Source organism: Nicotiana tomentosiformis, chromosome 1, assembly GCF_000390325.3.
Source record: "Nicotiana tomentosiformis chromosome 1, ASM39032v3, whole genome shotgun sequence".
Classification (NCBI taxonomy): domain Eukaryota; kingdom Viridiplantae; phylum Streptophyta; class Magnoliopsida; order Solanales; family Solanaceae; genus Nicotiana; species Nicotiana tomentosiformis.
The window spans coordinates 54,862,493-54,923,440 of NC_090812.1; the positions used below are offsets into that span (position 1 = coordinate 54,862,493).

At 35.5% G+C, this 60,948-nt stretch overlaps 5 protein-coding genes across 6 annotated transcripts; 2 read left to right on the plus strand and 3 right to left on the minus strand.

The window, feature by feature from the left end:
• Positions 1-25,681: 25,681 nt before the first annotated feature.
• Positions 25,682-30,099, plus strand: LOC104099583 (AT-hook motif nuclear-localized protein 1-like). The gene is made up of 6 exons (XM_009606628.4): positions 25,682-26,037; positions 26,621-26,998; positions 27,742-27,809; positions 28,400-28,531; positions 29,330-29,494; positions 29,582-30,099. Exons 2-6 carry the CDS (start codon positions 26,653-26,655, stop codon positions 29,867-29,869), a joined length of 999 nt encoding a protein of 332 aa, XP_009604923.1. The 5' UTR covers positions 25,682-26,037; positions 26,621-26,652; the 3' UTR covers positions 29,870-30,099.
• Positions 30,100-30,504: 405 nt separating this feature from the next.
• On the minus strand, positions 30,505-33,975 carry LOC104099585 (protein cornichon homolog 4-like). 2 transcript variants are annotated; one of them, XR_011410721.1, is made up of 5 exons: positions 33,818-33,975; positions 33,185-33,366; positions 32,957-33,079; positions 32,775-32,853; positions 30,505-30,938 (listed from the first exon to the last, which is right to left on the minus strand). XR_011410721.1 is itself a non-coding variant. In XM_070183104.1 (4 exons), exons 1-4 carry the CDS (start codon positions 33,890-33,892, stop codon positions 32,826-32,828), a joined length of 408 nt encoding a protein of 135 aa, XP_070039205.1. In that variant the 5' UTR covers positions 33,893-33,975; the 3' UTR covers positions 32,751-32,825. The 2 variants fall into 2 exon arrangements, 1 of the variants encoding a protein (XP_070039205.1); XM_070183104.1 differs by lacking the exon at positions 30,505-30,938 and having other exon boundaries at positions 32,751-32,853.
• Positions 33,976-35,820: 1,845 nt separating this feature from the next.
• LOC104099586 (uncharacterized) lies at positions 35,821-40,405 on the minus strand. Its single transcript, XM_009606630.4, has 7 exons — positions 40,115-40,405; positions 39,890-39,946; positions 38,649-38,774; positions 36,878-36,947; positions 36,487-36,579; positions 36,293-36,406; positions 35,821-36,190 (listed from the first exon to the last, which is right to left on the minus strand). The coding sequence occupies exons 1-7, from the start codon at positions 40,276-40,278 to the stop codon at positions 36,137-36,139; spliced, it is 678 nt and encodes a 225-aa protein (XP_009604925.1). The 5' UTR covers positions 40,279-40,405; the 3' UTR covers positions 35,821-36,136.
• A 1,441-nt stretch (positions 40,406-41,846) lies between these two features.
• LOC104099587 (ATP-dependent DNA helicase 2 subunit KU80) lies at positions 41,847-47,865 on the plus strand. Its single transcript, XM_009606631.4, has 12 exons — positions 41,847-42,067; positions 42,241-42,333; positions 42,441-42,492; positions 43,068-43,199; positions 43,694-44,097; positions 44,953-45,239; positions 45,361-45,556; positions 45,657-45,863; positions 46,484-46,651; positions 46,756-47,085; positions 47,186-47,316; positions 47,407-47,865. Exons 1-12 carry the CDS (start codon positions 42,053-42,055, stop codon positions 47,483-47,485), a joined length of 2,094 nt encoding a protein of 697 aa, XP_009604926.1. The 5' UTR covers positions 41,847-42,052; the 3' UTR covers positions 47,486-47,865.
• A 992-nt stretch (positions 47,866-48,857) lies between these two features.
• Positions 48,858-53,898, minus strand: LOC104099588 (peptidyl-prolyl cis-trans isomerase FKBP43). The gene is made up of 11 exons (XM_009606633.4): positions 53,732-53,898; positions 53,521-53,594; positions 52,567-52,939; positions 51,802-52,072; positions 51,039-51,170; positions 50,649-50,885; positions 50,045-50,324; positions 49,857-49,944; positions 49,734-49,775; positions 49,586-49,634; positions 48,858-49,405 (listed from the first exon to the last, which is right to left on the minus strand). Exons 1-11 carry the CDS (start codon positions 53,742-53,744, stop codon positions 49,321-49,323), a joined length of 1,644 nt encoding a protein of 547 aa, XP_009604928.1. The 5' UTR covers positions 53,745-53,898; the 3' UTR covers positions 48,858-49,320.
• Between the last annotated feature and the right edge of the window lie 7,050 nt (positions 53,899-60,948).

The window sequence follows — 60,948 nt, forward strand, 5'->3', positions numbered from 1 at the left end:
AGGGCAACAGATTTATTAGAAAGGATTCGTTATAAGAAAATTTTGAGACTACGAGTCGTAATGAACAAGTTTTACAGGTACCTGTCACGACCCAAAACCTAACCCGTTGTGATGGTGCCTATCGTGGTACTAGGCAAGTCGACCTTTCCAAAACACTTTCAAAAATTTAACAGAAATGAATTAAAACATTAAAAATAACTAGAGTTTTTCATAAAACGGGGGTAAACCCCAATTAAAACATATGTGCGAAAAAGAAAATATCCCGACATCGGGATGTCACTAAGTCACGAGCATCTAACAACCAATCTAGAAATAGAGTCTACTACAGTCTGTGCCAAATGCCAATACAAGAGAGAAAAGATAATAAGAAAAGAGAAACAAGGACTGCGAATGCCAGCAGCTACCTCGTAAGTCTCCGATAATCAGCCCGCGCACGAACTCAGCGACCGTCAGAACCGTACACACCTGGATCCGCATATGAAGTGCAGGGTATAGTATGAGTACAACCAACTCAGTAAGTAATAGAACTAAATAATGAACTAAGAAGCAGTGACGAGCTATAAAAAAAATACAGTTCATTTCAAAAGTTTTCAGTAAAGAGTGAACATACTTTCAATTCCGATGGTGTAAGTCAAATCAGTTCGAGCTCAAGTAAAACAAATATGAATCTTCCAGAAATTTTACCATAACAACATATAACAACTAAGTGCAATAATAAATAAAAAAACAAGTACAGACTCTCATGGCAGCAACCACTCAACTCATCACAACAACTCATACTCTCGGCTCTCAGCCCTCAATACACACTCTCAATAGGTACATGCGCTCATTGGGGGTGTGCAGACTCTGGAGGGGCTCCTTTCAGCCCAAGCGCTATATCTCTGCGGCGTGCAACCCGACCCAATCATATAAGTAGCCATAAGGCTCGTTGAGGCGTGCAACCCGATCCACAGTCCATAAATAGCCATATGGATCGTTGTGGCGTGCAACCCGATCCATATAACCTCACATAGCTCACAGCTCGGAACTCAGGCCCTATATCAGTCACTAACCTCTCCTGCCCCTCGGGCTCACAGAATACCATAATAATCATGCCAAACAGAGAATACAACAAGTATCAACAAGAACTGAGAGGGAACAGAGATGTAACACACAAGTAAGACCGTGAGTGAGTACAAGACAACAATTAGCAGTCAATTCAACAAGTATACGATGACTGCGGGTCCCAATAGTGATATCATATGGCCTAAGCATGGTTTCTAATATGAAAGGTAGTCAATTGCTCAAAGACGAGGAAAAACAAGTAATAACAATGGCTATTCGACTTTACAGCCTCACGGGATGGACCAAGTCACAATCCCTCGCGGTGCACGCTCAGACGCCCATCACCTAACATGTGTGTCAACTCCAAATACTCACATCATACCAATTTTCGAGGTTTATACCCTCAAAACCACCTTTAACACTGTTACTTACCTCGAACCGAGCAAATCTCTACTCTGAAATGCCTTTGCCTATCAAATCGGTCTCCAAACATCCTGAATCTAGCCATAAGTAGAACAATACAATCAATATAGGCTAAAGGGATCAATTCCACAAGAAAAGTACTAAATTATAGCCAAAAATCCAAAATTGGCCCGAACCCGGCTCCCGGGTCCACGTCTCGAAATACGACAAAAGTCACAAAATCCGAAAGCCCATTCACTCACGAGTCTAACCATACCAAATTTATTCAAATCCGATAACAAAATCCCATTCAAAACCTCAAAATCCCAACTCAAGAGTTCTTCCTCTTTTTCCCCAATTTCGCACCCCAAATCACAAATTAGATGATAAAATTAAAGTTGAAATCATGGGATTTAACCCAAACCAAGTAATAATCAATTACCCCAATCAACTCCACGAAAATCCTTTCAAGAATCGCCCAATTCCCTGTTTTCTAGCTCAAAATATTTAAAATGTGTTAAAACCCTCGTTTTTTAAATTAATACTGCTTGCCCAGATATCCTTCCTCACGATTATGGAACATTCCTCGTGATTGCGAAACACAACTATGCTGCCCCACATTTTTACCCTACGCGATCACGGAATTACCCACGCGATTGCGGATCACTGCCTCTCATACCTACGCGATCACATCCTGTTTCACGCGATCGCGTAGAGCATTGGCCACACCTCCCCTCCTGCTCAAATCCTTCTACGCGAACGCGACCTTAGTTACACGTTCGCAAAGCACAACTTCGCACACATACGCGGTCGTGTTCCTAACTCTACGATCGCATATAACAAACTCACATCTGCCCCGAATAAGCTTACGCGATCGCGAATGAATCCCTGTGATCGCGTACAAGGAAACCAGAACCTGCTGCAACCAGACTTCAGCTATCAAGCCAAGTCCAAAAATAATCCGTTAACCACCCAAAACTCACCCAAGGCCCCTAGGACCTCAACCAAACATACCAACACATCCCAAAACATCATACGTACTTATTCGACCCTTCGAATCACTCAAAACAACATCAAAACACCAATTACACCCGGATTCAAGCCTAAAGAACTTGTAAAGTTTCAAATTTCACAAACGATGCCGAAACCTACTAAATCATGTTCGATTGATCTCAAATTTTGCACACAAGTCATATTCAACATTACGGACCTATTCCAACTTTCAGAATCAGAATCCGATATCAAAAAGTCATCCCCCCAGTCAAACTTTTCAAAATTCGACTTTCGCCATTTCAAACCTAAATTAGCTACAGACCTCGAATTCACAGTCCGGATACGCTCCTAAGTCCAAAATCATCCAACGGAGCTAACGGAACTTCATTCCGGAGTCGTCTTCACAAACTTCTGAGTACGGTCAAACTCCAGAGACTTAAACCTCCATTTAGGGACTAAGTGTCCCAAAACACTCAAAAAAATAAAAACGAAACATCCCGGCAAGTCACATAAGTAGAAACAGATACAGGAAAAATAATAAATAGGGGATCGGGGCTTATACACTCAAAACGACCGGCCGGATCATTATAGTACCAAATGGGAAATATAATTTTTCTCTCACCAAGCATGAGCCATAGCTTCAAGGAAGCTGAGAATTTAGGCAGCATGTATATGTGCCATTTTACAATATGAAATTTGTAAAAGTTCCAATCATAGAGAAATTTTAGTTTACTTGAAGATACTTTTCAGGTACAACTTCACGTACGCATGACAAAAGAAAATGTAGGCATATATAATAGTGATATGGGAGCTATGTATAGTAGCAATTATTGATATTAAATGGTATTCATATATGTTACAAGTTAAAAGTTTTAAAGATATACATTTGATGCACTTATGGTATATTTACGGACGAGTGAGGTCAAGATGGTACATTATATTGTGTATTGTTAGTTATTGAGCGATATTGTTATTGGTGCCCGTGTGGGGGATTGTTCTGGACATGTTAAAGTTTTTGGATATTCCTAGTTAGAGAGTAAGCTCTGCCGAAATTTTTAAGAATTTGTAAAGATAGCCAAATTTTGAGGGCCATAAGTAAGTTAAGATTTTGGAAAGGAAATATAAGACCCATGTAGTCATAAGTGCCTATGCATAATGGTTAAAGGTAAAAGGATGGTAACTCTATTCTTAGAAGTGACTTATAAAACATTCGAGGACGAATGTCCTTAAGTGGGGGAGAATGGAGCACCCCAGAAAATTTCATAAGTACTTAAGCGCTATTAAGAAAGTTGATGTGCGCTAATTATATTATTTTGTGTGCAGACGAGGACTATTGATATGATGGATATCAATTGTATATGATAATAATTGTACTAGGTATATTATAAGTTATTTGGGGTATAAGGAGAGCCCTAAGTCTAAGTCAAGTTGGAAATTACATGATAGACTAAAGTTCCAAATGAGTACGCATAAGACTAAATTTTGGATGAGTATATCTACATATATAAAAATGGTTTTGTGATGTAAAACCTATCAAATGAAAGATCTTCAAGTCTAGTTTCTAACTCTTCAAACTGTTTGTCATTTGGACATTCCTATAAGAAGTTATGACTAAATTACCAAAGGCTGGCGGAGGAGCCTACGGATGCGAAGCATCCGAGGCCGCGTCCGAAAGAGAGGCTGGCAGTGAAGTGCTGCCATGGCATCCAGGTCCGCATCCGAGCTTCAAAGAGGAGTGAAGTGGGGATGCAAAGCATCCAAGTCCGTATCCGAAACCCAGAAATTTGGGCCTATAAATACAAGGTCGAGGGAGGGGAGTATTTTGTGTATTTGGGGGTTAGGGTTCTTGAAGTGTAGGGGCGATTTTGAGCTCAAATCAAGTCCAATCAACCAAGGTAGGTTGTTAATGATGTTTCAGATTGATTATTACTCAATATACATGAGTTCTAACATCATTCTTACATCCAAATACTAGATTTCTTCATCAAATCCTCAAGAACACAAAAATCACCAAAGTTGTAATTTTTCAAGATTGATCTACTAGATGTAATTCTAATGCTTCAAACTCGTTTATTATGAGTAAAGAAGTATTTGAAGCATTTGTTACTAGTTTTAATGATTGAAAGATTGGATTATAAAACTCTAGTTCATGGCATGAACAGTACTTTTGAGAAAATAAGGGAGAAGATGAAAGGTAATCTTGACGATGAAATTTACGAATACAATGAACCTATGGAATTATTTGTTAGCAAAAGATGGAAGTGATCAACTAAGTAATCACCCAGATTGTATATTTTGCAAGTGTTGATTATGGAAGATGATGAATAGAAACTTGGTGGCAATGGACAATTGATATAGTGTCATTAATGACTCCTAACGGGTATTAAAACATAAGAATGAAGTTGAATGGTCTAGCATGTAAAACTATTTGGCGATTTGAGTTGTTGGAGGCTTGTAGCCAACTTGTTAGCCATATATGGATGTTAATCAATATCTTAGGTTATATTATGATGTAATTAGGATATCTAATTGTAGATATCGACTTGTTGGTGATGTTGAGCATTTTAGTCAACATTGGAATAATGGAGGAGGATTGAAAGTGTCACGACCCAAACCGATGGGCCACGACGGGCACCCGGTACCTTACTCAACCGAGTACCAATGTAACGTATCTTTCGTATCATACTATCATAGGTAATTGAGCCGGAGAGGCTGTCGTGAGATAAGTAGAATAAAACATGAGGAAATACTCAATATTGGATGAACCAACTTGATATACCGACTTATACAAATGACGTACTGGCCTATAAGGCCATACCAGTATCCGTATATATGACATATGTCTACAAGCCTCTAAGAGTACATAAATATCATAAAGTTCGGGACAGAGCCCCGCCATACCAAACAATACATATTCAAATCATACTGACCAAATAGGCAACTACGGAGCAAGTGGAGTGCACAAACACCTTCTGCTGAGTTGATAGCCTATTAGGAGAACTCTCAACCTGTCTATCGAGACCTTCGGGCATGAAAAGCAGCGTCCCCAGGCAAAAGGGACGTCAGTACAAATAAAGTACCGAGTATATAAGGCATGATAGTAGTATATAAAAGACATAAAAGAAACATGGAGTAAAGAAGTCAACCTGTAATTCTGAATAGCTCTGTGAATCATGAAAATTTATAATGTCATGCATGTGTGTATAAATTCCATACCATGCATAGGCATATGCGTACATAACATCATCAAGCCTCTGAGGGCTTCCCATCATATCATCTCAACCACTGTGGGCAAAATTATCAACGTATACCAGTTGATCAGGTGGTGGTGCGTATATAACGCCGTAATATTTTCCCATATCCCATATACATATAATATACGTGTATATAACGCCTTCTGATCATTGGTCAATGTACATGTATAAATGCATGAAATGCATAAGAAATACGTTAATAAGATTTCTCGAATATCATAAAATCAATATGCCTTTCGGACAAACTTTATCAAATACGTATTTTTCTGAGACCCATGAATAGAGGATATAATAATAATTTACATGGGGAATCAAGAATATAGACACCCCTAGTATTTCTATGAATAGAGTCATTTATGAAAGTTGCGTATTTTGCTCGTTTCGTTTGTATCATTTGGATCATGCCAAAAAGAAAGAAGGGATAGCCTTAACATACCTTAAATCCATTGAGTCCTTAAAACCTTCCAAGCAATTATTCAAACAACTCAACTCAATCTACCATAGCATAAGGAGATTTAAAATCAGTGTTGAGTAAAGGCTAAGTACGCAACTTAAACTAGTAGCCCATTTACGTAAATTTGGGCAGCATCTCCCCTGTTACTAGGCCCTCCTCCAATACCATATACCAACAACAACAAGAGCACAACAATAACAACATGTAATCATCATTTTACAACCTTATATCCATCACAATATACCACAAAACAGCCCACACCCCCTAATCACTTCATACATAAAACGACAACCAAAGTAGTGTCAAACAACTTTAAAAATGTAACGACGAATGACCAGCCCACCATTCCTTCATTATGTGGTTTTTATCTACACCATTTGTCCTCCAAAATTCCATTAAACAGTAGAAAACTATACAATCCAAAGGCAACACGAAACAGCCCACAAAACAGTCCACTACAAGTCAAATAATTCGAACTCACGGCTTCTGATCACCGTCCCGTGAGTTCTAACTATTAGGAAACGAATTTATCAACATTCCTTGATATTTAAAAATTTAAATACATAAATTAGGAATTTTATTAACTATTAAATACATTCTAAAACTCAAACTATAAGGAAAAAGAGAGGCGACATAGCGATACTTACGTCGTAGGGATCGTTTTAATGTTATCGCTTCTTGATTTCGTGCCCGGGATGATAGTCTTGTTTGAAGCTCTTGTAGAGAGCTTAAGGGTAAGGTTAGGGGTGTTATTTGGGCGAGATATCTGGAAATATGGATAAAGATACGAGATGGGATGTAAAAATTCCATTTATTTAAAAGTTAAAAAGGTGCTACTTGGCACCCTATGATTCGCCCTTCTTCCAACGCTTATAGCTTTTTACCCGGGTATCGTATGAATGAACGATTAAGAACGTTGGAAACTAAATTCCAAGACCTTCAATTTGGTATATAATATATCCCAAAAATACCTCATATATCACACGAAATGTATTTCTCAAAAAGCTCTGTTACAAGGCAAATCCTTAGTCGGTTTTTCCGCAACTTTAATCTGATTTTTTCCAAACTTCATATTTTCTATCCAAATATCATATATAGCCATATTATAACTTTAAAATCATTTAAATCATGATTAACAAGTCTCATATTTATTACGTCACCTTGAGACGTACATGGTGTAACAATCTTCCCCCTTAGAAACATTCGTCCTCGAATGTTAAACTCCCAGAAATCTATAGAAATTTTGCTAGAGTCTCCTATGTAACGGTACTACTACCAACGTTTCACACAGTAAACCCAACAATACAAAGCCATGCAGGGCCACAATCATCAATAACACCAATGGCCTCACATGACCAATAACAATAACTAACATAAGAATCAAGTACCATATACGTACCTTAAGGTTGTGATGTCTTAGTCTGATCCTCCTCCGGAAGTGGAAACAAGTGAGGATACCTAGTCTTTATTTCTTCTTCAGCTTCCCAAGTTATCTCATCCACATTATTATTAATCCAAAGTACTTTAACCGAAGCTACATCCTTAGTTCTTAATCTCTGAATTTGTCTATCTAGTATAGCAATGGGAGCTTCCTCATATGATAGCTGCTTTGTAACTTGAACATCGTCAACTGGAATGCCTTTATAGGGATATCCAATACACCTACGGAGCATAGACACATGAAATACTGGATGTACAGACTCCAATTTGGAAGGCAAGTCTAACTCATATGCTACTTGGCCTTCTTTGCGTATAATCTTATAAGGTCCAATATACCGAGGGCTAAGCTTTCCTTTCTTACCTAATCTCATAACGCCTTTCATCAATGATACCTTTAGGAATACCCAGTCATCTACCTAAAACTCCAAGTCTCATCATCGATTATCTGCATAGGACTTCTAACGAATCTGAGCTGCTAATAGCCTTTCCCGTATAAGCTTAATCTTCTCAACTGCATATTGTACCAACTCTGGTTCTACTAACTTAGTTTCCCCAACCTCGAACCATCCGATAAGTGACCTACACTTCCGTCCGAAAAGAGCTTCGTATAGAGTCATCTGAATGATGGAATGATAACTATTATTATATGCGAACTCAATAAGTGAAAGATGATCATCCCAGCTACCCCTGAAGTCCATCACACAAGCCTGTAGCATATCCTCCAGTGTATGAATAGTACGCTCAGCCTGACCGTTTGTCTGGGGATGAAATGTTGTACTAAGACTTACCCGAGTCCCCAATACTTTTGTAAGGATTAGCTGTAAACTGAGCACCTCTATATGAGATAATAGATATAGGAACACCATGAAGTCGTACTATCTCCCTAATGTAAAGCCTTGAATAATCCTCTGCTGAATAAGTAGTCATGACATGCAGAAAATGGGCTGATTTTGTAAGTCTATCGACAATAACCCATATAGAATTGAACTTACGTTGGGTACAAGGTAAGCCTATGATAAAATCCATATTAATCACTTCCTATTTCAAAGTCGGAATCTCTATAGCCTGTAATAATCCACCGGGTTTCTGATGCTCAATCTTAACCTGCTGACAATTAGGGCATTGAGTAACAAACTATGCTATATCCTTCTTCATTCTGTCCCACCAGTATATTCACCTGATATCATGATACATCTTCGTCGCTCCTGCATGAATAGAATAATGAGAATAGTGAGCTTCTCCCATAACCTGCTAACGCAACCCTACCACATTAGAACACAAAATCGACCTCGATATCTGAGGACTCCATCTCCTGAAATCTCAAATGGTGTATTATTCTTTTGAGGGGATGTATCTTTGTAATGAGCTAGCACATGATCCTCATACTGGCGTTCCTTCACTTCAGTTACTAAAGCGGATGTTGCCATGTCCTGAATAGTAACTCCGGTATCACCTGAGTCCAGTAATCGAACTCCAAGACTAGCTAGCTGATGAATCTCATGGGCTATCCCACACTTCTCTGGCTGTAAATATGACATGTTACCCATAGATCTACGGCTGAGGGCATCGACTACTACATTCGCCTTCCCCGGATGGTATAAAATATCAACGTCGTAGTCTTTCAGTAGCTCCAACCATCTCCTTTGGCGTAAATTCAATTCTTTTTTATTGAAGATATATTGAAGTCTCTTATGATCCGTATATATATATATCAACATAAATGCCATACAAATAATGTCTCTATATCTTTAGTGCATGAATCACCGCAGCTAACTCTAAATTGCGGGTCAGATAATTCTTCTTATGCTTTCTTAGTTGTCTTTAAACATAAGCAATTACTTTTCATGGTCGTTCTGCCACTTGTTGCATGAATACATGGGGTATCTCATTGCCCACAAATACTGGAATTTCCTATAACTCATATGATCTCAAATGTCATCTTTTAATTTTTGTTTTTTCCCGTTCATTAGCCACGATAGGTGCCACTTTCTTATGGAGTGCATACAGTGTTGTTGTGAGACTGTTGTTACAAGACCATTTCTTCTTTATGTCACTATGCTTAAGTTGAAGACTTCTTCCTTATTCCTCCAGCTAGTTTTTCTTTTGTAGTACTTAAGAGAGACCCTTTGACTCATGTAAAGTTACGAGCTTGTTATATTGTATACCCGAAGAAATTTTCGATGTTCTTACTCGCCTACAAATATCCTTAGTTATATACCTTTGTGCCCTTGTGCTCGTAGGGTTACTTCTGAACTCAAATTTTGATTGTCTCCTTAATGGCATTCTTCTTATTTCCGTAACACTTTTACGGTACCTTTAATTACTCAAAATCCTATCTGAATATTTCTCAAGGATTACGATGTCATCATATTTGCGAAACTGAATTCCCTATGTTGGGTTTCACTATTTTTATCTTGCACAACCTGCCGATTTGTCTATATCCTCTTGTTTAGCCATGGCTAGGCTCTTCCTGAATCAACTACTAACTACACGCTAGTCCATTATCATATCTATATTCTGCGTAATCTCTCTTGGGTTATATCCTTTGTCTTAACTTATCCTGCACACTGGCTCCTTATGTATCCATTGTTCATTTGCACTTATTTATTAAAAACATCTAGTGATGGAACCCTTACTGCCTCTTCCCATCGTCATGCTTACATAATGTTTTGGAATCGTATCATATCCGTAGGATCTGAATAAATACAATCTCATTCTTTTCGCCTTTCTACCACATTCTTTCCTTTATTATTCCATAGTTACCTTAACCACATAACTCCGACTTAATAAAATATCACACCATTTTCCCCCCTTTAGGGAGTACTAACATTTATTGCTATGAAGATTTACCTATAAATGTTTCACCTCTTCAAATTTGGCGTCTTTTCACATCTTCACTGACTCTTACTTGCCTTGCGGTAACCCTTCTGTACCAGAGATAATTTAATTTCTTACACACAAAGGTGACACCTAGTATAACTAGCACACTTAGTCTCTTAAGCTTAACTCTGCTCACATCGCTTGTTTTAGGGAAACGTCTTCCTAAATTACCTTTAAAAGTTATTCTTCTGTTGTCCATTCAATTATCGCCCAGAACGCGATCTCTGAAATTCTCATGATGTCAACTATTATCAAATCCTTCGGTCTCGAATTCATGTTCAGTTTATCTTATTCACTAGCCCATACTAATTTCTATTACTCCGGGGGTCTAACTTTTCCTTCTGGTAATCACGTATGAGTCACCAACTCATTTCGCGAAATGGGGACATGACCTTATGGCTTGTACTCTTTTATTGTCTCAAGGCATGTAACTTCTTGTCTTTTCCTTCACTTGACTATAGAATCTGTAGTCCTGTCATATTTTGATTTACCGTTATCATCAATTTATCACATCTTACTCATAATGCTTCATTTACTTTCTTCTTATTCTCCTGTAATATTTATGTCTATCACCTTATTATGAAAGCTTCTTCAAAACATTCTTTCACTTTTAGCCCCCCTTGATTCAACTCACTAGCTCTTTGGGTCGCCCAACACTCTCTCTTTACTAGGGACGAGAGCCATACAAAGGTAAATATTTATCCCTTCTAAGATTCCAATGCCAATCTTCTGAAATTTTTGAACATTCTAGTATTCATATTTGATTGTACTATTCTAGAGTGCACCATCTAGGTGTCTCACAAGGAGAACCATTACCACTCTTGCAATATCCCTCAGAAATGTGAGCTAATGATAACAATCCATCCACAATTTTGGGTTACTCTAACCCCAGCTAGATGTTGATATCAATTCCTTCTCTTAAATTATATCTGTTAGCTCCCACATGGCATAACTGAAATGGGTGTTGTCAAGTGAATATATCTTTGTTATTGTTGAAAGTAACTCAGAATGCTCATATTTCTCTGCCTGAATTGTAAATATAGATAATATTCACTATTTGTGTACCTCGTACCCTTCTTCACCTAGCTTCTTTTACTTGTTGAAACTTGTATCTACCTTCTGATTCTCTCATTGCTTTTTTTTTTACCATAGGGGTAGATAGATATTCATGCCTTAGGGCTCCTTATATTAAGAGGCTCACACGTCGTAGTACACACATATCTACCGAAGGCCTTACATTTACTCATCATAAGCATGACGCAAAATCGAGTTCCTCTGACTCAACTCTTCCACAGCCACATTCAATCTCTTACCAACTGTCTTTCTAGATGTAGATGTCGTTGTATAACGAATAAAATAGAATTTAGGAATTTGAATTTCTTATAACTGAGCTCTACCACACTATTTAGAGTAAGAAGAAAGAGTGACAATCCTAAATGCCATGTAGCCTCCTGCTTATAAGTGTGGTGCACAAAAAACCCATAAATAAGACTATACTAGACACGACTTATAGACTCCCTAGGATAGAACTGCTCTGATACCACTTTTATCACGACCCAAACTGATGGGCCACGACGGGCACCCGGTACCTTACTCAACCGAGTACCAACGTAACGTATCTTTCGTATCATACTATCATAGGTAATTGAGCCGAAGAGGCTATCGTGAGATAAGTAGAATAAAACATGAGGAAATACTCAATATAGGATGACCCAACTTGATATACCGACTTATACAAATGACATACTGGCCTATAAGGCCATACCACTATCCGTATACATGACATCTCTCTACAAGCCTCTAAGAGTACATAAATATCATAAAGGTCGGGACAGAGCCCCGCCATACCAAACAATACATATTCAAATCATACTGACCAAATAGGCAACTCCGGAGCAAGTAGAGTGCACGAACACCTTCTGCTGAGTTGATAGTCTACTAGGAGAACTCTCAACCTATCTATCGGGACCTTTGGGCATGAAACACAGCGTCCCCAGGCAAAAGGGACGTCAGTACAAATAAAGTACCAAGTATGTAAGGCATGAGAGTAATATATAAAAGACACGAAAGAAACATGGAGTAAAGAAGTCAACCTGAGATTCTGAATAGCTCTGTGAATCATGAAAATTTATAATGTCATGCATGTGCGTATAAATGCCATACCATGCATAGGTATATGCGTACATAACATCATCAAGCCTCTGAGGGCATCCCGTCATATCATCTCAGCCACTGTGGGCAAAATCATCAACGTATACCAGTTGATCAGGTGGTGGTGCGTATATAACGCCGTAATATTTTCCCATATCCCATATACATATAATATACGTGTATATAACGTCTTCTGGTCATGGGTCAATGTACATGATAAATGCATGAAATGCATAAGAAATACGTTAATAAGATTTATCGAATATCATAAAATCAATATGCCTTTCGGACAAACTTTATCAAATACGTATTTTTCTGAGCCCTATGAATAGAGGATATAATAATAATTTACAAGGAGAATCAAGAATATAGACACCCCTAGTATTTCTATGAATAGATTTATTTATGAAAGTTGCGTATTTTGCTCGTTTCGTTTGTATCATTTGGATCATGCCAAAAAGAAAGAAGGGATAGCCTTAACATACCTTAACTCCATTGAGTACTTAATACCTTCCAAGCAATTCTTCAAATAACTCAACTCAATCTACCATAGCATAAGGAGATTTAAAATCAGTATTGAGTAAAGGCTAAGTCCGCAACTTAAACTAGTAGCTCGTTTACGTAAATTTGGGCAGCATCTCCCCTGTAACTAGGCCCTCCTCCAATACCATATACCAACAACAACAAGATCAAAACAATAACAACATGTAAGCATCATTTTTCAACCTTATCTCCATTACAAAATAGCACAAAACAGCCCACACACCCTAATCACTTCATACATAAAACGACAACCAAAGTAGTGTCAAACAATTTAAACAATGTAACGATGAATGACCAGCCCACCATTCCTTCATTATGTGGTGTTTATCCATACCATTTGTCCTCCAAAACGCCATTAAATATTAGAAAAATATAAAGCCCAAAAGCAACACGAAACAACCCACTATAAGTCAAATAACTCGAACTCACGACTTCCGATCACCGTCTCGTGAGTTCTAACTATTAGGAAATGAATTTATCAACATTTCTTGATATTTAAAAACTTAAATACAGAAATTAGGAATTTTATTAACTATTAAATACATTCCAAAACTCAAACTACAAGGAAAAAGAGAGGCGACATAGCGATACTTACGTCGTAGGGATCGTTTTAATGTTATCACTTCTTGATTTCGTGCCCGGGATGATAGTCTTGTTTGAAGCTCTTGTAGAGAGCTTAAGAAGTGTAAGGTTAGGGGTGTTATTTGGGCGAGATCTCTGGAAATATGGAGAATATACGAGATGGGATGTAAAAATTCAATTTATTTAAAAGTTAAAAAAGTGCTACTTGGCACCCTATGATTGGCCCTGCTTCCAACGCTTATAGCTTTTTATCCGGATGTCGTATGAATAAACGTCTAAGAGAGTTAGAAACTAAATTCCAAGACCTTCAATTTGGTATATAATATGTACCAAAAATACCTCATAGATCACACGAAATATATTTCTCAAAAAGCTCTGTTACAAGGCAAATCCTTAGTCGGTTTTTCCGCAACTTTAATCCGATTTTCCCAAACTTCATATTTTCTATCCAAACATCATATATAGCCATATTATAAATTTAAAATCATTTAAATCATGATTAACAAGTCTCATATTCATTACATTACCTTGAGACGCACATGGTGTAACAAAAAGCTTGTGAATGTTAATAAAGCGAAAGCGAGGTAAGTTGATTAAAACTTACTCTTCTTGAGGGACTTTCTCTAAAAGCATGTTTCGAGTTAATACTTAAGTTGTTTGCAAATGTTCTTTCATGCTTATGGGGACAAACAAGTACGGATGTCTCCATGTACTAGAATATTATGTTGCATATAGTGTCATGCCGTTTTATAAAATTTTATTTTAAATCTTGTTGGCAAAGTGGCACTTAAGGTAAATGTTATAAGTTTTTATCAAAACTTACGTATTGAAAAGAGTATACATATTTGAATGCTAAAGATAAGTTTTCATGAAAAGTATTCTTTTGGAAATTGACAAACGGAATAGCACTTGTGGTATCTTTTAAAGATTGATGTTAAATTTCTAAAGGCTTTACCATATAAAATGTTATTTATTTAAATTTTATTCAAAGGATTTAGATTTTCTATAAATGTTATGATTTGATAGAAATAGATCATTTGAGGCTACTATTGTCACGACCCAAAATCCGTTAAAGGTCGTGATGGCGACGAACACCACTGTAACGCAAGCCAACACTAAATATTCAATTAAATTATCATTTTTTAATATTTTTGAAATCGTAAATTTATTTCAATTTAACTAGTAAAAGATGAATTTACAGAATAGATAACAATATTTTCCAATTTCAATACTGAACATCCCATAATCATCTTATAACCCGGTGTCACAAGTGCATGAGCATTTTCTAGGAATTTAAAATAAAATACAATAACTGTCTGGAATATAAATTTGGACAGGAAAGAAAATACAATACTCTGAAGGAAACTCTGCTGGTTGCGGATCGTACATAAGATGCAGCTCACCTAAGTCCCCGTGTCAACCACGCTGCTGCGTCCACAAGGCCACTAAATGCATATATGCATGTACAACAAAATGTACATCAAGTGTAGTATGAGTACGAATATAACGCGTACCCAGTAAGTATCTCGCTTAACCCCGAAAAAGTAGTGACGAGGGGTTGACTCGGACACTTACTATGGGCTACAAATAAAATACCAATGGTATGATTAAGTATGGATTTTGTAGAACGGTTGTAAGCTCATTATTTTGAAGTAAGTAAGCAATTCTTTTATAATTAAGGAATCTCCAAATTTATTTTCATCTTTTAACAATTTATATCTCTGGCCAGTGAGGCCATATCAATTGTCATAAATTTCAGGGCAAGCAATACAAGCATGCGCAAATCATGTCGAGGTCGTACGGCCCGATCCAACATAATATTTAAACTGTGCACTGCCAGAGGGTCGAATAGCGCAAACCATAGATGCATCTAGTTAATCTACCGAGGTGTTTGGCCGTTCCACAAAAGATAACACATTCAAACAATCAATCAAGAATTCACCAAGGAGCAATTATCCAAGGAAAAAGGCAATTTCTCTTTTAAAAGTCAAGAAAACGATGTCTAGCCTTTTAGAAATTTATTTACAAGGTTCGATATGATTTAAGCATTTTAAATTGACAACAAGATTGTAAATATTACAAGTAAAGCATGCTTTTGGGTCCTAGGCTACCCGAACATAAGCATAATAGTAGCTACGCACGGACTCTCGTCGCCTCGTGCGTACGTAGCCCCCACAAATAGGAGCACACATTGATTTATTTTACCTATGGGGTAAATTCCTTCTTACAAGGTTAGAAAGGAGACTTACCTCACTCTGAAATTCCATAACCGCCTCCAAAGCCTCCCTAGCACCTCAAACTGATGCCCGTCGCTCCAAAACTAGTCAAATAAGTTGCAACCCAATCAAAATATACTCTAATACTCATACTTAATCAATTTATTATAATTTCCAACTCCGCTTGAAAAATCGATAAAATCACCCCCACGGGCCCACGTGCTCGGATTCAGAAAATTTTCGAAGATAAACTTTTTCCATGACACCACAAACTCAAATATATAATTCATTTCCAATTATATGCCCAAATGCGTGATCAAAATCCACAAATACCAAATTCTGGGTTTTCCTCTTAAATTCCCAAATTTCTACAAATTTGCATGTCTAAATCCATACAAAATCCAAGTATTTAACTTGCAATGGGTGGGAATCACTTACCTTGATATAGATGACAAAAATCTCCTCTTGAAGCCTCTCCAAAATCGCCCAAACCAAGAGAGAAATGAGTGAAATGGGCAAAATTCCTGAATTAAAACAATCTGTCCAGGCCCCGTTCTTCATCGCGTTAGCGACCTATGCCTCACGTTCGCGAAGGCCAAATGTTCCTGCCCAAACATTTACTCTTCGCGTTCGCGACCTCCTCGTCGCGTTCGCGATGACCAACTGACCTGCTCCTTCGCGTTCGCGTTCGTGAAGGCCAAGCGACCTCAGGCCCAACTCCTCCATTTCCTTCTACATGTCTGCGACTGGCCCCTCGCGTTCGTGTAGGCTCCTCGGGCACCTCTCTACGTTCGTGAGTCCTCCTTCGCGTTCGCGAAGGCCAAATCCAGCATCCCCAAAATTTCTTCTTCGCGTTCGCGAAGAAGGAAACCAGACACATCAGTTCCAAACATCTCCAATTTGGTCCGTAACCACCCCGAAACACAACCGAGGCCCCCGGGACCCTGTCCAAATCATATAAACCAATCTCATAACATAACACAGACCTGCTCGAGGCCTCAAATCACATCAAACAACATCGAAATCAGGAATCGCACCCCAATTCAAGCTTAATGAATTTTGAAACTTCAAACTTCTACATTCGATGCCGGAACCTATCAAATCACGACCGATTGACCTCAAATTTTGCACACAAGTCATAATTGATATTACAGTCCAACTTTCAAAATCGGAAACAGAATCCGACCCCGATATCAAAAAGTCCACTTCCGGTCAAGCTTCTCAAAACCCTTCAAATTTCTAACTTTCGCCAAATGACTCCAAAATGACCTACAGACCTCCAAATCCACTTCCAGATGCACTCTCAATATCTGGATCACCATACGGAGCTATTCTCATACTCGGAATTCCAAACGGACATCGATAACATTTAAATGCACTTCAACCCAAATTTATGAAATTTTTCCAAAATGCCAACTTCCACAATATGCACCGAAACGCTCCCGGGTCATCCAAAACCCGATCCGGACAAACGCCCAAGTCCGAAATCATCATACGAACCTGTTGGGACCTTCAAACCCTGATTCCGAGATTGTTAACTCAAAAATCCAACCTTAGTCGATTCTTCCAACTTAAAGCTTCTGAAATGAGAATTTTCTTTCCAAATCAACTGTGAACTCCCTGAATCTCAATTATGACTACGCGTACAAGTCATAATACCTGAAGTGAAGTTGGTCATGGCCTCAAACTACTGAACGATGCGCTAGATCTCAAAACGACCGATCGGGTCGTTACATTCTCTCCCACTTAAACATACGTTCGTCCTCGAACGTGCTAAGAACTGCGCCAGAGTTGTCCGAAATCATTGTTTAACACCTCGTGCACCTACCCGTGCTACCACAACTCAGTTGAGCACATTAGCTCGATCAAATCTGAAGATATTCTCTTTTATTTAGGCAAATAAGCCTTAGAGCCCAGTTCCAACATCCGAAATTCTCTGCCAGGCCTGCTTCTAACATACAAACACCTATCAATCACCACACGATGTACCAAAACACAACTGCATACCTTTGTCGAATTCATACCATGCATCGCAACATTCACATGACCATAATAACATTCTATAATCATAATAGTCGACATCCCCCGAATAATGATGCTCACCATGCACCTCATGACATATATAAGTCTGGTTCCAACTCTTGCAATACCTTAACGACATAATAGACGTGTAGAAATTCATAACCGACTGCCGAGTCAACAAATCATTGAGTCTCTCCTCCTGACTAGAATCATCAGCCCATTATAACCAAATAATGGTATTTTCTTTTTGCTATACTTCATATAATCCGATCGCACTGATCCCGGATCTAATAATCTCGTCTCACCCCAGTACAAGATGCTCAGAAAATAAGCCACCTCAGACACGATCAAAAGTCTCATGTGATGCCACAATGTGCCAACAAGCTACCAACTCGAACATGATACATAAGGAAAATGAACTCTGGAAGGGACTACTCAACCCACGTAACTTAATTAGACAACCGAAAAGGTGTCATGAACCTTCCTCGGAAAATGGGACACAAAACACGCAAAATAGAATTTAAGGGGTTGTACTCAACATCACACTGTTACAGCGTGCAACCCGATCCAAATAACATACTTGTGGAGGTGTGCCACCCGATCCGCACAAAAAGAATCTATAAGGAAACACTTACCGAGCTAAAATGCTCATTATTATAAAATATCTGAATATCGGACACAAGCACGCTAAGTGCATAATACCATCCCTGGGAGTACCGACAGTGCGATACGCTACAAAACCCAAGCACAATTAAGGTGTGATATATGATCTGAATCTCGAGAGCCATCCTTCTCACATAACACCATCGCTATGCGGAACCTCAACACACATGAAATTAACAAGCCGTTTCACAACTCACACGACACAATATAGTATTACCTGAAATAGCTGTCGACAAAATGACGTCCAACGTCCGAATACTCCTCCATAAGGAGCGCTATGCTGAAATGAACCCATCCGGCCTGATATAGAGCCCATATTCATATTTAAATCTATCCACATACCTCAAGACAATTCTGATCGCACCGTACTAGGCTAATAACCTTTCAAGGATCCATAATAACCCTTTTTCCCATAACATACAAGAACATCCATCATAACCGGAACAAACTTCCACAATCCACAACCAAATGAACCGAGCGCCCTCCATGCATAAATTCTTGAATAAGCGATATCACCACAATCTTCATACTTGGTTTTAATATTCACTCAATCAAGTGACTACACGTCATACTTATACCATCTTCCCGTGGGATATGCTCCCACGACCTTCTGCACCAGGTAACAAGTCTGCACATCCATACCACCGACCACACTAAAGTTGTAAAGCAAATCAAGAATCCACAAATCAATACACAAAGTCCCTTACACATGACATCGACCTTAGGTGACGCCGGAAATAATACCATCTTACTTTAAACATCTAAATACTTTTTCCTGCTCATCCGAGCTCATGACATCCTTGTCAACACCGAACTGCAATCTCGAATCCTCAACTTTCGAATTCCATGCTACTTGATGCGCTTAATCACACCAATGCGCAAGAGTACAAGAATTTTATTATAACTTCTGAACCACTAATAGGGTAAACACTTCATCATATAGAAACCTTATACTTAACTCATTTCAATAGAACCATTACAACACGTGACTGAATTCTGATATCCGCAAAAAATACCAACCTCAAGTAGTGGTCTAAACCACCATAACTCTTCCGGGATCCATCTACAAATAACATGCCATAATACTTGAATTCCTCCAAATAAAATCAATTACGGCGGTCGTCAAGCCTCGCACGTTCCGCCACAAATCATATGCATAACTTAATACGCTAAAGGAATTGATCATTTTGATAATACGCTGAAGGAACTGATCATAACTTAATACGCTGAAGGAAAAACAAATCTCATTTTGAAAGCTTTAAGTTGGAAGAATTGACTAAGATTGGATTAAGTGAGCTTAGAAAATAGAAAGTAGAGGAGGAAGAGTTTGAAGTCCACCATGACCTACATGATAGAACAAGAGTCCTTGATGAGTAAAGTCAATTCTTGAAGCTCAAATGACACATTAGAGCTATATGTGCATGAATATTTGACTTGTCACCCTGTTGATAATGCATGAGTAGTGTGGGTAATTGTTGGTCCCAATTGATACGTGAATGGCTCATCTTTGACTCGCTGAAATGACCCTTAACTCTAAGGTGAGAACTAATTTATTTGCTTGATGACAAGTAAAGACTTAAGTTTGGGGGAGTTGATAAGTGGAGATTTTGACTACTTATTAGCATATTTTTACTTTTGTTTTAGTTCGAAAGTATTGATTTATGTTCCCGAAACTAATGAAAGTGTACAAATTTCAGGAATGTTGTAAGTTTGGCCTACAATGATAAAATCCAACGCAAAAAGGAGTATTCTGAATCACAAGGCAAGAAGGGGCGCATAACTTAAGAAGTGCGGTCCACATAAGGATTTCTGCTGCCGCAGAAGAAAGTGCGGACCGCAGAATTCCATATGCGGCCGCAGAACAAGTGAAAGAGCCCAACAGAATTATGGCCAATGTGCGAACCACAAATGAATTGTGCGGCCGTAAAATAAGGTTTGCACTGACAAATGATTCAAAGTTCAGAGAGTGTGCAAAAGATCAAGACCTGAAGCCTTGTTGAAGTGAGGATCGCACAAGAATTGTGCGGCCGCAGAAGATGCTTTGCAGCCACAATCCAAAATTGTACGGCGGCAGAATTCAAGATCCGCTAGCTGAAGAAATCTGCAGCCTGCACATAGAATTGTGCGGCCGCAGAACCTCCCGAATGACATTTTTATCAGCGAATTTTGGGCCACTATAAATAGACAAGTTTCACTTTTTAGGTCAAGTTTCGAAGTTTGAGCTGTTGTAACCGTTATATTTTGCCATTTTAGAAATTGTGACTGTTTTAGGTCTTAAAATCATATTTTACTATTATAATCTTAGATTATGAGTTTAATTAGCATTTCTTCTTTATTTTCTTCAATTCTCACTATGAGTAGCTAGATTCTTACTAGGGTTATGACCCAACGCTAGTGTATAAATCTTATGGGTATTTAATTTAATACTTGTTTATGATTGTGTGTTAATTATTTAGCTTAGTTTATGCTTCAATTTTAGAATTAATGGTTGCAAACATATACTCATGCCATTTCAACTTGGTCTCTACTTGAGAAAGATGGACCTAATCTAGGATAACTTGGCTAACAAGGAATTGGGCTAATTGAGGGTTTGATTAGCTTAATTAAAGGGTTCAAATTAGAGATAGTGAGAACCCGACTTGAGCTCATATCAACTATTTTGTTTGATACCCATTTGGACTTGAGAAAGTCAAATTGGGCAAAATCACTCTTTTACCGAGAGGTATTGAGTGAATAACGTAGAGTTGAGAGCTATAATACACCACAATCAATAAAATAAGTATTAACGTATTTAACCCATTAGGAGAACACCTAGGTTATAGTCACATCCCTAGGCTTTTTAATTTATTTGGAAAAATATTAAAAAAACACTCATTCGCTTCTAGTTTCTTTTCTTAGCTTATAATTGCTAGGGTAATCGTAGAACTAGAAATCAAAACTTGTTGTTTGGAAGCATAATTTAGTTATTCCATTCACTTTCGTCAAGTGTATACTCCTAACACCCATTGTAACTCCATGTAGAAATAGACCCCGACTCTTGTTGGGTACTATTCTTTCAACGACCGTTTTCACTCACTATTGAGTGCGGATTGGACGTGGATCAACGGGCTATAATTTTCACTAAGGGGCGTCCTAATATAAAAAACTAAACAACTGCAAAGCCAAAGAAATTCAACGTATAATAAATATAAATTAAAAAAAAATTACCTAGCAATACAATGCAATTTTCCGGTGTAGGGGTGTCAATTGAATGAGTATTGATTGTTAATATCCTTTATTTAATTTTCACTATATAATTTTTAGTACAACGTAAATAATTATGTCATTTGATTTACGTGTTTTACAAGTTTATCCTAGACATAAGACACTAGCTTTATACTCAGAATTGTATTGAATTATTAACAACTTCAACGGCAACAAAATAGCAATAATGTCATGTTTTCATTCAATTTAGTTATTTTTCACTTTGTTATGTATATATTAGTATAAGTAGCCGTGCGATGCGCGTACATAAATCATGTCAAATTATAATTTGGGTTATTTGGATTATGTGTAGATAACCTCAAAATTAAACCTTCTATATAGAAAATGTAAATAATTATTAGAGATTAATTAAAAAGCAGGACATAAAATTATTTTTGAAATCTCATAGTGGATAACCTATTTTCTTTTTCTATACCGTAATAACTCATCCCCTTGATTTTGGCACTTGTATTTGTTTTACGTCAATATTAAAGAACACTAAACAAATAACGTTGTGATTTGACTTGTTTGAGCACATTACATCATATTATTTTAGCAAAATTCTTATTACCACTTTATTTTTCTTCTCAAATTCAAATAAGTCTTATCCTTCAACATTTTTAGATATAATTTTTTTCTCTCTTGTTCTTTGCTTATAGTTATTGCATTATTTATAACTTAATATTGTTATACTGTCATGCGATCTTTTATTAGCTTATAAATTCACTTAATGTCTTGCTTATTACCTTATTAATAATCATCAATAAATGTAAAAAAATTTATTCTTAAACTTTAGTGTATTTTTACACTATTATCCTCTTACTCGGAACTCTTCCATCATTTAAATCTATCAATACATTTTTTAGTATTCTTTAATAAATTTTTTTTTAAATAATGTAAAATATAAGTATCATCGCACTATCTCTATTTTCCTCTCTATATATTCTCTTTCCTATTAAAAAATATTAATTAGTTTTTTCACAAATATTTTGACTTATACTCAAAATAACATCATGTTTTATTTTAAAATATAACTTTGAATTAGTCTAAAAATTAGTACATAAGTTATTTTATAATGGTTTAAATCTATTGAATTTTTTTATAATTATTTTTTGTATTGCATGCAATTAATTGTTTTTAGTTTCAAAATACAAAATTTAGCTTTTAATTTTCATTAGTAAAATTACCTACATGAGATTATTATTTAGTATATTTAAATTTTTAATTTGGTATCAAGTTGTTATTTTTCTTTATCTAGCAAGACTTTAATTTTGTGGTCATATTCATATTTTGAGCATTCTCATCATAATTTTAAAAAAATTCTAATATCAAATTCAAATAGTCTTTTATGTTATTTTTAATATAGATTTTGTTTTGAATTTTAATTGTTTTTCTTACTTTTCATATAAAATTATCTAACATGTAATATTATCACATTTTCATGTGATTTTTTAATTAACTTTACACTTTATTAATTATTCTTATTCACTACTACTTTTTAATATAATATAGATAGATATGTATTTTTATAATAAATTAAATATATATTTTATTTTTAAACTATGCTTGAAAATTTTAAATTGTTTAAATTTTTCAATAATATTTTTAAGTATTGTATACTTACTTTACTTTATTTTCTAAGGTAATTCTTAGTATAAATATCCTCACATGACTTCTAATTTATTTTTATTATTCAATATTTTTAATTTTTTTATTTATGTATTAGATTTTAGTTATGTGGCCTTATCCACATGCATGCCATTTCTTACCCTGCTTATGCAAAACTTTCTCATCTCAAATTTAAATAAGTTTTATCCTTTTTCTTTTGCATGATGAAATTTTTAATTTTTTTCTCTATTTGTTTCTTAGTTTTACTATTATATTATTCAATACTTAAAATTATTATAGTGTCATGTGATTTTCATTAGCTTGTCTAAATTTAATATACATTTTTACCATACTCATTCTAATACAGTAGAAATAAATATAAGAATTATTTCAATAGTAACTTTGACTATTGCTCATATTACAAAGTGTGATTTTTTTATCATATTTTTTTATAAAAAAAAAATCTTATCTCAAATTTTTACAACAATGGTTCCATTATATTTTTTTTCTACATAATATTTCAAAAACAAACACATGAAATAGAAGAAAAGGGATCATGTGGTTAGTAAATAATTAGATTGTGATATATTTAGATTATGCATAAGATCTATTTCATTCAACTACTTCCATTAATTAGTTTTCATTTATAATTTTTAATTATTAATGTTGTCCTAACATTGCCAAGTGACTTCATTTTAGCTTGACACTTGTCTTTAACCACAATACATACTAGCCTCCTTTTAATATAAAGATATATATATATATATATATATATATATATATATATAAATAGAGAGAGAGAGAGAGAGAGAGAGAGAGAGAGAGAGAGAGAGATTTGTTTGAATACATTATATCTAATTGTTGTAATAATATTCTCACTATCATTTTATTTCCCTATGTAACATTTTAAAAAATATAAATATTATTAAATGGAAGAAAAATGATCATGTAATTAGTGAATAACTACTAAAATAGGAATTCTTATTTTTGGATAGCTTTTAGAATATATTTACTTTAAAAATTATAAGTCAATCTTAGTTGATTTTTACCATAAATTTAATTTAATCAAATTTAATTTGCCTTAATCATTATTAGATTTATCCAAATTTATTTAAATTATGCCTTAAAAGTGTCAAGTGATATTTTTTCAATATACTATTTGGTTTAATCTCATGCTTCACTATCCTCCTTTTAATATAACAAGATATACATAAATATTAGGTTAGAGATGTAGGAAAGCTAAAGAGATAAGTAATATTCTTTGCAGAAAAAGATTTTGAAGATCTTTCTGAAGTCCAAGAAAAACTACTTGCAATCCAGACAGTAGATTGTTTGAATTACCATATTTAAGAGGATCATTTGATAGATTCGGTTGCATGTCTCCCACGTGTGAGAAATTCAGTTCCGCAAGATTAATGAAAAGAACAAAAATGTAAATTAATTATTATTATTATTATTATTATTCGGGCCAAGTTGCATAGTATTTTCAAGAAAATATTTTCATAAAAAATTATTTTTTGATGTTTGATTATTGGAATTTCTTGCAAAAGAAACCATTTTCCACTAAAGATTTTTTTTTTTTGAAAAATAAATCACATTAGACAAGTCCAATACGAAGAACCCCGAAAACTATCAATTTATTTTTCTTACAAAATCATAATAATTAATTTCATATTACTTGATCGGACTAATCGTTGTACCTTATAATAAGTCTTGTTGTTTGGTCGAAATGTTACCTTATAATCCATCGTTATCTCTCAAAAATATTATCAAAACAATCTTCATTTTGTTTTATTATTTTTAATTTTTAATATTCTCCACCCAACAAACAAAAATATTTTCTAGACGATTACCAAATTGGAGATAACCAGATAATATCAGTGGCATGGATTAGTAATTAAACGAAGACTTCAGGGGCATAAGTTTTAACCTCTCACATATACACTTCGTTGGAAAAAAGGACAAAAGGTAGGTCAGCGGCAAGAAAAAGGTTGACCGCTCTGACAACCTTTTGGTCCCCTACTTCACTTTTTCAGCTTTAATTTGTACAAAATTTAATCCAATTTTCAAAAAGAAACTTTATCTTTTTCCCCATATAACCTATATAGATCACTTAATTTACGAACATACCCTTCTCAATAATTATATGTGGAAGTTTTTAACTTCTTTACTCGGACTTGAAATTCATCTTAATCATATTTCATTTTTTGGTTTTGGTGCAATTAATAGTTTATCACTAAAAAGGAAAAAAAGAACTTGTCTTGTTTTTTTCTAGTGAACTTGCATTGCATTCAGAAATTTGCTTTCCACTTTTTTATTATGGTCTAAAGAAACTGATTTTGCCCCACCTGAAAACTGGTTTTCTTGCCGGGAAACAGCCATTGTTAATTGTTTTCCTCCTAAAAACCACTAAAAGATTAAAAAAATTAGTTTTATTTCTTTTGGTTTTAACCATTTCTTCCTTTTTTTTTCTCTTTTACATCTTCATAAAATTTTGATCTGTGAAGGTAGTTTTAAGGAGCTTTAGATATATTACATCAGTGTAAGTCAAACTTCACTCTCATTCCTAATTTTTTTTCTCTTAAATCTGTCTTCTGAGACCAGTTTCTTTAAAATTTTCTTGGTAGTATTTTTGCAAGTTCAAGCTTTGATTTAAAAAATCTTTTGGATTTTTGTTTAAACATTTGGTTTACTTTTTCTGATCTTTAGACTTTAAAACAGCAAGAACATTCTTTCTGGTCTGTACTTTGGTTATTTCTGGTTCAAGTCTTAATTTTTGTCAATAGAAAATTAAAGGGTCAGAAAATGTTGTTTCTTTTTTTCTCTCTGTACATTCCTTTTCTTTTCTGGTTTTTCAACATAGTGAAGTAAAAATGTTGAATTGCCATCTTGTGTTTGTCTGCGAAGAATTTTAAAGAAACAAAAAGTTTCTCTCTTTTTTTCTTTAGTTAGTTCTTTGAGGGTCTTTTTTATCTGTTTATTAAAATGTGCAATAATGTTGGTTGAGTAGTACAAAAAAATGTAATCTTGTGCTGATTATTAAATGTACTTGTTCTGATTCTAAACTGAGTTTCTACAGAAGTAAATATAAGAAAGATCACTTCTTTTACTGTGTTTTCTTACAGTTGCAAAGCATTAATAATATCTGCTAAAGAAAATGGAGTCAAGAGAAGCCATGAATTCAGGAGTTACAGTGATAGCTCCAGAAGCTCCATCAAACTATCAAATGGCACCAAGAACGGAAAATGCTCTGGTGCCGGCGGGAACATCGCCGGCTGTGACACCTCCGGTAGCTACTGGCATTCCACTTAGCTCAGAGAAGAAGAAGAGGGGCCGTCCTAGGAAGTATGGGCCAGATGGGGCAGTCACTCGGACACTTTCACCTATGCCCATTTCGGCGTCGGCCCCACCAACCTCCGGCAGCTTCTTGTCGGAGAAAGTCAGTGTTGCTCGGCCTGCGTCGGAGAAAAAGCCTCGCAATAAAGTGGGAGCAGAAAATTTAGGTAATGGAGATGTTTATTGAACTCTATTTTGTGTGTGGGTATGTTTTGTAGGACCTGGAATCTTGGGATCTTCAGTAGATATGAACATGTTGAAATAATTAGGATATGGGGTATTACTGGATTTTTATATTTATTTTTTACATTAATAAAGTTAATACATTGACACTGGAAACTTGTGGAAACCTGGGACTTGAATTTGTCCATTTGGTAATTTAGTACTAATTATTGTAGTTCTGAGGGGACCATGTATGCTTGATTTCATGATGCATAGCTGATATCACTGTAGTTTCTATCTTCTTTTCTATTTTTCGTCATTTTTGCCAAATGAAGATTTGAAATTTGTTTTTACAAATTATTAGAGATTGATTTGTAGGGCCTGTTGGGACAAACTGATCTGTGGTAGATATGTGAATGGATTCCTTCTGAATTGGGAAAGTGATTCTCTAGATGCTTAGTTTTGTGCAAAGAAAAATTAGATACTAATCCCTGTTTCTCAATTTACTTGACCAGCTTTACGTTACTCTTTCGTTGAGTAAGAAAATATCAAAAAGGTGATTTTCTTGTATTTTTACTTTGGTTGCATGTAGAGAGTGGATATTGGGAGAACTTATATAGCCTTGTTGAATCCAAAAAAAAATTTGGACGCTAATTATTTCCTTTTCCATATTGATTAATTTCCCCTTAGTGGTGCTAAAATTAGCAATGCAAATCTTGTAACTGATTAAGTAGATCTCATCTTGTAGGTGAATGGATTTCATGTTCCACTGGTGGCAACTTTTTACCACACATGATCACAGTTGAAGCTGGTGAGGTATGCTTTGGTATACAAGGAATTGCATTAACAGATAGAAAAGCTTTGTTTGTCTTTCCTTTGTGATTATTGCTGCCTTTCCTACTCTTTCATGTATATGTAATTGGTGATATATATTTCATTTTTCTTGGGTGGGGTACTGGTTGAGTGATGTCTCAATTCTCTCGTTAGTCATAACTTGCAAAGGTAAACCTCAACTTCCTTTGCTGAAGAATAAAGAGTGAGTGATATTATTTCTAAAAAGTGAAGAAGCCCGGCTTCTGGACAGGGATGGGTGATTTAAGGGAATGCTTTTTCATTTCTCTGTAAGTGATTTCTTACATGGTTATAGTCGGTCAGATGTTCTTCAAGAACTTCTACAATTGGAGCAACCATCTTTTCTAATTTTATTTGGCCCGTTTCTGCACTTCTGTGAGAGTATAGATTATGCTTTATGCATTATCCTTTTCCATGCAACTAGAGTTTTCTTTTGTAATTAGAATTTTTAACCAGGACTTGTCAATACTACCCAACCCTCTTCTTCTTTTTTGTTTATTTTCTCTGCTACTTCTCCAAATCAGAAAATATTTACTGTTTTATTGGCTGTTTAGGATGTTACAATGAAGATAATCTCATTTTCTCAGCAAGGACCTCGAGCTATTTGCATTATTTCTGCTGTTGGTTTGATATCAAATGTTACTCTACGGCAACCAAATACTTCAGGGGGGACTTTGACTTATGAGGTTGGTCATTTGAGTGCTCAACAGTCAATAGCTCTTTGTTTTGCATCACATCATGGTGGTTATTATTTTTCTTTATCAATGGATCACCCTTTCTTTGAACCTTGTCAATGATTGAACTTAAAGATATGAACTGAGGGTTGCTCATTATATAGTTTACTCGCAAGCATTGTAGTGCTGAAGTTGCCTCACAGTTTGATCGTAGATGTATAGCAATTTCAGTAGAACTTATCGTGCTAGAGATGGATGCATGTTTGACAATGCAGGGTCCAAGTTTTTCTTTTCTTTTACTACAAATGTCTTTTGTGTCTCTTTAGATATGATGAGGCGCCATTACCAGAATATCTTAGCTTATGTAGATATGTATTATGCTTTACTTTAATAGTTCACTCCAAAAAAATTTAGTTTATGTGATATTATATGCTTTATTTCAGTAATTTACTCCAAGTTAATTATTTCAGTTTCTTCAAGTTCGCTTGGAAATATGTTTGAATTGAAAGAAGAGGCCATCATTTGATCGAAAAGAAAAAGGACTACTAGATAGACAAACAAATGATAAGAAAAGGAAGTTAAATTTTGTGAGAACATTCATAGTCTCTAAATTGTCCTAAAAGACAAATTACTGGTTAGTGAATGAAACGTGCACAAATGGAGCTGAATGGATATTGAGAAATCATTTATCTGGCCCCAACTAGTTTGGAATTGAGGCATAGTTATTGCATTAAGAAAGCTGCATTCCTGCTTGGTGCCCTCAGTGACATTTGACGAGTAATCAATCCCTTCTGTAATATTGTTTTGTAGGGTCGATTCGAAATCCTTTCTTTGTCTGGATCCTTTACTCCAACAGAGTTTGGGGGTTCTCGTACTAGCAGAACCGGAGGAATGAGCATTTCTTTGGCAAGTCCCGATGGTCGTGTTGTCGGAGGTACACTTGCAGGACTGTTAATAGCTGCTAGTCCTGTCCAGGTAACCTATTTATGTACTATTGCAAGAATTCTAATAATTGAGGGTGGTCAATCTTATGCTCAAATTTTGCTCTTTCAATATAATCAGGTTGTGGTGGGCAGTTTTCTACCAAGCAACTACCAAGAAGCCAAGCCAAAGAAACAGAAAGCAGAACCCAAAGCAATACCTTATGCAACGGTCTCTCCTGCTGCGCCCCATAGCTCTAATATGGACCCTAGAAGTTCCAATGCACTCACTGTAAACATTCCCGGAGCTGGAAATCAAAATATTATTTCTTCCTCCACCATGCAAACGAATCACTGGACCGCTATGCCAACTGTTCAAGACTCGAGAAAGTCTGCAACAGATATTAACATATCATTGCAGGGAGAGTAGTCTAACTGGACAAGAATTCATTCCCAGATTCTGAAGCTTCACATGCTGTACCAGAATAGTATACTTGTCTGATCGGCTATAACTTGTGTTAGGATAGAATCTAGAATCTCTTCTTTCAGCTCAAGAGCATGTATTATTGTTGTGTAGTTGCAGATTATTAGTTCTAGGGAACTTTAATGCTTTAATATAACACGTTTGGATTAAAAGTTTAAGATTCGTAATTTCATCCACATTGACACTCTTTTTGGGTAGTTTCAGTGAAATCTTGCATCTCGAATTCTGTTGTTACAAGGGCTGTAAGCCTATAATATTACTACTATAATGGATACTTGTATAATAAACTATTAAAAATGTTTTACAAGTATATATCATAAGCTCAAGTTGAAACTTGATTTCACAGTGGAGTTCATTTAAAGTACCAAGCCAAAATGATATCTAGTCCAAGTTCTATCAAAGCTTATATCACTTGAGCTTGAGGTTGTTTAACATTTGAGGACAGTATCAGCAGAGGCACGACAAAAATTAGGTAATCTTTTTCTATTTGTCTAAGTCTTGGCGAGAGAAGAGAAGAATGAAAAGGAATAGGGGAAAAAAAGGAAGAAGGGAGAAAGGATGGACAAAAAGGGATCAGAAGATTATCAATTTACCAAATATTATTCATGTCCATGATAGAACTTACTTACAACTGACAACCTGAACTCTATTTCTAATTAACTGAAAAGACTAGTCTTTTCTACGAGGAAGTAATTGAAATGACTATTTTGAACTAATAATCCTATCTCTAACTAAAAGATTATAAGATATCTTAAGTAATAAGATAAGCACTTCATTATTTTAAAAAATAAAGATAAACAGCATCAATGATAGTGATTAATAATATCTTAATAATCAACGTCAATATGTTTTCCCAAGTTGAGGACAACCAATCCTTTCCTTAAATTGGAATAATTCTCCAGCCCATCAATCAGCATCATTCTCAGCAAAAATGGCATCATTACTGAGAAAACCAACAGAAGCCAGCTCCAACATATACTGCCCAGAGTATCTCACTTTCATCAATTCATCAAACCTGAGAAAGGGGAAGAAAATATTTAGAAAATAATTCCACAAGTTTATGCCACAGATGCTTAGGTCATTTATAATTATAGTTCCCAGAATTGGCAAAAGGTCCTTTACAACTGTAGCTCCGAGAAATTGAAAAATGTAATACATCTTCACCAAGTTAGCAGTTCAAGGCTTAAATAATAAATCCTAAACAGATCTGCTTTTCTCCCATATTTCTTCTGGTGGGTTCTAAGTGACCTACCAATCAGTGGCGAACCCAGAATTTTGTGCAAGCGGGTTCAATCTTAGAAGTACATAACTTTAGTCGTAAAATAGTAGTTGTCAAGTGGGTTCAAATAAAATATTTATACAAAATTTACGCAGCTTTAATCCTAATTTATACATATACACAGTATTATTTTTTGATGAAGCGGGTTCAATTGAACCCGCTTGCCACCACGCGCTTGCCACCACGTGCGTCCGCCACTGCTACCAATAAGTCATTGAATGTTATGACTGGAGTGTTGAGACATCTGAGATAAAATAACAAATTTGTTTTGCCTATAAAAGATGTTTGGTTGGGTAAATCCCCCCCGGGATAAAGTGTAACTGGTGGAGTAAACATGGCAAAAATGAGCATGCACAGCAAAGCCTTCATGTTCTTGCTTTGCTCAAAATGCAAATTCATCCCTGATCTGCAACTGATTGGCAAGGTCCAAATACATCTTTCCAGATTGTATTTTTTCTAGTTTGTGTGTTTTCCTCTTTTCTCTTTCTTTATCCCCACTAGAGAAGTAGCATCGTATGTTTCTCATTAGAATTTTTACAGTTACTTGATCTTTGTTGCACCTGGTAGTATATATGTGGACGAAGGATAACCCTTTTTCTCTTTTTGGAGTATTAGGAACTAGTAGTTTATAACAGAACCGTAAACCATATCAGCTTACAGCAAATGCCAGATTTACCACAAGTCAAAGGCATAATGGCATAGGCTAACTAGCTTTCCTGAGAATCAATAATTTAAACCAATAAGGAAACCATTTTTGGTCCTACACCATCCCATAGCATGTGATCAAACATGACCAAATAAAAACCAAACTGTCCAAGGAACTTTAACTCCGAAGCTATTCTCACAGAAACTGTGCGCAATTTGAACAGGTAGTTCAAGGATCAAGTAAAAGTTAGTTACTTGAATCAGTCATTTGAAACAGAGAGATTTAGGTATACTTGGTTTCGCATGTAAAGAAGTAATTTATTCGGAAAAGTGTCCAGCAAGTGAGTAATTTATTTGGAAAAGTGTTCCACCACTTGCTGCACAACAATATACATGAAAATTTCATACTTGAAGAATACAAATACAATATTCTAGACCATAACTTAAAGCTCACCCATCATGAGTTCAAGAAAATAGGCATCTGCAATAGCACCTAGATTTTCACATAAAACGTCATTATATGATCTAATAACATCTATACTGTGGATTATAGCATGGTTAACAATAGTTGGAAACTTTACACCAAGAAAAAAAAAAGGTAGTTGAAGGGGCAGGTGGAGCAAACATTGCTTTTGGTATTCGGTAGAGTAAATGAGAGTTTGAAAAAGTGGAAGTGCGTCTAGTTTGAAGAGATGACTATACTCCATCTTTCACACAGTAAAAGGTTAAATTAAAAATGATCTCATGTAGAAACCAAAATACTGCTTGTTGAAGATATGGGGAAATATTTACATCTACAAACAAAAATTTTAAAAGAAATTAAGAGAACTTGAAGAGCAATAGCTCTTGTGAGAGCCAATACTGGTTATATGAAGAGAAAGTTAATGTCCTCTATCTTTTCCCTTATGCAAATTTACAGAGCCATACCACAGAGAGAGGAACCAGGGAACCTTGGTGAGAGCATCAATTCCTCATTCTTCATTCAGACACAATGCTCCAGACCATACTAAAATCAACATACAGCATAAGTAAATTAGGTTTAGAAGTTCCAACAAAAACGGAACAGCTTGTACTAAAACAAGGAACAAGAAAAAGGAACAGCACTATACCTGATTATAGAAAAGACAAGGAGTATCCCAAGGTATCCAAGTTTATACAACCGAATCTTCTTTTCCCATGGTAGCTGATTGAAAATCTCAGTTACATCTAGCAAGTGGCGACGATCAGTATAGCTAATCAAAAAGTTAACATCACTTGTCAGACCATTTTGGGATGCCAATGCCAAGAAGCAGCAGGAAGGGGTTAGCAGTGCTACATAATTCATTTAAAAGACTTACACCTTAACATCATAATATAAGTATGGGAGACAGATCAGACACATAAACCAATGCCCCATCGCAAGATGTACGAAGCATAGTGCTCCTTGCAGAACAAATTCTGGAACCACAAGTTCGTTAATCTCGGATGCTGAATCATAAGGGTTCACATAATCATTTTCAAGATCCGCCAAGCACATGACCTGCAGTAAATAAATCCAAATGTAATATTTATTGACCCTAAAAAAGATAAACAGAAAAGAACAATAGAAAGAAGAGCATTGAGTAGAAAAAAAGCAAGCAGCTAATGTTCAAGGTTAACAACATTGTGCCAGTGAACTCTGACTAGTAGATTTAACAATAGACATATTTGTCACTTATGGATTTCTAGGTCGACTGATACAAGATGATAGAAACAGTATAGCTAACAAATCTAGCTTACACCATCATCATCCATGAAAAGAACGAAAAAGCTCATCAAATTGACATGCTTTGTTAAGCTTCTTAGGTTAACCTCTCTTAACGCTTCAAAGGGAAAAGTTATCATCTTTTTCCAGTTTCAATGACTTAAACAGCCAAAAGATTTACAAAGGCGTATCAGATAGGGAATATTAATTGACATAGAAAAAGATAAGAGATAAAATTTGAATAAACCTGGTAGAGGACTGCGGCGAGAACGGCAACGACAAGGAAGAAGGCAAGAAGCCATGAGAGTAGATCGCCTATCATGGCCTTTCTCCACCTTCTCCTTCTCTTCTGCTTTCTTCACTTTTCCCACCTCTTTCTCCGCTTTATATTTTTTTTTCTTTTCATATGTTAATAGCTTGCGATTAGTTATACATGTTAATTATTTTCCATCATTTGTTTCTAATAGTTTTTTTTTTTGATTTAATAATATTGACCTAAAATTGTTAAAGTTAAAAATTTATATTTATTTATAAGTATTGGAATTATTTTCCATCATTTGTTTCTATTATATATCAAAATTACATAGTTATGATGTAGAGGGACCATTGCTCCTTGGCAGTTCTGCAGAGTTCGTACTAAATTACTACTACGTACAGAAATTTATTTAACAAAAATAGTTCCTAAAATGTTTGCTCACCATGACAGAAAGTGGAGGAACTACTAAAATGTTAGTTTCATAAAAAAAAATCTTCTTAGTGACTTTGCCAGAATAGAGAATTTTTATGATTAATGCGTTGACACATACGATAATAAAATAGCAAAAGATCTTCTATCTCCTTCTATGTGGTAGCATGTGTATCAACTTCAATCTTGACAAGTTTACTTGCGAGCTGAACAGAAATTTAACATGTTAAAAACTGAGTACATGTAATGGTGGATCGAAGTTGTGTCCTCTGGTTGAGTTCTCTTGCTCAAGGAAAAGCAATATCTATTGATATATTTTTGTGTGATATTTTTGGTGAAAATTTGTTTTGCATCAGCAACACAAAAAGACATTATACTACACGCAAGTTTTGAAGTTATTCTCATTCAGTGGCTGTCCAGTATCTATTTGCTTTCGTACAATCCCTTAAGTTCATGTTTGGATGTGTCAGTTTTGCATGTCAAAGCCAGTAAAACTTAATTACAGACGGTTCGTGATGAAATTAACCTTGTGATTGATTTGTGTCCTCTAATGGTTATTATATACTCTCAAACATTGACCCAAATACTTATATCTGTCCACCAATCTTGCGATGATGCCTGCTATTTTGGTTGAAGGGAAATAATTGGACATGCAACCAAGAAATCACTAGCAGTTACCAACCATTTGACACAGATTATATGCGTCTATGACGATTTGCAGCTTGTTCTTTTGGTAAAATGCAGCCTCAACAACTGAAGGCCTAACATCTGTTGAAGCGGTAAAGGGTGTTGTTCATCAGAATTTCAAAAGCTAATATGTTGGTCTGAAATCTGAATATTGACATTATTTCATCCTTCTATTAAGCTTTCCAAAATAAGCTAAGGAGGCTCAATTCATGAGTCAATCTGTTTTCAATAGATGATCTTATTTGTCGTGCTAAGAAGCAGTGGCGGGTTCAGTTATAGATCGCGGTAGTCAATTGTACAAGTGCACTAATAAACACCATTTGCGCAATGCTCCCTTTTTTTGTTTCCATCACGACTTCAAAATGAAGTCATTTTTTTTTTTAAAGTTGGGGAAATATTTTTTAAAATATTTAAAATTTATCTATATAAACTAACAAATTTCATTTCAGAAAATTTAGCAATTTTAACCAAAAAAGTGTTTAACCAACTTAAAAATCGTATTATACCTTTAAGAAATATAACATACAAAGTTACAAACAAAAGACACGGCAAAAAAGAGTTTTAAACTAAACTAATTAATCCAAAATGATTAAAGAAAAAGATATTGCACGTCAAGCTAAAACTTTGAGTATAACACAAATTAACAATTTCAATATAAACTAAACTAAATTAAATTAAAAGATTACACTCTCATTTTTTTAGCAAAACTTATGAAAAAGAGAACCAAAATTCACTTTGTAGAAAGCTTTAAATTTTTTTGAACTAAAATGAAGTTTAATAAGAATAGCAAGGAATCATAAAAAGAAAGACAAGAAAAGGAACTGCAAGGACAAGCCAATAATAAACAAAATAATATACTCCTACGAATATAACAAAAGTGATGAAGTGGAAAATGAATTCAAATGTGTGTTCAAAATACATGTTTAGCAAAAAGGGCAAAGCTAAAGAAAAGATGCTTCAATTCTGTGCCTTAGCGGAGGTTCGAACTCCCAACCATGGACTTATTTTGAACCCACTTGACTATGTTTGTGTCAGGTGGGTTCAAGTACATTAATATCTATCCCTTTCATGTTTTTTTTGATGAAATTCGCAAGTAAAAATAAATTAATTTTTCGGATGAAGCGGGTTCGTACAAGGTGGGTCCGCCCCTGCTAAGAAGAAAGAATAAGTGCTCATATATGAAGATCACACCTTTCAGACGGCGTCTTCTGACACCCATCCCTTCTTCTCTAATTGCAATCTCAGGGCCTGTTTCATATGACCAGATTAGCCAATAACTTAAAGGGGGGATGCCATTGTTGGAAAGAACAAGAACAGCAAAAAAGTGTTTAGTACTATGTATATTCACACCTTGATTCTCTTTCTATTAGCATCAAAGTCATAATTCCCCAAGCGAGATGCTGATCGATACTGTACAATTGGTTTCTTGCCTGGCGGGAACCAGAACTCCATATCATCTACAAACTGTAATAACATGTACTTGTTCAGTAGTGCCTGCGGAGTATGATGTGTTTAACTGAGCAATTCGAACTTCTAAGACTTACCCCCAAGATAGGACTTTCATATTCCACGCGCACATAATCGTCTTTCTTCTCCACTATTTTTGGAGAGAACTTGTCTGGTTTTGTTGATTTTAGCTGCGGAATACAACAACAACTAAGACTCAATTCAAGCAAGTTGGGGTCGAATTGATGAATTTCCACTGTCCATGTCACACCATTTAAGTCTGTTCAGTCCAATACTTTAAATAATTAGTTTCTTTTAGCGGTAGAAGTTATCTACATTTTCTACTAGCAAATAAATCTCTAATAGGATTAAAAGATTCCTAGTCTTGTTAGAGTTTTTAGCTGCAGAATGATGCAGATTAATAGTTTGGTAAGTGACATATATTGTTCCACTACTTGTTCTGATGACGACAGGTTTTGAGACCCTTACCACTTGAAGGAGTTCCTCCATTGCCTTCTCTCTGCTGACATTACCACGTTTTCCATCAGGGTTATAGTTCCTGGTCAGAATCAAAGCACCAACATTTTAACATCTCTTTTCAGTATGCATTAATAATGGCTGATCCTGTACACTTCAATTTTATCATTTCCTTTTCATTTCTTTTCTTTTTTCTCATCTTCCTTTCCTTTTTGTCATTTAAAAAGAAAATTGTAAGTTCTTGTGGGTTGCATATTGGTGAACTATCCTAAACTAAAAGAACAGTCAGTCCTCCAAGATGCTTACATGGAAGAACATACTGATTCTTGGGTATAATAATGGATCTAAAGCATCCATTTCATCTTGAACGTTAGCCTGTTACATCTTGTAGTTTTTGATGGACCAGATGGACTGCAAATTAAACTTCTCTTGTCCAGGACCAGGCGGGGCCCACAAATTAATTTACACCCAAGATCAGCCATTGTGATTCTAGTAAAAGAAAAGGTCAAAAAAGGGCGGCCCTTGGATTCAAATGTCGGCTTGTACCTATCACATTAATGTGCACAATTTCCATCTGCAAATTGATAGTGCACTTTTTCATTGTATGTGCACTTTTATGATGATAGAGATAGAGAGCAAAGAAAAAGGCAAAATACCTTAAAACCCCCTAAACTTGGCACTTATTATTTGTTACACCCTATACTTGGTTATTCGATAGCAGTTACTCCTTGGATGATCTCATTCTAGAAAAGTAGTATGCAATCGCCTGCCACGTGTATTTTCATGTCCATGTGCCATTTTTTGAAAAATAAAATATATTTTATACCTTTTTAAGTGTGTTACTTTTTTAGATAATCTTTTTCGAAAAATATTTATAATAAAACTTGGCTAGAACTGCATTATTTAGGCTAATTTTTTTTTATTTAGCTAAAAATAATAAAGTTTTAGTTATTATTTTTTGAATTTGACTTGAAAATAAAGATATAAAGTTGAAATAAATAGTCAAAACATCTAAAAAGATATAAGAAATATATAGTTTGATTTTTATTATTTTGGCTATAACTTTTTATATAGCTCAAAATTATGGAGCTCTAAAAATATTTTTTTTTTTTTTACAGATATTACCGGAAAGAGTAAAAATATACAGTTGAAATAATTTTCATTGCATTATTTTGGCTATACCATTTTATTTGGTAAAAAATAATGGAGTTGTAGCCTTTTTTTACTGATTTGACTCGAAAATAAAAATACACAATTAAAATAAATAGACATTATATCTAAAGAAAAAAATAACAGAAAATACACAACTAGCACTCTATTTTTTTGCTAAAAGTTTTTTATTTGGCTAAAATGATGGAGTTCCAACCAAACTTTTACAAATTTGGCCCAAAAAAAAAAAAAATATGCAGTTGGAACAAATAGACATTATATCTATAGAAGAAATTAAAAAGAATAAAAGTTAGAGTAAACTTCACATTATATATTAAGATGAAGCAAGAAGAAATACATAGTTGTAACAAATTAATCATTATATATGACTATATGATAATTAAAAGTTAAAAAATAACCTACTTGAAAGTTAATTTTTCAATTTTTCTTCACTCTCATGCGCTTAAAAGAGAGTGCACTCACACTCTTTGCCACATCAATGTCCAGGGAGGTAATGGCTCTCAAAAGGCCAAGTTCAGGGAGGTAATTAAGACCATGAATAATTTAGGGGTGTAACTAATAATTCGCGTGAAGTTTAGGAAATTTGTAGGTATTCCGCCAAAAGAAAAATTACCAAGGAGGTGCATAGTGGGTAGCATCACTGATGTTCTCAGAAGTAGAAACACAATTGTTGGTGGCTGGACAAAGAGCTAGACCAAGTGGATTCTTCTGAACACCCAAGTAATTTGGCTTTTTACCACTGCATCACCAAAAACAAGATTCAATCTTTTCTACTCAATTTACCTTGGTCCAAGTTAAATAAATGCCAAACAGATCAGACATTCTTAATAGCCCAACCTTCTCGAATCCAAGAAGTACTTTTTTTCAAAGGTTAAAAGTGTTTGGTCAAACAGTTTTGGAGAAGTACAAAAAAGTAACTTCTTTACAAAAGCACTTTTTAAAAAAATATTTTTGAGAACAATTTTTAAAAATTTGGTCAAATAATAATTGTTCATTCTCACCAAAAGTTCTTTTGAAACAAAAAACTTTAAGGAAAAAACACGCTAAAAACACTTTTAAGAAAAAACAATTAGCAAAATAAGCTGATTTTTGAAGCTAGTTAGCTAGCGTTTCGGCATAGATTCCCAAATTTATTCTGAAAAATCTGATTTGGATGAAGTTTGGGTTGAAGATGAAAATGTGTTTGGACATCTGTTTTGGGTGAAGTTTGGTTTGGAAAAATATGAAACATGACTTATACCCATAATTTCTAAAAACTATCACAAATACCCAACAATACCATTATCAATGACATTCATTATATTATCGCAAACCATAGTCTTGAACATAAATAAATTTGATACAAAATTATGATGAACTACATGATACACTAATTGGGAAGACGAAGAAACATCGTTACAAAATAATAAATGGTGGGCTCTTTTATAAAATACAAAAGTTTGGGGTAATTTTTTAAAAATATAATAGTGATATTTTGGCTCAAAACCATCTATTGAGCTGGTTTTGGGATTTGAGATTTGGGTTTTGGCCAAAATGTAGGCAAAATCTATGGCCAAACATGTGTTTGACAAATAAAACCCAAGTTTATTTTGGCAAAATCTATTACCAAACGGGTCCTTAGACTATTGGTTGCAGATCTAAAAATATCTAAACAAATTACTCAAGCAGCAAAAGAAATTTCAAAATATTAACCAGTAGTTGTGGACTATAGGGACTAATTGTTAAGTCTTGAAAACAGATTAATTAATTGGTTGCTAAAAGATATCAAGAAGGCTTCAGCACCAAACAGATAAGAAATTTGAAGGTGAGAAATGCAGCTAGGAGAATACATTGAGGAAGAAAAAAAACACATGCCTGAAGTTGAAGAGGGCTCCAAGAACTGCAATTTCACTGCTCCTTAGTATTATTTCCCTACATATACGGATATACCAATGAGCTAGATTGAGTGCTATGCCCATCAAAAGGAAAGATTTTGATGTTGCAGATTCATAGTTTCAGACTAAACACAAAAGGGTTCATGGGGTTTGTCTTTCCCAGGGAGAGGGTGGTGGTGGGAGTTTTTTTTTGGAGGGGGAGTACCTGCGACCCATTTGTTTGGTGCTTTCATCTTGCCATGGTTGTTGCTGCTCCTGCTCCTTACATGAAACAATACAAGGGAAGAAACAAGATTTACTAGTATATACTTTACTTTTGAATTTGTTTGGATAAAAATGGTGGGTATTTGATGACGCCATTGAAGCCATTACTGAGAAGTGAGGACTAGTGCTACTTTCGTTTTCTTCTTACTTTTTTGCTTTTCCGTAGTCTTGAATCCTGAGGCAAAATGGAAAATGGAATCCTATTGCGCTAGAAAAGGACCTCTTTAGAGCATTTGCCAATCTTTATAAGCATTTTGGGAAGGAAAAAAAAAGGAGAGAAAATTAATAAGGATATTCCTTTAGTTGCCACAGCGAAAAAAACATCCTGTTATTTTAATTATCACATGGCCACCTCCTTGCTTTTATATTGTATGAATGAAAACTGTGTTTTCTTTATGACTCACCGAATGAAATGTCAAGTTAAGAATTTAAGATGTATAACTTTCATATTTGACCAGAACCAATAGTAGTAAATTTAGGTGCAAAAACATTGTTTAGAAAAGAACATATAGCAATTTTTTGTGTAATGGTTTCAAGTGATGTGAAATTGCAGTTTCCATTAGTACTTTTTAACTACATTAAAATTTAGAACTACAACGAAAATAAGTTGTTATAATTATGAGTGTACATGGATCGGACTGGTTCGGTTTGTATCAAAACTTAGCCAAACAAACTATATCGGTTTCGATTGGTTCGCTTTTATCATGGGGGTTTCGGGTTTTTTTTGTTATGTAAATATTATTTCAATCTTACTTTCTTAAAGTTATAGATAAAGTTTTGATAAGTGAATATATGTTTAGTAAAAGTTGAAAAAATTGACAAATTTATGATCTATTAAGATATTCTAATGGGAGAATTTTTTTAGTAACACATGATCACATGATAGTTATTTTCTTAGTCGTCTAACAATAGTTTTTCATTTATGTACGCTTTCAACGTTAATCGAGTTTAATAATTAAATATAAAAATCAACATGATAGCTAAATAATGATGTGTTATATTTAATTTTAAATTAACGAACCGTTTCAAATTTGAAAAAGATATAAGAAATCTTGACACATGAATATGGAAGAACAAAGAGATGATTGACGCATTTAAGTAACACTTGATAAGAAAGTGATACAAACTATTATTTAAAGTAAATAAAAAGTGAATGCACTACTTCATACTTCTATTAAATATTATATCACATGAGAGTATATTTTTTAGAAAAAATTCAATATAAAGTCTTAAATGTATATATAAAAATTATATATTTATATGTCGGTTTGGTTCAGATTTTTTTACTCAATACCAAATCAAATCAAATCAAATCTAGTTAGACTTTTTAATCGATTTGATTTGACTTTTTCCTCTGGTGCAATTTTCCGGTTCAGTTTGAACAACCTAGTTATAACGAGACTAATAAAAAAGTAGAAGATTAGGAAATGTGAGGTGGACAATTAAAAATGATAACTTTTCTACCGAATACTTTTAAATTGAAACCAAAACATAGTATTCTACTCTACAATGTTATTGACCGTTGTTGCTACACAAAAAAAGCTTTTGATTCACTACCAAAAACTTCGAAACTTATTGTTCCCAAAAAAATAAAAAGTTCATAAAAGCATTTTTATGTTGGAGGATATGGATATTTTTCAACTTATGGGGGGGGGGGGGGGGGGGGGTTTAATGTATGAATTCTCCCTTTCTTCATTTTTCAAATACTTAATAGTACTAGAACTTTGTGAAAATTCCGCTGCAAGTTTTGATAAACTGCGGAGTATTCAACCAGGGAGCGGGAAGAAGAACCAAACAGCCCTTTGAGCACTTTCTCTACGTTCCAAAATTACTCATAAGGAATACTGGAACACTATTTTCCCTTGTGCTCCTCTTCAAAATGGCCCGTAATAAGGTAATTTTCAGTCTTTAATCTTCTTCTTCCTTCGTTATTTTTTCATACCCTCTATTAATTTCATCAATTTCTGCTTTACTTCCTTTTTATTCTTGAAAAATAGATTAGATTTATAGATTCTTATTACATACTAAAATTATTTCTGGGTTTGGCTTTTTTTTTTTTTGGCACAGGAAGCGGTAGTATTGGTGATAGATGTGGGTCCTTCTATGCATTCAGTTTTACCTGAGATTGGAAAAGTTTGCTCATTGTTGATACAGAAGAAGGTAGTGCGTTTTCACCTTTGACTTTCTTCTTGTTTCAATTTTTGCTAAACTGTTAATTTTCTACATATCCAGTAAAAAAGTCACATTTTGTGCTTTTGTGCATGTAGCTGATTTTTAGCAGATACGATGAAGTGGGGTTTGTCTTATTTGGAACTGCAGGTAAGTCTTTTGCACAGTGGCTGCTGATGCATTTGACATGGATTAAATATTTCATAGTGGAAAATGTTATTTTATCAGGAAATCATTATTTCTAGATTATTTTCTAGTGTTGGTTTGAATATAAGGGTAAGTGATTATTAAAATCCTTATGGCGAAGAACAGAGTATTAGGATAATGTTTTGGTGATATTTTTGTGTATTAAAGTTTGATAACAATGTCTAAGTCTTAGTTGAAACAAGTGATATAGTCTAAGAGTTATTTGTAAAGTAAAATGACTTCTGCCCATAAGCGACGGAAGTCATTTTTTCCCTTTTGGTAGAAAATACTTTCTATAGTTCAAGATAGCAAACCTATTTTATGAAGGAAAGCATTTTCAATCATACCAAACACGCTTTGTGTAGTTTTTCCTTTTTTCCTTGCCTTCTTATTAGAGGAGCACGGGTTGTTGGACTTGTGTACATCATGTTTGTATGGTTGCCCATTTCTTTCTAGAATTTGTTGTGGTAAAACATCTGTCTCTTAGCATTGCTGTTGGAAGTGTCATCAGATGACCTATATATGTATTTTTTTCCTAGATACCAAGAACGAATTGACAGAGGAAGTAGGTGGGTACGAACACGTGACCGTTCTGCGGAATATCAAAGTTGTAGATGAAGATCTTGTTGATGCTCCACAAAACCTTCCACGAGGAAGTGTTCCCGGAGATTGTATCCTCTATAATTATTGACTTGTGATATAGCTTGGACTAGTAAAGTTGTTAGGCATGCAACTTGTTTTCAAGTCATTGCCTCTCTTTTCTCAACATACTGTTTCCTCTATGTTGATTCATCTGCTTCACACTATTATGATTGACATAAAATGCATATGCTCATACACACAGCTATGTTAGTGTCGGTGGCAACTGAAATCAGGTTTCAAAAGAAAACATTATTACTGTAGTTAATATCTATTAGACAATAATTGAGTTCTCCACAAATAGAGTAGGCCATATAATGTATAATAGCTATTCATCCCATAGAGTGCCTATTCGGCTGTGGAACTTGTGTTTCTACGCTGGTTAGTTCTGTTGTCGCCTATTCACTGGCATTTTTTGACACTATAGTTGTGGGCTTGTGGCATGTGATTTCATACTGGTAATCTAACTGTTGTTTTTATGCTCATGATGATCTTGAGTTCTTGATTCCTTAACTATCTTTAATAGTTCTTGATGCGATTGTTGTCGGAATGGACATGCTGATTAAAAAGTTTGGACAAACCAACAAGGGGAAGAAACGTCTTTGCCTTATTACAAATGCTATTTCTCCCATCAAAGATCCATTTGAAGGAACAAAAGAAGATCAAGTAAACACCATTGCTACACAGATGGCAGCACAAGGCATGAAGATGGACTGCGTAATTGTTAGAATGAAACAAGATTTGGAAATGAATAGGAGAGTTATGAAAGAAAATGATGTTCTATTATCAGTATTCTCGAATAAATCTTCCTCAAAAATAGTATATGTGGAAAATCCAACTTCTTTGTTAGGTGCACTTAGAACTCGTAATATATCACCAGTCACGATATACAGAGGCGATTTTGAAATAAGCTCACAATTGAAGATCAAGGTGAGAATTAAGAAACTTATGCTGATTTACTCTTCTTTTTTTCCAATGTAGTTTCTTTACCTTTTTCTACTGACAAAAAAAAGCTTTTTTCTTTTTTGCTTTTTTCTTCTTTGAATTTCCCCTATTTACTGAATTTTTTCCAAGTGAGACAGACCAAACTGTGTCTCTGCAATGTGACTCAGAATTGTGTCTTTTACCTTTTTGTTTTTTCCATTATAGGCTATAAAGTAATTTTCTCTGTTTCAAACCTTCTAGCTATTACTTCGAAAAGGAAAAGAAATCCTAGTCAAATGTCTGAAACGTCCATTGAACTGAGGTTATGATTTTCCTTGATTTGTTTGAAGAAAAGGAGGAATTTCTCTACATCTGGTTTGAAAGATAACAAATGCCTTCATTCCTAATAAATCTTGACTCATTGTCTTTGCATTACCTCTGTATGACTTTTCTCAGGAGTCTGTCATATATAGTGTCAATAAAACTATCCTCCCAGAACGTCAATTTTTAAAGAATCAGCACATTTTTTGTGATAATCAGATTGGGTGATTTACTCTCTTCTGGAAGCTGTTTTCACTTTTTAACGAATCAGCACATTTTTTGTGATAATCAGATCGGATAATATACTCTCATCTGGAAGCTGTTTTATCCGATGACCATATATGGAGGTTGTAAGAATTTTATAGGAGTCTAGCAAAAGAGTAGGATAGTAACTTTAGAATTGTACACCTAATATGTATCCCCTTTGGTCCCTAATCTGCTAATTTTATGTGCACATCTCTTTTTCCTTTTCCTTAATATTCTGTTTTGGAGATAGTTTGGCGCGGAGGTTTAGTCTCTAATAAATGTTTTTCTTACTAGGTATGGGTTTACAAGAAAACATCTGAAGAGAAGTTTCCCACTCTAAAAAAGTACTCTGAGAAGGCTCCTCCCACAGACAAATTTGCCACTCATGAAATCAAGGTTGATTACGAATATAAAAGCATAGAAGACCCTAACAAAGTTGTGCCACCAGAACAAAGGATTAAAGGTTTTCGGTATGGACCTCAAGTAGTTCCTATATCCTCTGCTGAGTGGGAGGCTGTAAAGTTCAAACCTGAGAAAAGTGTGAAGCTTCTAGGATTCACGGATGCTTCAAATATAATGCGGTATATTTTGGCTTCTTGAGTACTATATACACAGCTTGTTCTGGTTAACATTTGATTTATAGGGAATTTCTTGTGTCGTTTATCTCTCCAATCTTCTCACAGTGATAATCCATGTACTCAGGCATTACTACCTGAAAGATGTAAATATCTTCATAGCCGAACCTGGCAACAAAAAGGCCATCCTTGCACTTTCTGCTTTGGCAAGGGCAATGAAGGAAATGAACAAAGTAGCAATTGTCCGATGTGTATGGAGGCAAGGACAGGGTAATGTTGTTGTTGGGGTCCTAACACCAAGTGTCTCTGACAAGGATAATGCTGTATGGTTTAAATTTTCAACTTTTGATTGCTCTTTTCACTTGTTTTTGTGGATATTCCATTTTTAGATTGTTGACATTCTCATGATCATTGCTTTGGCAGCCTGATTCATTTTACTTCAATATTCTTCCCTTTGCTGAGGATGTTCGGGAGTTCCAGTTTCCTTCTTTCAGCAATCTGCCTTCATCAATGCAGCCAAATGAAAAGCAACAAGAGGCAGCAGATAAATTGGTTCAGATGTTGGATCTTGCACCACCTGGAAAACAGGAAATTTTGCCACCTGACTTTACACCTAATCCTGTTCTGGAGGTATGTTGTCATGCTGTTTGCAGGATATCATTGTAATATTTAAGTTTGAAACTACCCTTTCACTTAGGTCACTGATTGAGAGCATCATCTGCATTTTTTTGTGAAGAGTTGCCTGAATATAGAAATATTATTGTTAAAATTTGTTCTTGCCAGTTGGTCACAGTCATTGTAGTAATTAGCAAACTGATGCATTAACATTTCATACTTTCTTTTATCGCTGAATTTGGTTTAAAGTAATAAGGTAGAATGCTCGTTCATGTTGTTAGTGAGTCATAACTGTCTTTTAGTTGGTATTGACAACCTTTTCACTGCTTAGGTGGATAACTTGATTTGATTAATCACTTCCATAATTCATTCTCAAAAAAAAATTAATCACTTCCATAACTCCATGTTATAAGGTTCTAGGTGGTACTTCATATTAAATATATGTGCATAACAGGACGCTGGTGATTTAAATCCCTGGAGAATCGGGTCTTAAGAATATAAATGGTGCTGCTTGTCTGTGAACTCTGGCTTTCCTAATGTGAAATAAGAAAAATCATAACTTAAGAATTCTGATTGCGCTCTATAACTGCCTTTTGCACTGAGTTTCTAAAAACTACGATTCTGCAAATATCCAGCGTTACTACCGCTATCTTGACTTGAAGTCAAAGCACCCGGATGCAGCTGTTCCTCCACTTGATGAAACCCTCAGAAAGATAACAGAACCTGATGTTGAACTTCTTTCTCGACATAAGTCCATCATAGAGGAATTCCATAGGTCTTTTGAACTAAAAGAGAATCCAAAGGTAACTTTCATTATTCATCCTTTATTCAAATTAGACATTCTAGAATAGTCCAGCGATGGAGGTTTTTAAAGTCTTATCAACTTTTATATATCACTAACGTGCAGCTGAAAAAATCAACTAGAAGAATTATGAAAGAGAGACCTCCCGGATCAGATGGGGAAGGAGAAGAGTTCGACAAAGATGCTGATGCCAAGGCTATTGACTCCATAGGATACTCATCCAAAGACAAAGTTGAGAAAATTGGAGACATAAATCCTGTTAAAGACTTTGAGGAGATGATGTCTCGAAGAGATAATGCAGGATGGATTAATAAGGCCATTCAGGATATGAAAAATAAGACCTTTGATCTTGTGGAGAATTCTTGTGAAGGGGATACATATGATAAAGCATTGGAATGTTTAGTGGCTCTACGCAGAGGTTGCATCCTTGAGCAAGTACGTTTCTGTCTTCTCTTTTTGTAGCTAGTTAAATATTGATTATCTGTGCTAAGAGCCCATTTTAACTAACGAAGCAACGCTAATTTTACCTGTTTAGGAACCAAAGCAGTTCAATGATTTCCTGTGCCACCTGTATAAATTCTGCCAAGAAAAAGACCTGAGAAATTTTTGTCAATATCTTGCATCTCATGGCATGACCTTGATAACCAAGACGGAAGCTCCAGACAAGTCTTGTCATACTTCTAATTTCTTTAATATATTGAACTACTGACATTGCTCTAGCTCCATATTTACTTCTTGTTGTGCTGGATTTATCAGTGAAATTCCAGAAGACGAGGCCAGAAGCTTTATGGTCAAGCCTGAACCTGACTCGCAAAAATGTGAAATCAGAGGCTAAAGCAGAGGATGATATTATGAGTATATTCCTGGGAGGAAAATAGAAAAGGAAACCTAGAGATGCATATTGTGTGATGTACAGGCAATTAGCATTTTCAGCAAGAAATGACACTTGGTAAAAAAGATTCTCAACTTATTTTGTGCGGCGAAGGGGAAGGGAGGTTTAGAATAAGAGGAAAGGAAAGAGAAGGGTCTGGTGAAGATGAATCTTAGACCTTGATGAGCTTTATTTTATTATTCCATCCTCAAGTTTGTTCTTTTGGTTGTTCAAAGTCCAATTTTTAAATGATTGGTGCTCTTTCAAGATGGAAGTTATCCTGTAGATGCAATGTTCGTGCTTGTTTTTAGCAAGGTATAAAAATTGCCCAGTGATATTTATCACCTCTCTTTTGTTTGCTACAATAGCCACTGAAGCATCAATGGGAGATGGGAACCTAAACAACTGGCAATGACAGATGGTTTCCTGGTTTGAGATTTTATTTTCTCTCTCCATTGGCTGAGGCTTATCTAACAAGGAGCCATGTAGCGCCTGAAGCATATTTGCAGAATTTCAACGAGAATTTTCTCCAACTGGCATAAAGTGAATAGAGAATCGTTAAAGGCATATTCCAACCAGAATTTTCTTACTAGTGCTCATTTGAGTGACTGCATGGAGGCCGTTTGATGAAATTTTTGGAGAAAATGACACTGTATAGTCGCTCTCAAATAATAGCTTTGTGTTTGAAAGTCGGTCGACGCTGAAATTTCTGAGCTTTAGAGTGGTTGCTATGCACCAAGAAAATAGTTTGTTTGATCCAAACTTCGCTGGATAAATATTTACTGCACTATAGAAGAGGTAAATAATAATGCAGTAATTGTTACTATATGAAAGCAAATTTGGGACTATTTTGTATAGTCCAAGAGCAAATTTGACCATCTTCTCTTTGTATGAAAGATCCATGTGTTGAAAAGCTTGTGCCCTTAATCAATGAGGGCAAATCTAGTTCATTCTTGTAGCAACAAGGGCAACTCTAACCTCCGCTATTAATAGATGGCGAATATGGACCATAATGTTTGAGGGGCCAACTTGGACTTTTTCCATAATCCTATTGCATGGATTATTATGCAGGAATTGTCTAATTCAATCCTAATGCATAAATTATTATCTAGGAATTGTCTGATTTAAGATATTTTTGACTTTAAATACTCTTAAACTATACATTGCTAAAGCATTATTCTTATCCCACATTCTAACCTTTATAAAAGTTGTACCAGAACTAGTGATACGTCTATTTTCCACTACTTAATTCCACAAATGGAAATAAAACATTCAAGTAGTTATACATAAATTATACTCCTATTAGTTATCCAAGATCTTATACCGGAATGAAAACTTCATGTAAATCACACAAATATTATACGGAGATCAAATTATTTATACTTCTAACGACACTATCTCTAAAAGTAAAATAATTCTTTCAGCTAGGAAAGCTCACTAAAACAACCCAAATTACGTATCATCAGATAATTTCCATTAGAGAATCAAGAACACAACCAGGTATGCAAAAATCCCCACCTGCAAAGAAGGTGGAGAGGCTGGCTTGTACCATTTTTCTTGTCTCTCACACGCTCAAAAATATTACTACCCAAATACATGGAAAGTTTTGCCTTAGTAGCTTTTCCTCAACAAGTCTGTCCTGGTAATGAAGAAAGTGGTTGTAACTTCTGTCGCTAATTCTGTCTAGAACCTGCCTCAGCACCAACGTCCACAGAGAGTTCACGTGACAAAATTTCAAGAAACGATAAGTTCCCTACAGATGATCTTCCCCCCAGGAATGAATAATGCCTAAGCTGGATTTATCGACGGACTCCAATCAATTCAACATCATACACCAACCACGAGTTTGGTGGGATATTCTCCTCAGCTCCCTGATTACCGTAGCTGCAAGAACAAAAATAACAAGAATTATTCAAAGCCAGAAGGAAATTACATGCGTGAGTGTGTGCACTCAGTAGAGGAACCAAGATTTTGGAAGGAGGAACTTTCAAAAGAATGATTGGGAAGCACGGTGAGGGATTTGTTTTCGAAAAGATATCTTCAGAAGCTGAATGTGCAGCATACCCCATTGATGGCGGGATTGTGAGCCTTCTTTTATCACCCACACGCATGCCTGTTATAGAAACATAATATAAGGATTAGTAGCTGCAGATGCGAAAGAAAAGAATTAAATAAGAAATGAGATATCAGATCTACTCATCACTGCTTTTACCGTCAAGACCAAGGTTCCATCCCTCTATGATGCCTTTGTCGCCTTCAAAAATAAAAAGGAAAAGCAGAGTTTAACAAAGGTTCACGAAAACAAAGTAGGTTCTTCTAAGAGTCCTGTGAGTACCTAGCCGAAACTTATATGGAGACTTCCCAATATTTGAGTAAAAAATCTGTCCATTCTCCTTTAGCTTGCCAGTGTAATAAACTTTGATCTGTGCAACAGGCAATGTTGAGATTGTATTCTTTCTCAGGTAGGGCTGCTTAATGTTACATTAATAGTTTGAAATAACTATAAATTCTCGAGTAAATTACCTTCTTTCCTGGAGCGGCCAATTTTCCATCGGGTTCACCCGTTGCAAGCTCTTCAATGGTCAAACCGTTAGATAAAGTCCTTATTACAGTAGACTTGACCTTCAGACTCTTGTCCTCAACATCCACAGATTGTCTATTCATTTCATTCTCTTGCAGAACCGGAAGATCAATGTTAACCATACAGTCCTCCTGAGCTTTAGTCTTCTTTTTCTTCTTCTTTTTAATTTTCTTATCCAATTGGTGCCCATCAGCTACGGAGTCAGACTTTCCATCAATGCTTCTGCATGCATGAAGTGGTCAACTATTATAACCAAAAGTAGACCTTAAAGACAAATTCTAGGAGGCTTTAGCATTCAACCTTGCATAGGGAATCAGGGAGAAAGGAAACTGCATGATGTGAGAGTATGTTTATCAGAATTGGCATAAGATATAATATTTACTAGTTCAAAGAAGATTCAGGTCTTTCCAACCTATTTCCTCTCAACAAAAAAGATCTTTGACAATGGTAGGGTGCCTTATTCAGAGCTTCAGACAGTAGGCAGGATCAGGATTTAGCGGAGTTTTGGAGAAAACAACACTGCTAATTAACCATTGAAAAACTCACTTATTGATTGTCAGTTTTTGATCTTCATCTATTGCAATTGCTACTGGATCCTCATCCTGCTGACCAGCTTTTAGAGGATCTTGTTTCAGTTGACCCTCTTTAAGGGTGATATCAGCTTTTGTATCATGGCTTTCAACAGATTTGGCTTCCACGGAATGTTTTCTTTTCTTTGATTTTGGACCGCGTTTAGAATCCTCCTCCGCTGGAGGCTCCAGAGTATCAAATTGGCCATCTTTCCTGCCAGAGTATCGTAGCTTGGAAAAAATTAGAAGGGTAATGAGGTGTATAAATAACCTACTGAAAAAATAACTTGATCAGTGCATAGGTGGTGGATAAATCAGTGACTCAAATATGCAAACATTTACATTAAAAAATAAATCAACATCTTACGTATTAATCATTGCCGTCCCAGCATCCACCAGCTTTGCGTTATCCTCTTTGTTTTCAAGAAGTTTACTACCATTGCCCTCAGGCTGTTTCCTCTTCTTGCTTGATTTAATGCTATTTTCATGTCTGTGTTCACTAAGAGGAGCAAAATAAGCAGGGAGAAAGTTAGAACCTTTGCTAGAGGCAAGCAATGAAGCAGTGTTCCCTTGAACGGACAGAATAAAGGAAAAGAACATTCCACATGTATGCATGCCCATAAAGCAGAGAGGAGCGGATAACATGCACGTATTAAGGAATAGCTTCTATTCATTTTTCCTTTTCCAGATTACTCGAGAACTCACCTGCCAGATGCTAGTCATCTTAATACTTAGCATGCTCTGGCAAACAATCATGAACTGGAAACAAGTCCACATGCCACAACGGATATAAGAAAAGAACAATTAAACAAAATTCTTCAAGCTAACTCCCAACTACCAAGGTATGTGGCTCAAAGCTAGAGATAATATGAAACAATTCGATGTAGAATTTCCTTTGGTAGATATTGAGTACCTTGTGTGGATCAAGGAAAAACTATACATTGAAAACTTTCAGCAAGGTATTGTGGAGTTCATGGGAAAATGTAGATTAGAGAAAAAGTGATTTTTGAGGGAGAAGCTCCTATCATACTCGATCCCCTTATTTTCTTCTAAATAGTATAATGTACCACATCAAGCCAAAAAAGGTTACTGCAGTCAGAGAAATCAGTAGTTGCTTAAGTGTGACTTACTTTGCCTTTTCATGTTCAACTGTGCCACCATTTTCTGTCCTATGAGGAGCCTTGGCACTTAGCATGTCATTCTTTTGATTATCTTCTGATGTTTGAGCCTTCACATCAGCTTTCTTCTTAAGTGCAGATAAGAGACAATTGTCTTCATTTTCGTCCTGTAAGATATCCTCATCTTCGGACTCACTTACTTGGTACTTCTTTCTAAGCCTTTTATGGTTGCTATTGTTTTTGTGAAGCTTATTGTCTGACAGGTTCTCATCGTCTACTTGAACTGGAAACACCAAGAAAATTATTAGACGAATAGAAATTCGGAATGAATAATGATAAGAGACTAGCCCCAAGGGTGTGGCTCAGCAGCCGATGAAGGAGGCCAGGGTCTGAATCCTAGCAGACAGAAAAAAAGCTAGGTGATTTTTTTTCCTATCTATCTAACCCTTGGTGGACATACTACCTGATACCTGTACTAGTGGGAGATGCAGGTACCTAGTGTACATTATCGGGGAAAAAAATATTGAGAAGAGAAACTCAGACACCAGCAGGATCATTTGTATCAAAATATTACACTTGGAGAAAGTGAGGGGATTAGCAATCTTCCCTACAATCCCTTTTTTGTTTGTTTAAGGAAAGGAGAGATCCCAGTGGACTATCATATCCCACACTCAAGGAGATAAGCAGTTCCAAAGGGTAGGGGCAGAAGTCATATTCAAATTTAAGGAACAATTGATAGCTTCAATCTTGCATGTTCACATGTGAGTAAAAAGATACCTCCGCTGCTTGAAGCAGGTGAAGGTGGGGATATTTCTGGTTCACCGTCGTTGATAAAGCTATCATCATACTCGTCCTCATCAGTGCCGTGGCAGGATTCCCCTGTTTCTGTATCTACAATATCCTCCCCAAACGACTCTGTATCGCTGTTTACATTTGCGCGTCCACTGTTACCCACATAGTAACCAGTCAGGTAAACAGTTCTTGGACCAAGAACAGAAAAAACCACATCATCTGCCTCCTCGAACTCTAGATCCAAATGGCACGACTCTGTCTTGTTAGGTAACAAAGCACAGAGGAAAACGGGACTCTTGTTCCCCACATTACACTGTACCAAACTTTTAGTTTCAACATTGCCAATTCCCAATGTTGCCTGAAATGCCACAACACACAGAACAAGGAGCTAAAAGTGGTCAATCTCCTGGTTATCCTCAACAAAAAATGAATATGCATCATAAATGGAATCCTAGTTTGACCCAAAAGAAAACTTAATCTTTGCTTTTGAGCTTCTTGCAAACTTTTTCCCTTCGTCTAATCTTTTTGCTTTGTTATGTGAAGTCGAAACAACTCACTCCATTTCATTTTATATAACAGTACACGACTCGACATAAAGCACAATTAGTAATCAATTTGACCAATATATTATGTTCGTGATACTTGAAGAAAGTATTAAAGTAGTGTTTGCAAAATTAATTTGATGTGGAAAATATTACATCAAAGTTCAAGCTGTATAGAAATTAAAATAATTTGGGACATCCCAAAATGGAGAGACTGACATATAAATCGGGACAAGGAGTACATAAAATTAAGATTATAGTAGTTTAAATTACATAGCCCGTATTGATGTTCAACTCGCTTTACTTAAAACTCAGAAATTTAAAGACCCACTTCAAATTTAGCTATAAGTCTATAACATTGAGAATCTGAGATTTAATTAATTTATATATAAATCACCTGAGAAATTCGGAGCCTTCCTCTCGCATTCTCAAAAGAATGAGTGACTGGTTTTCCAGGTTTCACTTCAATTCCTATTTAAAAAACAAAAACAGAAAAATTGCCGCACATAATATTTATGGATTCAAATGGGGTAGCAAGCGTGGCTCTAATGTTAAACGCAGTAATGAATGATAAAAATAGCAGTAGAAAACAGTAGAGAAAATTTTACCCCAAAATGCCATTGGTTCAGCTTCGCGGTGGTAGAACCCTAGGCGGAGAGGAGTGAAGGGCGATCCTTGTTTCTTCTCAAACCCTAAGCTATTTATACGAACGAGTCGGCGGGAGCTGTTTCTTCGCTTTCCTTAGCGCGCTCGCCCTTTTAATATTCTTTTTTTCTTTTCACCGCCCTTTTAATATTCTGCTCATATTTATTTCTGAGTTTAAATTCTACCCGTAAAAGATATTTATTGAAACATATCATCTATGAGAAACTCGTATATGACAAAATATTATAATTAAAAAAAATATAAATAGCTTACATATTTAAAGTTATTACTTACTCCGTTCCATTTTTATTGAACATGATTTGAAATTCGATAGTGTGATAGTCAGACTATCTAATTTTTAATGTGAACTCAGGCATAAAATTTTTAAGTTTTTTATTTAAAAAAATATAAAAATAATATAAATTATAATAATTAACAGTTTAAGATATTTAAAAGACATAAAAAAAAATTGCGGTGAAAGAAAAAAAAATTGACACTTCAAGTAGTAACTATACCAGTAAATTAGGACAAATGGAGAAATAATTATTGGTATAGCTTAATTAAGTATTTTGTGTTCATTTCCTATTTTTAGGAATTTTTAAGATATATTTTTCAAAAAGATGGTTTTTCCTGTTTTAATTAAATACGTGAATAAGAAATTTCAACTGAAATGTTTTTTAAACTAAACTCTTAGCACTCTAGTAAATAAATGAAAACATTAGTCAAGCTAATATTTTTGTACAATTTTCATAATTAAGAGGATGAAACTATTTGATTTTAAAATAAAGGATGTATTTGCTAGTGAGTCACATTATAAGGCAATTTATGCTAAATAAAACATCCTCCACCTTTATGAATTTAGATCTATAGCAGAGAGCTGAAACAGTAAATTTGACTAAAGTGAGTGAGTAGAGCAATGAGGATTAATCCACCAATGTTATTGCAAATTAACAGATCTTATCTTAAATTAGTCAAAGGTGACAATTTTCCGAGGTACTGTTTTCAAAGGTGGTTTGGTGCAGATTATTCTCACACTGAAACTCCAACTACCAAATGCTTCATCAGCTGTTCCCATTTCATCTTCATCCATGGAATCCAATTACTCCCAGGTACAATTTTCTCTCTCTTTTTTCACACACACCCACACCAAAAACACACAGTTGAAAGGAGCAAATTTTGAGTTGAACAAGAAACTGAAGGCTTACTTTTTTTATATAGTAAATTCAAATTTCAATGAATTTTGGCAGAAGATGGCTGCTGATTCAACATGGGTTTCAAAGATTATATTGTATTCTTTCTGGCAAAGTTCATGTTCTTGGAGAGTTCGCTTTGCCTTGAACCTCAAAGGTCTATTCTTGGCTATTTCCCTCCTACTAAGATACAATTTTTATGCAGTTTCTTTTCTTGGTTTTTCAAATGAGGAACTGTTTGATTGCTAACTTTGTGTTTTAGTTTCTGGGGTGCACAGGGATTTCTTATGAATATAGAGCAGTCAACATTGACAAAGGAGAACAGTTCACTTCAAGTATTATGTTTGATTTTTTGCTAGTCATTTAATTGAATTGCTTGGTCAGAAGTACCAAAGGCTTATCTTGAAATGCAATATTGTGTTGATAAAAGAAGATGCAGATAATGAATTCCAAGAAAGCTCATTCCTTGTGGTGCGTCCGGAATGTCTCAGAAGATGCTTAAATCGCGCCTGAATATTGGCATTATCTTTCTCCTGTGATAATTAGATATTATCTGCTTAACTAGACATAGAGATAGTAGGAGCTGGCACATTTTGTTACAATAAGCACATCAGATGTGATTGATGGTTCAATGTCATGGTTCTTCCTAGTCTATGTAAGCCCTTTTAGGTGGAGCTTTTGCTTATAGTTCATGATTACTTATAAACAAAAAGCTTATAGCTCTTGATTATAATAGCGATGAACATAAGTAGCGGCCATCTCAAAAAAGAATATGAATAAGCTGTTTAACTTAGTTTCTTAACGATTAAAAAAAAGCCATTTGACTTTTCTGGCAAAACTTATAACACTAGCTTGTGTGGCTTTTAACTCATGATTGTTATAGTGATGCGCAGAACTAGCAGCTATTTCCCTGAAGGGTAAGAATAAGTTATTTGGCTGTTTCTGATCAGTGTGACTAATCAGAACAAAAAAAATCTCATTGTCTGTGGGTTCTACAACCCCAGGAACCTTCATGAGGTCACCATATCTGTCTGACGTTCTTTATTTTGCCGGTCCCAATAAGATCTCATCTTCCCCATTTTTATCCACAGGGTATCCTTTTCTCAGCATATCTTCCAAATTTATCTTAAAATAACAGCTGTTTTTTTAGGTCCTGATATCATGTTTTTGTAGCTCAACCCTACCCTCCTCTCCAAGACAGCAAAGAATTGTCCAATTGACCTTTCTCTGATATGACTAAGATTACTCCTCTCTACGGCGATATATGCCCATTTAATCACACACTTTCTTTGGTAAGGATGCTGGGCCAGTATCCTAAATTCCTTATATGCAAAGAAATATCCTTTCAGTAATTAATAATTATTGAAAGGATATTTCTTTGCATGTTTGACTCAAGATAACTTGCAGAAAAGGGGATTCCATTTGTGTAATAGATGCTAGTTGCTACTTATGTGAAGAGAATCAGGAAACAGTGAATCATTTCTTCCTCCACTGTAGAATATCCAGACAATGGTGGGAGTTATTCTTAACTATTTGTGGCATTTCCTGGGTGATGCCACAGACGGTGAGGAGTTTGTTGGAAGAGTGGCAAGTCCAAAATGTACCCAGAAAGCTAAAGCGGATATGGAGGACCATTCCATTGTGCATCTTGTGATCCTTATGGCTGGAAAGGAACAATGCTTGCATTAATGGGCATAGGAATCGTATTTCTAGAATTAAGAATAAATGTATTCATAATTTATATTATTGGTGCAATGGTGGCTCCTTAATGGATTTGTATCAGTTTATGGATTTCTTGGATTCGCTAAGTGGGATGTAGGGAGTGTTTGTTGTTTTGGAATGTTCTCTGTATCTCTAAGTACCATCTTGGTACTGTTATAATAAATCTTTACCTTCTCAAAAAAAAAAAATTAATAACTTCTAGTACGATTTAGCTCTCTGTTTTACGGTGCCTGATTCTTCGTGTAATATAAGACCTTTTTTAAGTCAAAGGATCAAGGCATCCAATAAGTAACAGGAAGTCTTACTATGTGAAATCTGTAAATATTATGTGATTAGGTAGCCTCGGTTTGATTAAGCATAGGTATACATGCGCAAGCTCTTGCCGTGTTTGGATAGTAGAAAGAATCAAAGTAGACAAACTTAATCCAGAAAAAGCAAAGGAGACGAAGCGTCTACTTCATTACATTAGAGGACATTCTCTCTTGATTGAGCTATGGAAAGCTAGTTTCTACTTCAGATTTCTACTGCTTAAGATTGTGATACCAGTTAAGAGTAATGTGATAAAGTTTTGTTCCATTTATTTTTACCCTAACGTGACCATAAACACAATCTTCTGTAGCAATCAGTGGTTCACTAGCATAGTTTCAGAACTTGTGCAACTCTTCCAGAATAGAATATTGGTGGTATCTGCGTTATTTTTTTGTTGCATCATTATATCTGACTAATATCATAAGCATAATTTGCAGAGTTTGAGAAATTAAATCCTCTTCATTACGTTCCTGTATTGGTTGATGGCGATGTGGTCATTTCGGACTCCTATGCAATTTTACTAGCAGGTTCTTTTATGTGTGAATAAGATCTTTTAAGCTCATGCATTCTTCTTTGATTCCTAACCCTGGCAGCATCATAAATGATTCAGTTGTGTGCTAATCTCTTTTCTGTGTGGCTAGTATTTAGAAGAGAAGTATCATCAGAGACGCCCGTTGCCAGTTGAATCTCAATTAAGAGCTCTCAATCTTCAGGTTAGATCTAAGTGCCTGTGGATCCTTCAGTCAGAAGTCCTCAAAGGGCATTATGAACTAATCAGGAAAAGAAGTCCTTAAAGGACATTTTGAAGAAAAATATTTTAAAAATAAAAACGAGCTTATTGTGTTGCATGTGTCTACTCATTATCTTGAATCCATAAGGGCAAGATATCTCGAAGAAGGGTGATATATATTTTCTCCACATTTAAGGTTGATGAAGACTTGTGGGAAATTTGTTGTCACAAAATATGTACTACGCAGCAAGGTTGGTTAAGACTAGGATAAAAACTGTGCATGCCTTTTTTATTCTCTGCAGGCAGCAAATATTGTCAGCTCTAGCATGCAGCCACTTCATATGTTGTCGGTGCTGGTATTCTCTGGTTCCAGCAGTTCCTTTCTGTGCTATGAGTGGTCGAGGAAGTTGTTTTGTCAGGGAAAATAATGGTTGTCATTCATTTTTCAGAGATACATGGAGGAAAGGGTTGGTCCTGAAGAGAAACAATCATGGGCGAAATTTCACATACAAAAAGGTTTTGGTGGTAAGTTTCTTTGGAAGTTCCCCTTGATTCTCTTGATATAAGTATGTTATTTGCTTTTTCCCTAACCGTCTCCTAACATTTATCCGCTATATCACTAGAGCTTCAGGAAATTATATCATTCCTGTTAAATTTTGACAAGATTAATGTGAACTAGTGTGAACATTTGAAGCCTCCTTTTAGGAAGAAATTGGTAAATGCATTTACATTGCATGTTCACACTTAATATGATGTCATGCATGACATTATTAAGGCCATTTCTCTTCTATAAATAGCAAGGGTTTTGTTCATTTGAAATCATCTCTCACTTGCCTTCTTATCTCCTAAGGCATTTGAATCTTCTTTCTCTCTTGTAGTATTTCACTTGTATTTTTTGGATGTGAAATAAAGTTTGAGTTGATTGTGTCCGAGGACTAGGCAAAAATCAAATTTTACTGAACCTCGTTAATTTTTGGTGTTCTTTTATTATTGTCTCATTTACTATTTATTAGCTACCTTTAGATATAGTAATTGTGATTTAATCACTCTCTATATATTCGGCTTCCGCAACAATTGGTATCATAGCCAAGGTTCTATCTTAGTATGCTCTGTGGTTGCAGCATAGTCTGAACTTCCACATTAGAAAAGAATTACTTTGGTGTTCTGTACTGTCAGCAAATAAATAGTATCTGTAGCAAAATGGGAGATAATAAAAATGAAGAGTGCACATCGGGTGTCAGTAATACGTCGTTGGCATCTTCGCTTATGACAAGAATTATGTCAAATGCGAAATCTGCAGTTGAAATTTTTGACGGGTCAGGACATTTCGGGATGCGGCAAGCGGAGGTTCTTGATGTCTTTTTTCACCAAGGGCTAGATATTGCCATAGAAGAAAATAAACCAGACAATATCGCAGAAGGAGATTGGAAGATTATCAACCGCGTTGCTTGTGGTATCATTCGATCTTACCTCACAAGAGAACAGAAGTATCCATACACAAAAGAAACTTCTGCAAATAAATTGTGGAATGCGTTGGAGGATAAATTCTTAAAGAAAAACAGTCAAAATAAACTTTACATGAAAAAAGACCGTTACACTTCACATATGTTCCTGGTACTACAATGAATGATCATATCACCAGCTTTAATAAGTTGGCGACAGATTTGCAGAATATGGACGTGACTTTTAGTGATGGATATATGGCCTTAATGTTATTAAGTTCACTTCCCGATGAGTACGAGCACCTCGAAACTACTCTACTTCATGGGAATGATGAAGTGTCTCTCAAAGAAGTTTGTTCTGCCTTGTACAGCTATGAACAAAGAAAGAGAGAAAAACAAAAGAGTGGAGAAGGAGAAGCACTGGTCGTGAGAGGTCATTCTCAAAATCATATGAGAACGAAGAAAGCAAGATCCAAGTCAAGATCCAGACCCAGCAAAGATGAATGCGCCTTTTGCCAAGAAAAGGGGCACTGGAAGAAAGACTGTCCAAAGTTGGAAAACAAGGACAAACCTAATACTGGGAAGGCTGTCATGGATTCAAATGTAGCTGATTGTAACGACTCTGATTTCTCACTAGTTACAACTGAGCCATTCAAACCATCTGACATATGACTGATGGATTTAGCTTGTAGCTATCATATATGTCCCAACAGGGACTGGTTCATTGATTTTCAAGAAGGGAAATGTGGAGTTATTCACACCGCGAATAACAATCCTCTTACCGCATATGGTATTGGTTCAATCCGATTAAGGAACCATGATGGATTGATCAGAACATTAATAGATGTTCGATACGTATCGGAATTGAAGAAAAATCTCATTTCTGTAGGAGCCCTAGAGTCAAAGGGGCTCAAAGTCGTTGCAGAAAATGGGATAATGAGAATATGCTCCGGTGCACTAGTGGTAATGAAGGGAATTCGGCAAAATAATAACATGTACCACTATCACGGTAGTACTGTTATTGGGATAGCAACAGTGACATCCAGTGATGACAAGGAGGCAGAAGCAACCAAGTTATGGCACATGCGCTTGGGACATGCTGGAGGAAAATCCTCGAAGATTTTATCAGATCAAAGATTGTTAAAAGGAGTAAAGACTTGCAATTTGGAGTTTTGTGAGCATTGTGTCAAGGGGAAACAGACAAGGGTTAAATTTGGAACAACAATCCATAATACTAAAGGTATTTTGGATTATGTTCACTTTGATGTTTGGGGTGCTTTCAAAACACCTTCATTAGGTGGGAAACACTATTTTGTAACCTTTATTGATGATTTTTCCCGGAGAGTGTGGGTGTATACTATGAAAACCAAAGATGAGGTGCTGGGAATTTATCTCAAATGGAAGGCGATGATAGAGACTCAAACAGGCAGAAAGATAAAGTGTCTTCGCATAGATAACGGTGGAGAATACAAAAATGATCTTTACAATAAGATTTGTGAAAATGATGGCATTTTGAGACATTTCACCATCAGAAATACACCACAACAAAATGGAGTGGCAGAACGCATAAAGCGGACTTTGTTGGAGAAGGTTCGGTGTATGTTGTCCAATGCTGGCTTGGGCAAAGAATTTTGGGCTGAGGCAATAACATATGCATGCCACCTTATTAATCGTCTACCATCTGCCGCTATTGGAGGCAAGACACCATTTGAAAAATGGTATGAAAAACCTGCTGAAGATTATAATTTTTTGCATGTGTTTGGCTCAATTGCATACTATCATGTGAA

What these genes read in the sequence shown, in the direction of transcription:
- LOC104099583 (XM_009606628.4), top strand. Translation starts at nt 26,653, where the DNA reads ATGGAGTCAAGAGAAGCCATGAATTCAGGAGTTACAGTGATAGCTCCA. An exon ending in AGTGGGAGCAGAAAATTTAG is followed by an intron (nt 26,999 to 27,741) that starts GTAATGGAGATG and finishes CTCATCTTGTAG; the next exon opens with GTGAATGGATTTCATGTTCC. An exon ending in TAGCTGCTAGTCCTGTCCAG is followed by an intron (nt 29,495 to 29,581) that starts GTAACCTATTTA and finishes CAATATAATCAG; the next exon opens with GTTGTGGTGGGCAGTTTTCT.
- LOC104099585 (XM_070183104.1), bottom strand. Translation starts at nt 33,892, where the DNA reads ATGATAGGCGATCTACTCTCATGGCTTCTTGCCTTCTTCCTTGTCGTT. An exon ending in TCGCCGCAGTCCTCTACCAG is followed by an intron (nt 33,367 to 33,817) that starts GTTTATTCAAAT and finishes TATTTACTGCAG; the next exon opens with GTCATGTGCTTGGCGGATCT. An exon ending in CTTGTCTTTTCTATAATCAG is followed by an intron (nt 32,854 to 32,956) that starts GTATAGTGCTGT and finishes TGTTGATTTTAG; the next exon opens with TATGGTCTGGAGCATTGTGT.
- LOC104099586 (XM_009606630.4), bottom strand. Translation starts at nt 40,278, where the DNA reads ATGGCTTCAATGGCGTCATCAAATACCCACCATTTTTATCCAAACAAA. An exon ending in ACCCACTATGCACCTCCTTG is followed by an intron (nt 36,948 to 38,648) that starts GTAATTTTTCTT and finishes GATTCTGACCAG; the next exon opens with GAACTATAACCCTGATGGAA. An exon ending in TGGAGGAACTCCTTCAAGTG is followed by an intron (nt 36,580 to 36,877) that starts GTAAGGGTCTCA and finishes TGTATTCCGCAG; the next exon opens with CTAAAATCAACAAAACCAGA.
- LOC104099587 (XM_009606631.4), top strand. An exon ending in CACCTAATCCTGTTCTGGAG is followed by an intron (nt 45,864 to 46,483) that starts GTATGTTGTCAT and finishes GCAAATATCCAG; the next exon opens with CGTTACTACCGCTATCTTGA. An exon ending in AACTAAAAGAGAATCCAAAG is followed by an intron (nt 46,652 to 46,755) that starts GTAACTTTCATT and finishes ACTAACGTGCAG; the next exon opens with CTGAAAAAATCAACTAGAAG.
- LOC104099588 (XM_009606633.4), bottom strand. An exon ending in CAAAAACTGACAATCAATAA is followed by an intron (nt 50,325 to 50,648) that starts GTGAGTTTTTCA and finishes TCATGCATGCAG; the next exon opens with AAGCATTGATGGAAAGTCTG. An exon ending in ATGGAACCTTGGTCTTGACG is followed by an intron (nt 49,635 to 49,733) that starts GTAAAAGCAGTG and finishes TTTCTATAACAG; the next exon opens with GCATGCGTGTGGGTGATAAA.